A 72,089-nucleotide genomic window follows, 5' to 3' on the forward strand; every position below is an offset into this window, starting at 1 on the left:
TTCATGAACACATGTCACTCAAAAGATCGGTGCCACTCGACCAGGCCAACTTAATATCTTAAAAAGAGTGAATAAGTAATTGTCAAGGGGGAAAATCATATCAACTGAAGTGGTACTGGGAAAACAGTTTAAGACAGTCACAATATAACTACCAGCAGAATACAAATGAAAATGACATTAATGTACCTTCTATTTTTCTATTTACTATCTATCTCTTATTTATATATGCATCTGTGTACATAAGCCATTATTTCCATATTTTCTTTCTCCAAATTGCAATGATCTGCACTGCTACTCCCCTCCCTTATGTAATATGTTTCCCTTTTTCGATTATTATATATATATTTGTATCATAGCATGCATAGTGATATATAGCCACAATGTAAAGATTAGGGGACCACAGAGTAGGTAGCTGGTTATCCTCACTCCACCCCACCCCCATCAATAATGCAGACCCCAAATTGAAATGCACTCAGGCTGAACCGTGGAATTACTTTGTGATCTAACGTCAGGTGGGTACAAGCTTGCATCCTTCTGCCTCAAAATGGAGAGGGTGCAGACAGCTATGAAAGAGAAATTGAACAAGGCTCTTCCGTTTCTGCCAAGATAATCTAACTCTTTGTATGCACAGGGTGAAGCGAGAGTGATTAAAACCCCTGCATAACGACATGGAATGAGTACTTCCTTTGTTAGGCATATGCTGATGAACTATCTCTACAGTGAATGCCATCAGTACCTTGGAAGACTGTTTTGTTTCAGCTTTGTGATTAAATTATTGCTTTGTCAATTATTGCAGTGTAATGTGGCGATAATACTCTCCGATAAACGTGAACTGTATATTACCTTAACGTTTACCATTACCTTAACATATGCATCTGCATTTTAACAATTAGTGTAGTGTAGCATCTCTATCTTACAGCGATGCAATCTCTTAGTTAACCCAACCCTCCATAATGTGGTTTGTCTTTCAGAAAATTCACCATGTGTTCAGTGGTGGGCTTCCTGACCTGGTTGTGCTGGTCAAGCTGTTTTAGGCACAGACAGGCCCATTAAGGCTGAATCAGGGGGAATTTGCCTTGTCCTGGCAAATGATCTCTCACTGCTTGTGACAGGCCTGGCAGTTCCTCCACACAGCTCCTTGGGTAGAGACCGCATTCAGCTGGAACCATTGGGACTTGTCTCTCCCTGCAATAAGAACAACACAGTCAAATTGAAAGAGCCAGCAATCCTTGCTTGGTGAACATGGAGGCAAAATCGGACAAACAAAGCCAGCGGATTCTGAGAGGTACACGGGGTAATTTATTTATTTATTTATTTTTCCAAAGCTTCTTTTATTATTTATTTAATATCCATCTAAAAAATCTGAACGCACCACCAGGATTTAGTTTGTGACAAGCCATGCAAAATTGATACACCACACTGTTTTCATGTAAAACAGAGACAGAGGAGGAAGGAGGAAATATCAAAGAAACAGTCAGTCATGGAACTGTGCTGCATACTATTCAGTGCAGACAATGTCATTGCATGTTGCCACATTGAAACTTTCTGTTTGTAGTGTAATATTGACATTAATATACTATACTATTGTATGCTATAATCCACTATATTATTGCAAATGTTATAAAAATGTTCATGCGATCTAAGCCAGGAAAGGAGATGTCTAGGGACTAGACTCTACATCTCTTTGGACCCTGGGGAGGAAGAGGTGAGGTACATTCAGCATAAGTTCTGGGTGGGACGATTTTTTTTCACAGACTGACAGACTAGACTTACTAAATCATCAAAAAGCCACGTAGAAAGATCATAGAAAGCTGATTCTGCATTTGGAGAGCAACTGACCTCTCTACGCTCTGTGAACTCACAGACAAAGCCACGAGATGGATATGATGCCAGCATCGCATCCAGGATCTGGCTGTCTCTACTGTCTCTATTCGCTTCACCTCTAACAGGTCCCACAAAACACATTGTCTCAACTCAACTCAACCATATGGATCTGATTTCACTTTCTCTCAAGACTTTGCTCAGGAATAGCTAACTAGCTACAATGACACCAAATATATTTTATGCTTTAGACGACATTTGATGAAAAGGTCGGTGCTAAATTTATACATTTCTATCCTGCCTCAGTTCACAGTATCCTGCCTCAGTTCACATGCATTTTCTATGAATGTAACAATATTTTTAAAAGAGAAAGTGCTGCTGCTATCACTTCATTTTCCAGTCACCAATATGGGTATTAGTATCTTTATCTTTTCAGTATGCTTCCTGTGCACTGCTTTAAGAGTTGAGAATATATTCAATTATCTTAGGTATCTGTCACCCCCTGACTAACCTTTAATTCTGTTACTGCCCTCTAGCTCTGGCACTGATAACTAGTGCATCAATATATCATGTTCCTCTCACCAATGTTTCTACCTTGACTCCAGCACAAATCCTTCCCCAAGATACACACCACTAACTCACTGCACTGGCTCCCGCATACATAAGTCTGCGTGACTTGAATGGGAGTGCATTGCTTTAAAAATTACCCTGGGAGTCTTCATCATTATTGTCACCACTGCCAGTCCAGAATCATGCTGATTCTGAATTGAGCTGGCTTTCATGTGGTTGCCCATGTCAAAAATGCTTAGGATTCCAGAGGAACTTAGCCCAACCTAGTAAGTAATACAGTAATACTGTAAGTCGGTGAATTTGACCAATAACCATGCTCCACTCATCATGGTTATGGTATTTTGCAGACACGAGTACTGTATCCTGATAAATGAACCAGTTAATCAGTTTGTTGCAACAGAGTCAATTGCCTTCCTTAAGCAGGAAGCAGGAAACACAATGAGCAAATCCTCACCATTAAAAAAATATTGCTACAAATATTTGTTGAGTGGAGCAGCTAAAGAATCTTCAGATATTGGTAGGTGATGTGGAGGGAAATAAGGATGCATTGTCGGAATGTGCTGGCCCACTTCAAAATAATCTCCCAGTTGAGTTGTAATGACTACAGTGTCATCCAGAATAGGCCCCATGCATATTATCCTTCATGGTAATTAAGTTGGGTCATTAAGAATAATTAAATGAGAGAGTAGCTACTTCTATTTAGGCTGATGGGAACCACACTGGTTACATCCTTCATGTAATATGGGAATCAACCCGAGTGGGAATGTTTGCTAATATCCTATTAACTTATCTAATTGCCTTCGGACCAATGAGGAACATTTCTTTATGGATACTGTCAACTAATCTAATTATCTGCTAATCTGATTGAACAGAAGCGGACTAGCAGGTACTTGTCAGAAGCCTTAAAAAGATGAGCGTGCCACTCAGTATGTATCTGCCAAGCAGGTGCCGTTGGACTGGGGGTAAAACCACTACTCATTAAAGGGGCCCAAGGGGAGAGAGGGCCCTTTAAAAGTCTGGAATATATTTTATTCTACATGGGTTGAGGAACATGGGGGCCCATCAGGGGCCCAGGTTCTTGTGCTACGCCCCTGCTGCCCCAAGACTAATCGAATGTACCTGTTGCTGCATCTGTGCTCACTTCAAAGGCTCCATTAGAGATTCTTTCAAATGGTTTTATTGTACATTTATCTTTTTTTGCTCTGGTTTGAAAAGATTTTATAAGTGGATGTAAAAACTTGTACACATCTTTCTGGTGCCGTCTGCAACTGATTCAAAAGGATACACTACACATTGTCAGCAGTGACATCACGTTGTGTCAATGAAAATTGTCATGTAAGTTAATGTCAGGGAGTGGCATAAGCAATGACATATTTATGCCATAGTAATATAGATTTCTTCATTGCTGAAGTGTTATCATGGAATACTTCTCCAAAGCATAACCCTGTTTGATCCACCCCACACTACCCCACCCATTCAATGCAGCCTAAAACCCTTACACAAATGGTTCTCCATTGAATCTAGAGCTTACCTAACCTACGCAAATGGTATACACTTTATTGAGCCAGTAGATACATTTAGTTTGCATATGTTTTTAACTTTGTTTTTGATTTTGTAAATGTTACCAAGACATATCCACCATGAATACTTCAGGACTGAAGTTTTATCAGACAGGAACTTCAGGAGTTCAGACCAACAGACAGACAAAAGATACATCAAGAGTTAGAGCTTTATTCAATGACAAACAGACCATGCATAAGTCAGCAGACATGGGGGACTCGAGTCACATGACTTGACTCGAGTCAGATTCGAGTCACATTTTTTAGGATTATGTATAAAAGACTTGACTTGACTTTGACTTGCTATTCATGACTTGAGACTTGACTTAGACTTGAGACAAATGACTTGAAATGACTTGACTTTTTATTTTTTTCATAGATATTAAGGAGTTAACTTTACGATTTTAGGAAGTCAGCTTAGGTGCTGTTGCATGTCACGCGAGCGAACCTGTCATTGTTACCAAGTGACTCGGCAGACCAACAGCAAGTGCCAGATCAAATGAGACAGACTGAGGTATAACTTGCCAATATGGAAGGCTCTATGTTTATACCAAAACATAATAATGTTTGGCTTTCACAGATGATGTATCTGACAACTCAAAGGAGAAATGAACAGCAGTCTGCAAGTGCGCAAATTGGCGACATAACCACCACCACGTTGATTTTCATCCGTCAGAAGTTAGTCGTGTTAGAAACCTATTGTCAAATTTGAGGCATGTTAAGAGTTGGCTTTGAATCTATTATACTTTGTAGTTAACGCCATATTAGGTTAAAATGTGTGAAATGGCAAAGTGAAACATTTTCTTGTCTAAATTTAATCTTGATATGCTAGCGAAAATGTTGCCAATGTAACCTAAAGTAAGCGCCTCTCTTTCTCCCTCCCTCTTAAACACGTCCCTGTTCCATACTGTATGTTACAGCCTAGTAGTAGGCTAACAACAATAAGTAGGCCTAGCAAACTGCCAGCAATCAGCATAGGAAAGTAGCTTACTTCACATGTTAGGCTTAGGCTATGTATAATATGATATAGCATTGACGGTCCTAAACCCTCCTTAAACCCATTGCTTGTCAAAGATTGGCAGTGACGTCGGCGGCAGCGTTTGATTGATTGATTAGTTCACTTTTTCAACATTATTGGGTCCCTGGAGATGTGACAGGTCAGTACAGGTGTAACTTGAACTGTTTGAATATATGTTCATGATTTGATGTAGCTTACCTAATATTTGAGGCATATTGAAACAATAATAGGCTATTTTATAATAGGTCTACTTGAAATACATTTATTTTTATTCGTATACATTTCATCTTATTCTATAAACCGTTCAGATGTAGGGCCTATGTGGCTTGAATTAATTTTTGAGTTTGAGTTTATTACAAATAAAACTTCAGCAGTTCATAACTAGCCTATTGTAGCTTATTTTAAAATGAAAACCTAGGTAAATCATCATGAATTTGAATGATTTGGCTATGGCTTGACTGTCACAAAAAATGACTTGGACTTGCTTGAGACTTGAGGGTTAAGACTTGAGACTTGCTTGTGACTTGCACATGTGTGACTTACTCCCACCTCTGTAAGTCAGCTTTACTTTGCTTAAAGGAACACAGCATCTCGTGTGGAGATTAGCTTCTTTACCATAGCACAGAGATAGATAAGAGGATACATACCGTTCTCTTCTCTGTGCTAGCAATAACCCAGTCTGACACTGTTAGCCTAGCTCATCATAATTAAGTGGAAGTGGGTTACACCAGTTAGCCTACTGCAGTGATCCCCAAACTTTTTATTCCGAGGGCCAGCTTACTATGCCTGGCTGTAAGAGAAGGCCAAAGACTCGGAGTATATCAGTAACCATAAATAGCTTAGTGCTGTGAACAACAGCAGTCTACCTTAGTTGAATATTCCATTACATTTAATCTGTAGGCTATTGCAATTTAATACCATTGTTAGCTGTGTTTATATTGCCATCATGCCATATCAGTGTAAAATGTAACTGAAATTAAATAATACTAATAAAAAGACTTTTGCATTCCCAAAAGTATTAGCAGGTAGTCCCAAAATTATATTTCATTAAAAATGTGTGAACTCTGCTGAAGTGGTCTGAAATGACCACCATTCTAACTTTCACTCACCTGAACTTGTGAACATTGTATGAACATTTGAACAAATAAAAATAATTATCCCAGAAAGTCCCAGAAATATGACTTGAATATAAGTTAGTTAGTTATTAACAATTCATTGATAAACTTTTAGAATACTTTGAGCACTGATGCAGTCAGCATAGGCCTCTTACATTGTTTGCAGGTAGGACTACATTTCATTCCGTTTTTGATGGCAAACGCGAAACAGCGCCAAAACAACCACCAGTGGACAAAAAGAGTATTACATGTGTACTGTTAAAGGAGAATTCCGGTGTGATATTGACCTAAAGTGTATCGAAACATGATACCGAGTGTGAACGTATGTCTCATAGCCCATCTCGGCTTGTCCCCTGCACTCCAAAATCTGGCGCTAGTTAGCCGATGCTACCAACATCTTCAATAGTGGTGCTTCGGCATCGGGCTAGCCATGCAAATAAATCACTGTTTTACACCCATTTACGAGGCTCAATGTATCTCCACACTTCATTGGTAGACTTCCTAGGGCCCTGACATTTAAAACGAGACATTGAGAACTTTGAAAAAGCACTGGTAGTTTACTTACAAGACGATTTATACAGACAGTATCTTCACGAAGTTTAGCGTTTGCAGCCATCTTGAATTTAGTCACGATAAGTCGAGCAACGAGTAAGAATGAACAGCTATGATAAGGGATCAGATTCCAAAAATAATTCAGTGGAAATGCATGGATTCCAGTTGCTGCTACTGGAAGAAACTGGAATCCATGCATTTCCACTGAATTATTTTTGGAATCTGATCCCTTATCATACCTGTTCATTCTTACTCGTTGCTCGACTTATCGTGACTAAATTCAAGATGGCTGCAAACGTTAAACTTCGTGAAGATACTGTCTGTATAAATCGTCTTGTAAGTAAACTACCAGTGCTTTTTCAAAGTTCTCAATGTCTCGTTTTAAATGTCAGGGCCCTAGGAAGTCTACCAATGAAGTGTGGAGATACATTGAGCCTCGTAAATGGGTGTAAAACAGTGATTTATTTGCATGGCTAGCCCGATGCCGAAGCACCACTACTGAAAAAGTTGTTGGTAGCATCGGCTAACTAGCGCCAGATTTTGGAGTGCAGGGGACAAGTCGAGATGGGCTATGAGACATACGTTCACACTCGGTATCATGTTTCAATACACTTTAGGTCAATATCACACCGGAATTCTCCTTTAAGACTCGCCATAGAGAATGAATGGGGGAAATTGCGGAGGTTATAGTTTGACGATGTCGCACTCCCGTGCGGGCCAGATGCTATACTACGGACATATTTTGGGGGGCCACCCAAAATGAGGTGGCGGGCCGTATCCGTCCCGCGGGCCGTAGTTTGGGGACCACTGGCCTACTGTATAGCTCCATTTTCACAATGAATAGCTTTACACTAACTGCTCTGCTCACTCACACTGTTCTTAAAGGAGCAACATCATTTTTTATCACAAAACACTGCTGCTTTATGAGTGTTACTATGTTGACTTTTAGTTTTGTTGCAGCTGTACCATGGAGGACAGGCCATGATTTCTGTCATCATTTTTAGGCTTGGGTAAAATGACTGCAATTAAAATGTTAATATACATTTTTTTCACACCTAAGTCACTAGTCTTAAAAATCAACTAGGCATAAAAACAGATTGAATTTCATCCAACATTTAAAAAAATAGCCTCTAACCATCTGTCTGACGAAATCAAGGTGTTTCATCCCTAGTCTGGACATACTGCTATAAGCAATACTGCACTGTGACATCTACCTGCCTCGTATGTCTTCTGGGGGTTTTGTCTGTATTTATTAACATCTGTTGTGTCCGTCCTGTTCTAAATGGGTCATGGGCATGGTACTTTTTGTGTGACACCCTCTTGGGTCATTTCTGTAGAAATATTGCTCCATATATAAGATTTGGATTGTTCTTCTGCTACAGCCTAGTGCACTACCTCCAAGAGACCAATAAATAATCACCCCGGTGCACCCCCACCCAGCTCCAACATGCAAGCATACCTCCCTCATTCAGTCACCTGTCCCCCCCCCTCCCTCCCCCACCCTTACCTCTCACTACTTAGGTGACTCTCTTTCTCTGCTCATCCTCTGAATGAGTTTCAGAAAAATCACTGCCCCTTGAGTAATCATTACCCATAAGAAGGCTTTCTGCTGTTTATTTATTTTCTCCACCAGTAAATCTAATGGCATTTGCTCCCCACTTCACCCTGGCCCTCTGCCAGGACTCTGCTGCAAGTCATTTATCAAATGACCTAGCTACTAAACAAACCGCTCTAACTGGGTGATCGGTCCTTATTTTTGCCAGAATTTCTTTGACAAGAGAACGGTACCTTTCCAGAAGTGGACCATTAATGGTCATACCTCAACACAATGGAGAGGTCCTCACAAAAATCACACTCTTCCTCAACTACAGTTCACATTCCTCTCCCTCTAGGCTGCTGACTTATTAAGTCATTACCTCATTCAATACGGCCTGCCAATGATGATTTTGGACAACTAATTTGCCTTTGCCTTTGACCCAAACATCAAATCAATGTTTTTAATTTGATTATTGATGGAAGTGAGTTAGTGTACCATGATGATGCACAAATTCTTCCAAGTTACATTCAAGATGTGAGATCCGACCCGACTTTATCTTGTCCAAAATTTATATTTTTCCTGAACGGTAATTAAAGAAGTTTGGACTTGGAACTGACAGAGTGGAAAATATATCTGGAATGGTGGAAATACTTAAACAGCACACAATCAACCACTTGGCCAGCAAACTTTTTAAGTTTTTGAGTTTTGCTTTTGTCACTTTTTGATGATATGCAGAGGGCAGACTGCAATGCAGATGACCTAAGAGTTTATACATTTAAAAGCCCCATTGTATTCCATCAAAAAGGAATATCATGCTAAATATTATGCTATTTTACACCATTACATGGCTGTTCAGTTGTTCAAGTGTATTTAAGTGTGTGTGCTTCACTACAACCTTTCTGAAGGCTATCCTGTTGTTATCATTAGTTTGATCATTCAAGTTTATAGGGATTCTGTGGAGCTTTTGACATTCTGATCAATGACCATCATAACATTAAGACTAGTGATATGTTACATACTGTGCAATAACCGATGACAAGGACTGAACACCAGTAGTGTTCTATTACACAGTGTAATTTCATAAAGAAAAACATCTGGCAGATTTAAGCTTCATCAATAAATAGATGACACTCAACAAAATTAAATTTCACCCAATCCTAAGCCTCTGGCTGACAAAGTGTCACAGAAACAGGATTTCCAAATAGATTCAATTTCAAATCACAGAGAAATTAAAGCTGTTAACATATTACCTATAATCCTATATTATCAATCACACATCAAACACATCACAACATTTTGAAGTAACATTTCACAAGTAGCAACATATTTGAGTTGCAAAAAAGGTGGAGGTAACACTTTACGGTAAGGGTACATGAATCATCATGAATTCATGCATTAATTCATTCATGATTTATGCATTACTTCATGCCTTAATATCTCATGAATCATCAGGAATTGACATGAGTCAATGACTACCGCCCTGTTCAATGACTACCGCCCTGTGGCACTGACACCCATCATCATGAAGTGCTTTGAGCGGCTTGTCATGTCACATATCAAAGCCATTCTCCCCCCCACCCTGGACCCCTTCCAGTTTGCATACCGAGCCAAGCGGTCTACAGAGGATGCAATCTGCTCTGCCCTCCACCCAGCCCTCACCCACCTGGAAAAAAGAGACTCATATGTGAGATTGCTGTTTATAGACTTCAGTTCTGCATTCAACACCATAATACCACAACAACTCATCTGCAAACTTGACAAACTGGGACTCAGTACCTACCTCTGCAACTGGCTACTGGACTTCCTCTGTCAGAGGCCCCAAGTAGTACGTGTTGGCAACAATACCTCAAGCAGCATCACACTGAGCACAGGGGCCCCCCAAGGCTGCGTGCTCAGTCCGCTGCTCTTCACCCTGCTGACGCATGACTGCACTGCAACCTACAGCAACAATCACATAGTGAAATTTGCTGACGACACAACTCTGGTGGGTCTCATCACCAAGGGCGACGAGACTCAATACAGGTTGGAGGTCGACCATCTGACCACGTGGTGCAGGGACAACAACCTCCTGCTGAACGTCAGCAAGACCAAAGAGATTGTTGTTGACTTCCGGAGAGGTCACACCCAACACCTGCCACTGACCATCGACGGTGCTGTGGTGGAGAGAGCGAGCAGCACCAAATTCCTGGGGGTGCACATCAGTGAAGACCTCTCCTGGACCACCAACACTGCATCACTGGCGAAGAGAGCTCAGCGCCGCCTGTACTTCCTGCGGAAACTCAGGCGAGCAAGTGCTCCACCAGCCATCATGACCACATTCTACCGAGGCACCATCGAGAGCATCCTCTCCAGCTGTATCGCTGTGTGGGGCGGAAGCTGCACTGAATACAACAGGAAAGCCCTGCAGCGCATAGTGAACACAGCTGGAAGGATTATTGGTGCTTCACTCCCCTCCCTGAAGGACATTTACACCACCCACCTCACCCGCAAGGCGACCAAAATTGTGAGTGATGCAAGTCACCCCGCTCACAATCTGTTTGATCTACTGCCCTCTGGGAAGAGGTACAGAAGCCTGCGCTCCCGCACTACCAGACTCACCAACAGCTTCATACACCAAGCCGTAAGGATGCTGAACTCTCTCCCTCCTCTCCCCCCTCCACCCTCAGCTACATAACATCCTGGACATTGGACCCAAAATGGCCACCTGCACTACTCCACTTGCACACTTGCACACTTGCACACTTGTACACTTTACAACTGGTGTTGTTGTCCTGAAAACACAACACTTCTGCTGCTCTTACATAACTTGCACCACTATGCCACTTTCTTCTTACTTAGGTCAAACAGAACTACCTAAGCCTTTTATTGGCCTGTATTTGCACTAGTATTTTTATTGACTGTCTATGCACAATTTCAACCACATTTTGCTGCTCTTATTTTTTCATTATTATATGTGCCCTCTTATTTACTTATTTACTTACTTTTTTATTTTACTTATTTACTTACTTTTTTTTGTTTACTTGAATGTTATGTTTGTCTGTGGACCTAAATTGGTAAAATGTCTTGTCTTCACCGTGGGATAGTGAGAAACGTAATTTCGATCTCTTTGTATGTCTGGAACATGTGAAGAAATTGACAATAAAGCTGACTTTGACTTTGACTTTGATGAGTTCACCATATGTCATTCATGACCTCATGCATGAACAACATATCAACTAAAGCATTAAGTATGGTGGGTAAATCATTAATTATGCTTTATTAAGCATGATCATGATGATTTTTGTTTTTCTGTCACAAATGTGGTCATCACGGTAACTACTCATGGAATTCAATTCAGGCTTATTGTACATGAATTATCATGAATTCATGCATGTAAGACTTCTTGAGTTATTAGGGGAATAATACAAGAATTCATATTATCTTATGCATGCATGCATCATCATTATGACCGGTCATATAATGATTGTCAGAAGTTTTTTTTCCCCGTCATCTACTGTACTTCCTGAATTTTTGGTCAACGATACCCGGGACACTGAAACACCGGGACACATGAAATTTGGTGGGTATGTAGCCCCACTAGACTTTTACGGAAAAATTTTGTTTCGTCCCCGGGGCCACTCCCCAACCCACCTCCCCCCCGTGCTGGGCCCCCCGAACCGCAAAAAAAGCAGTTTTTCCTAAATAACTACCTGAACCGTGGCACTGATGATAAAGAATCTTTTATGGTATGTTGGTCTCAAGGGCCCACATCAACCTGACCCATAATCACTCATTTGTGATTTGCACCCCCCCGGTAAAAAATGAAAATGCAATATTATTCTGCTTTAATCGCCCCTATCTTCAGTTAAGATGTTCAGAACTGCACCAAATTTTATGTGTATGATTGACCTGGCATTCTCTGGGGGTATGCCATAGAATCATAGAATTTCATAGAATTTCATCCATGGGGGGGTCTAAAAAAATTAGGTTATGTGTACATTTAGTGACTGTACACTCATTGGCCTGTAGATGGCGGTGCACACATATACACATGCACACACACACAAGCACCCACATACTATCGGTATTAGAACGGCCGATACTTAATTACAAATTCAGTAGGATTAAAAGAAAGCCAAAATAAATATTCATCATTATCATCATGGCTGCATTTCCAGTATTGGCGATAAGTAGTCGTTTGTCCACTAGATGGCGCATCGTTGCAATGAGACATAATTTTGTTGGAAGTTAAAAGTGGGTTGGAAAAACAATGGACGCTTCCTACAAGGACTGTAGTTTACCGCAGAGAACGTCTAAGGATAGGACGATGTTCACATGAAATGTAATTCCCATTTCTTCTTGAAGCCGAAATAAATCTGAGGATGTTTATCGGACATGCTTGGTTTTTACTGCAGATATGTTAATCTTATAATATCAATAAGGACCTAGGTACAATAATGTTACCGTTAGCGTTGGTTGAGTGATGGAGGCCAATTTGATTGATTGCATTTGTAGAAAACTATAAATGCGGTTATACCAAGCAAATTGATAGCAGCACTGTAATTGTATCTTTCGACTGTCATTTGTTGCACGAGCTACAAAAATCATTCTGTGCAATAGAAGATTTACCAACGTTACACCGGTCTGATACAGTTTTGCCTATACATGCGTGAGACTGAGACGACTGTTTATTTGTTTTAAGTGCGTGCAGGGTGTGAGAGGGGAATCGATGTGCTTTGATTCCAGCTTGGTAGTTGTAGTCTGTGAAATTAAAAAGCACGTGTGTGTGAAGTATCCAAACAATGACACCTTCATTTCATTATGGCTGCTTTAGCAACACACCTTAAGCTAGTGGGTCTCATTTAGTGGGTCCCATTTAGAAGTGGCTACTTCATTCTCGCTTTCCTTGACTCATGGAGCTGCGTGAATTTTATTACAACTTTTCGCCACGATATGGCAGTTTAAGTCCGCTTGATACTGTAAGGCGTAAGTCATTGGTTTTCAAAGGAGATTTTATTTGTGTCGCCAGCATAGCCTATTGACAATTTATGTTGTAAATAAGCCTACCTTATAAGCCTACCTGTAGCTTAGGGAAGCTAACATCTATTAGGATCTAGTTTGTTAGTTACAGTTTTGTCATAACTCCCTGATGCATTTTTGCATTTAGAATAGCCAGAGTGTGGATATCTCAAAAAATTAAACAATATCGGGTGCCTATGGACTAGGCTGGGTGAACCCAGCCTGATCTGCCCGCTATTTATTTTTTGATTTCTTAAAAGATTGAGCTTGGTCTGGTGAAAGCCAGACTATCCATGGACCTTAGTTACACAATGGAAGGGGACATGAATCAGCCTATATTTGCACGAACAATAACGGACAACAGCTCTTCAACTTTGGCCCATTAAAATGTGTATGAACAGTCTAGCGGCGCATTTCATCAAGGCCCATTTGGACATGTCAGTTATTTGCACCACTGGTTAGATGTAAAACAGCATTTCGTTTCAGACTACTGTTACTTAATTTGTGCATTAACAATAACGTTTCAGACTACTGTTACTTAATTTGTGCATTGACAATAAAGTATCACATGAACTAAAGATGACTACAATCTTATGTAGAAGAAGAAACATTCACAAAAAATCCATCCATCCAAAAATGACCTTTGTTTTTTTAATAGCTGTTGAAAACAGCATGGAACTGACAGAGATGTTTTTGTTTATAAATAAATAAATAAATAAATAACATTATGCTGATACCTTTTGCTTTTCCCAAATACAATGTAGCCTACAGGTGTAAGTGACCTTTCATCAATCCAGTTGCAATGGATGAACAGTGATGAACTGTCCTACTTGTGATTGTTTAGAGATTTTAAATGTTTTTCAGCTTTTCAGCACCAGTAGGCTACTTTCTGTGCAGCCGCACACACACACTCAGGCATGCCAAACAAGCATACACAAAAGTTTCAAGAGTGGGGAATGGAGTAAAAGATGGAGACAAATTGAAGTGTGATTTATTTTCGCGGAACGGATGTACAGGACTGAGCGGCGGTCATATTTTGTACCGCTATGCGGTACATCTAGTTAACTAAGCATTAGCTTCTCATGTGTTCATCATGTTTGTGGTCCCTCAGCTAAAGTGGTGAATAGGTCCTAACACTGATGAATGACATGGTCATGGTATGGTCAATGGCAAAACTGTGAAATTACATGAATTAAACGTTAATTACTCATGAGTTCATCATGTTTGTGGCCCCTCAACTCAAGTGGTGGATAGGTCCTGATGAATGACATGTTAGTAATGATGGCAAAATTGTGAAATTACATTTTTGTGACAAAATGCATGAATTTATGATAATTCATAAACAAATAAGCCTGAATTGAATTCCATGAGTAATTACCGTGATGACCACGTTTGTGACAGAAAAAAATCATCATGATCATGCTTAATAAAGCATAATTAATAATGTAGGCCTACCCACCATATGCTTTAGTTGATATGTTGTTCATGCATGAGGTCATGAATGACATATGGTGAACTCATGTCAATTCTTGATGATTTTATGAGATATTAAGGCATGAAGTAATGCAAGGATACAAGGATACAAGGAAGTTTATTGTCACATGCATATAGTTACTGGAAGTAAGAAATGCAGTGAAATTATGTCTGGTGTCAGCCTATTTGTGCATTTATGGGGGGGGGGGGTAAAAAGTGCAGTAGAAGAGGGGTTTAGTAGATTAAGTGGCAAGGGCTGCATAAGAAAGGTGGGGGAGGATTGGGATTGGGGGGGGGGGCACCAACAAGGAGCACCCAAGAGCAACAGGGGCAAGGAAAAACTCCCTTACCAAGGAAGAAACCTTGGGTAGATCCACGGCTCAAGGGGCTAACCCAACTGCCAGGGGTCTTGGTGTGTGTGTTGGGGGGATGACAAGGGAGATGGGATAGTGTGCTGTGTATGTGGGGAGAGGGCAGTATGCAATATGTGTGTTGGAGAAGCTTCCTCATGAGACAATGTGCTGTGTATGTAGGGGAGGGGGGGGGGCAGTGTAATGTGTGTGTGGGCGGGAGGGGAGTGGAGCAGTAACGTGTGTGTGTGTGTGTGTGTAGTGTGTGTGTGGGTAGGTGGGGGCAGTGTGCTGTAAGTATGTAGAGGATGTGTGTTAAATGTGTGTAAAGTGTTACCATGTATTCAATCATTAGATAAATATCAGCCAAAAAAGTAGACAAAAACAAATCTGGCAATACGATGACCTTGATAAGTATTGCCACCAGTGGGTACCACCAGTGCCACCAGTGATGGCCACCATTTAGTTTTTAATTATAATTTAATTACTTCACATTTGCTATTGTTGCTAATGCACTTTTACTAACAAAACTACTGTAAACACATTTGGTCCACTGTGCTGACATGTAAAAGGTGCATAATTATATGATTGGGTTTGAAACTGTTTCACAGAAGCATGGACAATGGGGATGTGATATTTTCCTCTTTAGTAGACACTTGAGTAGATAAACATATGCAAGCAGATATGAAACCCTTGCCTATAGCTCTAGGGGTTTACCAGGGCCTGTTATAGGGATTTGTTATGGTGTGATCCTCTCTGTCATTGAAAACAGTGATAGGTAGGGGATGTTTGCTGCGAATTGAGTCTTTGTGTGTTAATCACAAGCCGGAGCTCTGGCACGCTATTCCAAGCGTCAAGTCCTGAGGGTTTACTGTTGCCTTTTCTTGCTTTGGTTGTGGGTACAACCTGGGCTTTTGTGTATTACAGACTGGTGGCAGAACTGGAGACTGTCCTGTGCCAAGCCATGAGGGTCTGACTATCCTTTGGGTATAGGGACAAGTGAATGGGGTAGAACTGTGCATTTTCTGAGTACTAACTTAATATCTTGTGTATCACATTCTTCAGCCTTAAGAATGCATATTAGTTTATTATGGATTATTATGTCTTGTATGTGTTAAAAATGTTGCAGAGGGTTAGCTTTGAACTGTCATAATTAAAAACTACATCACTTAGCTGATTCTGAGATTTACTGAAGGCTGAGATTTACTGAATGCCACTTTTCCCTAAGTAAGGACAACATTAAATTTTAAGGAACCCTTTCAAGATAAAAAAAAGATCATCTCCTTTGTTCTCTGCCTTCAAATAATGAAGTCTGCCAAAGGACTCAAACAGAAAATGCAGCACAAGGGCAATACACTTCACAAGCCGATGTACAGTAAGTCTCTGGCAGTCTACTGAAGACCAAGCCAAGTCTAAATTCACATGAGATTCTTGCTAGCACCTTGTGGAACACTTCCAGTTAACTTACTCCATAAGCAGATGTCCAGTTGGCTATCATCATACACAATCTGCAGGAGTCTTCTGTGAAGATCTTCCAACAGTAACTTTTCCTCCATACATCAAGGTTGTGTGTTTCTCCTGCCAGTGTGAACAAGGCCAAATGACCTTCCTCCCTGGCTGTTATTTCCTGGGAGCACCATATTGGAGGTCTCTCGAGACTGTTTGACTTCCTCTGAACAAACTGTAGCTATCATTAACCAAGCCTCTTTGAACTGTTCCGGCAGATCCCACAGCAACCAGACAGAATGTGTCCCACAAGGATTTGCCCTTCTATACAGTCTGGTAGTCTCACAGTACCTAATGCCCCCTGAGCTGACTGCACTGCATACAAATCTCATGTTTCTGGTCTCTATTAGGAAATTTAACTTTGCCATCAAAAGTTGTAATGTGTGCATGCTGTGTGATTTTGCATACAATTGTGTGGTTTTGCATGGAGCTTTGTTGCATGATTGGCAGATATTACCCTGTACAGCTAAGGGAAGATGCCATGTCCAAATAACTTTCAATGGTGTAAACATTATTTTGAATAAATACTGAATATCATCTAATATTGTCAACATATCCGTATCTCAACAGATAATCTTCCCTTTCTTCTGTGAGAAAGGAATCACTGAGCTATGACAATTGGTAGCAAGTCCAAATGTGTTCAAGGACTGAAAGATTACTTGAGTGACAGATGTTCATGTTGTTTTGTGTCAGGCTAAAAATTATTCTATTTTTGGTCGGCATAATTGAAGATTTCATATTAGACAATAAATAATTAAAAGGATTGTAGTTAAAACTCCAGCATTGGGCCTCAAAAAAGTTCCATCTGTCAACCAAGAGAAGAAAATTAAATCCACACAATGTATTTTCAAACAGCTTTGTTCTAAAGGCTTTTGGGATGCACAATTAAGAATTGTGCAGTGTAAAATACATTAGCATATCTGCTGAAACATAATGATTGTAATACCGCTTACCGCTACATGAGTTGTAACACAACAAGTATGTCTAACCCAATTCCAAAATTGTAAACAATATGTAAATATTCAAATTAATGAAATACCTTGAATCTGTTGTCCTTAAATGACACAGTCATAAGGGCTATGTACATAATACTGAACACTAGTCCGTTGTATATTTTCCATGATTTTTACTCCACCCAGTCTGTAAAGATTTCAGCAAACTCAGAGGAACATTATTTGTTCTTTAAAAGAAAAGACCATGCACATTTATATTAGCATGCTGCCTTAAAAAAGGCAGACTCAATACAGGTCCCTTAATTGCATAAAGAGATGAGCCATATTAATTGTTGCGGCCCATTGGCCTGTAACACACTCTTAATTTGATCTTGCCCTGAGCTGTGGTGTACAAGCTGTTGTAAAGTTTAGCACTTGGAAATAAGAGAGAGAAAAAATATCTATTGATTGAATTCCCTCTAATGAAAATCTAGATTTGTATGTACACTATATTTGAAGCCTCCCCCTCAAGACAGGGGAATCCATCACTATTGGCATGTGGCGTTGATGACCCAAGGAGGTCTGGCAGTTTTATAGACACATTATAAGTGGGCTGTCGGCCCCTCTTTAAAGCCACATCAGTCAGGGTGTCTGAAAATTAGGCCTCTATGCACTGATTCACAACAAAGCATTCCAGAGCTCCGGGGCCCTCACCTTGTACTGCTAGACTTGCCTGCTGAGAACGACAGCCCGGCAGACACGCCAACACATAGAAACACCAAAGCAAGCGGGCAGACACACACACACATCCCTTCTCTCTCTCTCTCTCTCTCTCTCTCACACACACACACACACACATCCCTTCTCTCTCTCTCTCTCTCACACACACACACGCACACACACACACAGACACACACGGTCGATTTAGAGCTCTCCACAGTAACGCATTCAGTTGTACAGCAGTATAATGGTTCTGTGGGTTGAAATGGAACTAACAACAAAGGGGCTCAGGGTAGCAACAACAACCAGGAACAGAAAAATAACTATTCAAAAAATCGCATAGTTTAAGGTCATATGTGAATTGATGTACACACTTGAGGTTGATGACATATTAAGGCAATGGCGATTGCTTATCAAATGCTTATACATTATGCAAAGATGAAGGACACAAACAGTCTAGCACTTGTAATAGTCCAGCTGTTACAAGTGCTGTAATGTAAATGTAATGACACATAACACATACACATAACATAGCAATGCTCTCAAGCATAAACTTAAGCCATCATGTGGTGTGTGAGAGTTTTGAGCTGTTTGTGCTTGCTCATGGTATTACATTTTCTAGATTTTACACAGTTATTAAATTAGCTTTACAGTAGTTAGACTTAGTTAGTTTGCACTTGCCCTGCACTGAGACACACATGACAACCTTTAACTGCTTATTTCTCTCCTTCACTGTTAAACTGATTATGTGTATCTAGTTAATGATGCATGATTGGTGATGTAGACAAATAGATTTTAAAGGTCTCAGTATACAATGATTGGGTCCACACAGAATTTCTGCTCTCATTTCCATAATTGTTGAACTTAGCTACTGCCAGGTACTTTGAGAGCTCGTTCCCAATAGTATTGCCCCACTATTTAATCCTGAGGCCTTGTCAAGCGAGACTGATGAATCATGTCAACTTAGGAGCAACTAGAGATTTGACTGTCCCAGTATTTCAGTTATTACTGCATATTGAACGCACAAATGAATTTCAGACTTTCGTATTTGCATTTTAACTGTATTTAGTTTTGCAGTTGACAGTTAAAGGAGGTAGTTGGCAGAAACTTGGATATTGCTTAGGCCTCAGTACATCTGTTCTGCACCACTGAGAGTGTATCACACAACAAGCAGGGAGTCTGTCAGCCCCAAGAATAATGCTTATGATTCACATTCCTTCTATAGTGATGAATTATACAGTGACTCAGTGTATTGATAAGCAAGAGTAATCAGCAATGGCCAATAGATTTAGGTAGATTTGTACTGCTTTGCCATTGTAATCTAAAAGCACATGGCATAACCTGATGGATTGTTTTAATCTGGTTTAAGCATCTAGGGCTGAATATTGAGTTAGCTCTACCCACACTCCCTCTGTGTAAATGAATAAGCTCCGAACTGAAAAAGCAGGGTTCTTTGTCAAGTCCAAGAAGTACCAGGTAGTTTTTTTCATACTAAAAGCAGCACTGTTGTGTTTTTACATTTTAATCAGCCAGCTTACTCCCTCCAGCTTTTTCTCTGGTGTTTGGTATCCATCACTTTCTTTGAAACTTAGTGTCTTGTTACTTTGAACACCTGGCCTAGATACCTACGGAAGCAGAGAAAGCAAAAAGGATAATATGAGAGAGACCAACGAGATGCGAATGCGTATTGAGTAGGTTATAGAATTCTGGAAGTGAACTATTACTATTACTATTATAAGTATTATGTGAGTATATACAGTGGACACATACAATATACATGCTTTGCAACTGAGTCTAAACATTTAAGAATGTCACAGAAGAGTTACACCAGCAGAAATTCTCAAGGTCTGCAAAACATATGTACAGTAGCATTTTCCATCATGTGTTGTACTGCAAGTAGCAGTTTCTTGTCAAATCACTCTAATCATATTAGATCAGCTCTGACTGGTGATGCATCATACTGGTAGATGATGTATTATTAAACAATGTGTGTCAGTTCATAACTTGTATTATACATTTAAGAATAAAAGTCATCTGTTTTTACTGCTTGCAATGTCATTCAAAGATTAAGATCTGTGCCTTGCAAAGATCAACTTAATTTGCTGAAGAAACTCATGAGAGCAATTTAGAGCAATTTACCCACCAAACAAATGCCATGGGCCAGGAAGCGTATTTGAATTCAATGCTAATCACATTATATTCATTGAAAAAGCTAATTGGTTTAGGCTCACCATTAATTGTTAAATAACAACTTGTGACTTCATACTCCAGCTGTTGGCATTAATTTTTTCCTGTTATGCTAACCTTCAGTGCATAATCATGTCTTAAATAATAAATAAATGTGTACAAACTCACCAGATCTGGTTGGCAGAACACAACCTTCCAACATTAAAAAGGATATCTGGAGGAGTGGAGACTTTTTTTAATCAGACAGCCATTTTGATTGCCTAGACTGTTTTTTCCCCCTCTGAAGTGTCTGAAGTGAATCCTTCCCCTGGATGCAAAAATAAAGCATTTTGTTCACAACAGAAATTAACCATCCAAGAAGCTGTCAACAGCCAAGCTTATTTTACATGCACAGAGAAGAAAATAATGTCAGTCAGACAGTTTTCAGCGATCCAACTTAATTTTGAATGGACATCATAAACAAACAGACCATCTGTTGAAATGATTTTGGCTACGAGGAATATAAGTAGGCTTACATTTAGGGTTATGGGTTGTGGTCAGGGTTAATTGACAAGTAGAAAATAGGCTTACTTGACAACTATATTAAAATTGGTTGAATGTTGTTGGCTTGTGACTTTCAGATAATAGACCACTTAAAAAAGTGTCACAACTACAGTGGTTTCCTCAACCTTTTGCCCTCTGGAAAGTAGTTGCACAGAGCTCACTGTTGATGTCACTTTATTTTCAGCAGGAAAACCTGTTTTTGAACTCTGCAGCTAGGTTTTTCCGAGGGAGCCCATGGGACCTAACCTGGTCACAAGTGCACCAAAGCAAAGTCTCATTATCCCCTCGCCTAAAACCTGCAGGTTACACGTTAATTGGTCTTAAAAATGAAGGGTACCTTTGAGACTGCAGGTGACATTGTGTCATTCTCCATACTGCCATAGCAGAGATATCTCTGAGTCCAGGTGCCTGTTATATCAGCATATCACTGTTTACTTGTGGTGCAGTTCATGATAAGGTCTTCAGAAAACATTAGAAGCTAGAGAGCATGCTTTGTGGCTAAATCAAACCTACAAGCTGTTTTTTTATTATCTTGCAAATCCTGATTACACAAGCTAAATCTGCTCCTTATTGGCTAAAAAGTATTGTTAACTGGCCTCCTACAGACAAGACAATCTCAGTCCAGGCAGTTCTCGTTTGTGGTTCCCTATGGTTTGTGCTGCAAAATGCTATCAGAGCAAGGACATCTCTCTCTCCATCTTCAAGAATCTCTCGAGGACTCATCTCTTCCGAGAGCATCTCCTCTCACTCGCTTCGTGTTGAAATCACAATCACTGTGCACTCTGGCTGATCTCCTTGCAGTCTTAGTCTTATAGAATAGATTTAGTGCTTAGTGCTTACTCCAAGGTCTCCTATACTGTCTTGACACTTGTACATGGTTCCTCACTTGTAAGTTGTTAAGTTGTGTTGGATAAAAGCATCTGCCAAATGGATGAATGTATTACAAATGTAATGTTTTGTTTTGGGTGGCTTCTTTTATGTAATTTGAAATAGTACAGTATATATATATCACGGTTGCTATCTATCCTACATCTTGGAAAGTGTAAATTACCCAGCTTTCTTGCGGCATTTCATGCAGGCATGCCCCCTTTACCTCGGAGTGCCTGCGTACTGTACGACCTTACGACAAAATGGCTGCGCCCATAGTTGAGATGAGATGACATGTATTTTCTTTGCATTTATACTGTGTTGGTAATTTTAATGTCGATGCAATGCTCTTACACACTAGATTACATTGCTGCTTCAATCTGGTCACCAGTTCATGTATTGCACAGTCTTGCTGTGCGTGCAATGTAATGATTTGTTTACAGCCGTTTAGCTAGAGGCTACATGTAGCACAAAACAATAACAATGACTAGCCTCCTGCTAATGCCCCTCATGGCTCGAGAGAAACGCGACAGCACTTGTTGAAATTGAAATAAGCGAAATTGAGTTACTAAAAAAAGTTAATTCACATTGACCATACCCAGTAAGGGAGAATGAGGGACGTGTTTTCGTGTTCTTGATCCCACCAAGTACATGTCCAACACCAATGAGACAGCTGCTGCCCTGGTGGCATCCATTTTCTTCCCAAAAAGACTACAAACCCCAGCATTCCTCTAGCAACTCATTCGTACATGTTGTACATGCACTTGGTGGGTGTACAATGATTTACGAGTCCAATGGAAAGGGCCATTACCCAGGCCATCCGGTAATAGGCAGCCAATTTCACAAATGCTTTTAAACTTTTGAATAGGTTACATCAACTCTACTGGGCTTATATACTGACCCAAATAATTTTACCCATTATCATTTAACATTGTTAGGCCACGTTACATCATACTTGCAAGTTTTTGAATTGATTCTACTATGGTGGTTAATGTATTTAGCAGACGTTTTTGGCTGAACTCCAATAACTTCACTATTAGGCTCCTTTACCATGGAAATTCAAACAGAACAGGGGGGGAATGCCTCTGCACTCAATTGGATAGACCTAACCAATCAGAGTAACAAAATAGCTTACCGTGAGGTGTAGGAAGAAAACACACAAACCATCCTTCTTCTCCACAAATGCCTTAACATTGTTTTCTGGTCTTTTGTAAAAGTTAGTGCCGTCAATAACTCCTAGCCTACTACGTATCTCTTAGCGAAATCTAAGAGATACGTAGTAGGGTAGGCTATTAGGAAAAAATGATAGCTTATATCCCCTCCGTTTTTAAAAATAATTCTGTTGAACACTGATATGACATGTTAAACAGCTGGGAAAGGCTGTCTCAAATCCAGGGCTCTCAAGTTTTGAAGTTTGCAAGGAGTGAGACTTTGTTTCTCAGGGGGGGAGGGGGCGTGGCATTGACACAGTGTCACGCCCCCTCCCCCCTGATCGAAGTATATGAAAGTCCTACGTCTGCTTGAACTACTCGTGGCGCCACGCCCCCTCCCCCCGATCAACAGAGACCCACCCTCCCCATGTCCCATAGACCCAGCTTCATGAGAGAGCACAAATTCCATTATTTCAAACACTGTTTTATTTATTCTAGAACCCTATAGTAAATAATAATAAATAATAATAACATAAATTATAATAATAATTTCACCCAAATGGGCCCTTTGAACAGCAGTGGCTCATTCTGCTCTATAAACAAACAGAAAACAACCAAATGAGAAAAAGCACATTTAGCCCCAAAATGGTCCCTTGAACAGTGGTGGTTCTGTCCGTGTGTGTGTGTTTATGAGTGATGTTGTGTGTTGTAAGTGTTTGTGGCAGAATTTGATGCCTTGATGACTGATACTGGGGGCTCCCATTTAAAGCACTGTGGTTTAATGTCAGCCATTTTCACAGTCATGAGGCCATCCTTAAAAATATTCTTGTTTGCAGTAACAGCCAAAAAAAATGGGTCGGTAGGTAGGTCAATGGGTAGGTTTTGGTCATGGTGATTACGTAGGTATGAATTTAAACAAATGTTAAACAAATTGTGACGTAACTGACTGGGTCCTCAACCCGTGCCTTCAGGCGCATCACTCAATCTGATGCAGGTTATGTAGACCAGCCTTTCTCAAACTTCTTTGACCTGAGGCCCAGTCATGGCAGACTTTGGGGTCATAGGGCTCATCTACACGTACCCAACCCCACTCCCTCCAAATCAAATTGTCATTATCATTATCACAATCATTATTATGCCTATATTGTTATACATGCACTTTCACTTAAATGTTTTGTGACATGCACATCAGAGGACTGCTTTACTAATGTAAGATATAATTAGTTTCATTGCTTTTGCATGGTTGCATGATGCTTGCATAAGAAAATAAATACTTCTCAAAACAGCAAGAATTATATGGGTGCTATTGTTTTGGGATGTTTCCCTCATGCAAGCATCATATATTGGTAGGAAATTGAGAAAAAAAATACATGTTTTTTTTAATGAAGTTTAATTTGAATGCCTGAATGTAAGGATTCAGGAAACACAATACCAGCTTTTTTGGCGAGCAGATAGGCGTAAATCACTGATCTGTTGATCTTTAACAGAGAAGGTTAGCTTTTGGCCACGTTATATTCAAATTTGACTATACAATACTCAGTGCTATACAGTGTATTATACAGTCTCTGCTCTGTTTTTATGGAAGTTCCAAAAATCAACGTTGTTCTATTAAGTGTCGTTAAACAATTAAATATCATTCAACAGGTTGAAACGGAGCTTTGATACCAACGTTATCGATTAGTTTCAGTTTATCTCGCGCAGACGCCTGCATTGAATGAACGCTCATAGCCGCTCCATGTTTAATGACATCGATAGCAGAAACGTTTGTTTTCTTTTTTTTGTCGGTCCGCGGTATCTTGATTAACTGCGCAGCACATTATCAGACTAAGCACCGGGCCTAATTTCACTCCACGACTCCGCGGACCAGCAGTCTCCACGTTGCGGACCCACATCAAAACAAAACAATTTCCTGATTGGTTGAGAAATCCTATATGATTGTCCGATAGGTTAGTAACTGAACAGCAGCTCTCTGAACTGAATGAGCTCACAGACAGCAACGTTGTGTGACACGTTTGTAAAATATAGCCCTTAGAAATTTCTGTGCAGGCAAGTTAATAATTTTTCGGAGTGAGAAATGCCATGTGTGGCGTGTGAGCGTGTGAAGTCATTGAAATGCGTGTGTGAGACTTGAGAGGTCTGCTCAAATCCCTCAAACAGGTGGTCAATCAGAGATTTCAAACGAACGAGGGAACATGTCGCTGTTTTCCCTTCATGAAAGTGAAACCACGAGTTTTCCCACATCTCAACTTTGGCCAAAGTTTTCAGAAATAATAGGTTTTCAGTGATAGAACCTCATTAAATAATATGCATTTTACATATGGGGTCTTAAAAGCCATGTATCCTTCTAGCCACAGCGTTTTTGTTTCAAACATATGCCTAATCTAAGCGGGCTCAGATGACGTGATAGACCAGGCGCTGTTGCTCACCTGTCCATCATCGTAAAGCCCGATTTGATTGGTCCGGCCGAACTAGGGCGAGCATACTTGCTCCACAATGGAGCAATGCCAGACCGAACTTCCCAACCTCAAATGTTGTGGGCGGGGCTATGTTCGGAATGGCACCCAGGCTAACCCTTTGCCGTAAACATGGAATCCACGGCGGTATTATATGTAACTGGAGAGAGTGACTAAGTCCCGCCCTCCATACAAATGAATGGTGAAGGCCGGCCAATTCATAGTCAACACCATATTGAACACTGGGGTTCGGATCCAGCGCCAGTCGGCTCTGACCATGCGCCAAGTTCCAAGCTGGAAATGATGCATGGACCAACGTCGATTTTTATTGAATATTCTGTAAAAAGAGAGTTGTCCTCCTGTAGGAGGGTGGCGATAATGCACATACATTGCCTGCCACGTAACAAGAAGAAGAAAAAGTTGCTCAGGAACGCGCATGGAGACCGAGGGGAGTCACCCTGAAGTGCAACTTAATTTCATTGGATAACAGCGGCTATATATATATATATATATATATCAAAGTGGACAAACGTGTCTGCCAAGAAACATAGCCATAATGCATTATTATATTACCATTAGGATTGTACAATATCAGATCATCTTCAACATATCTGCAGTATGATCATAGGGTTGATGTTTGAAGTTCTGTTAATAAATGACAAAATGCATACTAATGACCACAAAATATATATATTTTTTCATAACAAAAGCACTGTTGATCTCTGTGTGATTTCTCTGCTGTTTCGTACCACATCAATTCACTGTGCATTTTTAAGAGTCAAGAGTCATCAAGTCAAGCTACTTCCTGTAACCACTCTCTCAAGCGAGAGAGGTGCAGATTCTGTGGAGTAGCCTTGACATGTGAGCACTTACAAAGCAGGGGCCATTAGCATGCTGTGGAAGTGACTAGCAATGAGTCTGCCAGAGTTAAAAGAGGGTGGACTTTCACTGCAGCAGTGGGGATTTAGTCATGCATGCAATCATCATGGACACTGTAACCTACTATCAGCTGAAGAATCACTCAATGCTTTATAATGCTTTATTCTCTGTTTTCAGATGATGTGTTGCCTTGTATATGAGATGTGCTATAAACTGTAAATAAAACTGCCTTGCCTTACCTTTATAAGGAGTTTTAGAGGGAGAGTAACAGCAATTAGTCATGTTTTGATATGTGGTGTTGACATTTCAAATGGCAACCCCGCCACAATCAATTAAGCATGTGCACGCGTAAGTGACATGGGAGAGGTTAAGGTTATCCCTGACCACAAGTCATCCATTCCTTCACTAAACATTCAGCCATAAATGTGCTACATTCAAAATGTAACACTGAAGGGACAGAACAAGAAGTATAAACCCTCATCCTGCATTTTCAAAGCTGGTGGCCACTGCTTGGGTCTGTGTGAAGAAAGCTCAGTCTATGAGTTCTCAAGGGATTATTTTCTCTCCTTGTTTTTTTCTCCCTTTCTGCCATGCTGTAATTTGCTCCCACACTGGGCAGGACACACTGAGCCCCTAATTACAAGCATTACAATCTGACTAACTTAGTTTATGCTCTGCCATACATGGCTGTGGATCTCACGTCACTCTCCCATCTAGACTTGTGTCTCACCCGCGACATTGATTAAGAAGCCATTAATCTGGTCCAGAGGAAAGATCTAAAAAAGGGATATGAAACATATGAATCATACGGCACGCTGCTTCAAGTGGTGCTGCAAATCACACTGACGACCAAGCGTGCCATCTGCTCCTCTTCAAAACCTGGGCTGAGTAGTCGCACAAGGCTGATAGCAGGAAGTTAGAATGACAACACCAAGGGATTCCAGTTAAAAAATGAACTAAGACGAGGCAGAGAGGGTGAGTGGAGGGGGGGGGGCATGTTGTGAGTGTTCACATCATCAGTGTTGCTCAGACAACTTTGATAAAAAAAAAAATTATATCTTGATCATGAGACGTGGCAGAATATTTGCTAATTAGTCCGTGGAGGAAACTCAGCAAGCTTATTCAAAGACACTGCAAACATGTGCTAGCCACCGTTCAGCAAGATCTATGGCTTCCTTTTGAGTTTGCAGACAATGTAGTGAGTTGGTCATATACCTCTGAGGGTTAGTTTTGACAAAGAACCAATATATCCTGGTACACATGTGACACATTCCTCATAAGATCAGAGAGATATATTGAGCTATCCCAAGGGGAAAGGTAAAAAACTGACATTTTGGCTGGCAATTGAAAGCTTATTATAACCCTGTCACTGTTGTTTGTTCCTAGTGTAGTCGGCACAACAACTACAACTTTAATGTGTGGGGCTTTCTGTCCTTTTAAGCATAGTCTAATAATAACATAAATATATGTTATAAATATGACCCTTTCACAAGAAGCAAGCGTCTTAAATAGCTCTTTGTAACATCACAATGACTCTCTTTAGAGAATGATCAATTATCATATGTCATTATGGCATACAATGGCCACATATCTCAAATACAAATCTGAAAGAAAAGAGAATTTCATGAAGCTTTAGTCATGATTTCTGGGTTGTCTCTGAATTTGGGTTCATGCAAATGGATTTCTCTCTCTCTCTGTCTGTGACACACAGTCTTTTATGGCCTTGCGGCAGAGAGGAAGGGAAAGGCATTCAGAGCCAGCAGGGCATTCTTATTATTCTGTCTGACTGGGCCCACACCTCCAGCAGCCGGACAGCAGGCTGCAGAGTCCGCCATTAAATGTCCGACAGCTTAATTATGAGAATTCAAATGAGATCCTTGGACTCGAGTTTGACATTTTAACTGCTTTAAAAGACCCCCCACCCCCATCCCAAACCCAACCCTCTTCATTCTACCACCACCACCATAACCCCCTCCCCATCATGACTATGTCGGAAACCTTGGTTGTCATGATGAAGGGTACGGAGCGAAAGATTTTGCTCACACTGTGGACTCCACTTCCTTCATTTTCACTTTTAAGCCTTTTACATCCTCAGGGCGTCCGCTGGTAAAAATCCCTCTTAAAAAGAAAAAAAAATGTTCAGATCCTAATGCACATCTGTAAGAAGTGGAGGTGGAAATGATCATTTGAGTCTTTCCTGAGATAACAGCTTCTCAAAAAGCCCCTATAAAAAGCATCATAACCAAAAAAAAAAAAAAAAAGGAAACAGAAAATAAACAGTCTGAATTGTGAGCATACATGTGTCATCGTCCACACAAGCCCAGTAGAGAGGTCTGGCATGTGTGCTGAAGTAACGACTTCACCTGCCAAACGTCCGCCTGCCTTATGGTGTCCAGCGCAGTCTCAGAAGGCCACCAGGAGCTTCCAGTCAGTCTTGATAAATGGCACTGCTCAGCACAGTGTATCTGCAGGCCTCGAGCTGTCTGACTTATCACAGTGCAAGTCGAAACTATTACTTGTAGAGCCACCAGGGCTATCCGCGGGCCTTCTCCACCAATTTACATTGCACAGTGGCACTCGGAAGAAGGGTGAGGAAGATCATGAAATCCTCATGTGAGGAATTTCAGGAAGGAGGGAGTGTGGGCGGTACAAGTATGGTTTGGTATGTAGCGGTATAGTTGGTCTGAAAACTTCAATAGCTTATTTCTTGGATTATCCTGAATGGCACATACTGAATGGCACATACTGTCTCTCTCATTCCCCCATGAATATGTGAACTATGTGTAAGCTACTGCTAGACATGACTGTAGATTAAAGGAGAATTCCGGTGTGATATTGACCTAAAGTGTATTGAAACATGATACCGAGTGTGAACGTATGTCTCATAGCCCATCTCGACTTGTCCCCTGCACTCCAAAATCTGGCGCTAGTTAGCCGATGCTACCAACAACTTTTTCAGTAGTGGTGCTTCGGCATCGGGCTAGCCATGCAAATAAATCACTGTTTTACACCCATTTACGAGGCTCAATGTATCTCCACACTTCATTGGTAGACTTCCTAGGGCCCTGACATTTAAAACGAGACATTGAGAACTTTGAAAAAGTACTGGTAGTTTACTTACAAGACGATTTATACAGACAGTATCTTCACGAAGTTTAACGTTTGCAGCCATCTTGAATTTAGTCACGATAAGTCGAGCAACGAGTAAGAATGAACAGGTATGATAAGGCATCAGATTCCAAAAATAATTCAGTGGAAATGCATGGATTCCAGTTTCTTCCAGTAGCAGCAACTGGAATCCATGCATTTCCACTGAATTATTTTTGGAATCTGATCCCTTATCATAGCTGTTCATTCTTACTCGTTGCTCGACTTATCGTGACTAAATTCAAGATGGCTGCAAACGCTAAACTTCGTGAAGATACTGTCTGTATAAATCGTCTTGTAAGTAAACTACCAGTGCTTTTTCAAAGTTCTCAATGTCTCGTTTTAAATGTCAGGGCCCTCGTAAGTCTACCAATGAAGTGTGGAGATACATTGAGCCTCGTAAATGGGTGTAAAACAGTGATTTATTTGCATGGCTAGCCCGATGCCGAAGCACCACTATTGAAAAAGATGTTGGTAGCATCGGCTAACTAGCGCCAGATTTTGGAGTGCAGGGGACAAGCCGAGATGGGCTATGAGACATACGTTCACACTCGGTATCATGTTTCGATACACTTTAGGTCAATATCACACCGGAATTCTCCTTTAACTGATTAATTGTCCCTGAGTAACTTTACCATTGCTTTTGTCACTTCTGCTTTCCCCAGGGGTGGACATTACATGATCAGGGTCATGCTACGGGACTGATAGTGGACCGAGCTTTTAGCCACATATTTAGTTTATGGGCCCACAGGTAAAGACCCCCATTTTTATGTCCTTGAAACTCAACCTAACCATAAACTGAATTTCAATTTGTGGCATTTTGAGTGCCTGGAAATGAAGGACACTAAATTTAAATCATCTGCAGAAATGAAAGAAATAAATGGGGGGGGGTAAGAAGATAATCACAGTGACCACCTCCAGCAGGAGCATTATGCCTGTGCACAGACCTGGTTGCCATGGTGATCTGACCTAACATGGCCAGTCCGGACATGAAGTCGGGGAGAAAAAGAGGGAGGGTAGTGAAATGTACTGAAAACTGGTGGTATGGCTCCATCCACAGTTCATACAAGGTTTCTTTGACCATTTACATTAGCCATCTACCACCAATAAAACTAAATGGATATGGATGATGGCCATGTAAATACAGACAGACAGGAGGCTCAGCTGGAGGAGAGCAGCTTAGGGGCAGATCCTGAGAGCTATGCAGCCTGGGACCAATCATCCACTGTGAGAGAGGTATGGAACAGCTTCTCCTGGGTTCAATTGCCATTCATTACTTCACATTTCAATATGATGGCATAATGAGTGAAATGGCAACCATTTTTCTGCTTATTTCACTTACCGAGCATGCATGACATTTAAAATAAGGCAAAAACAAGACAAATTTATCTTAAAAGGAAATACACTGGCTAAAAGCTTTTTGCCATTGCTTTTTTTAGGGACAATGTTTTTTTGATTACTATCTTCTTCATAAAAAATACCAGAGCACAAACACTTCTATTTCTTCTACACAAATAGTTATTATTACTGGTGTTGCACCAGACTGAGGATTTTCTGTCCATTATGGCTTTCATGCCTCGAAACTGACCTTTCCTACCACTTAAAGCAAAATTTCCTGGAGCATTAACTTCTATTCAGTCCGTGTGTGAATGCCCTCCTATTGGGATGCTTTATAGTAAAGGCAATAGATTCCTAAAATGGATTTGTGATTGGTCTAAAGGGCAATTACCCAAAGGGCAGGAGAACCAGCTCTGCTAAAGTATCAATCAGAGACACGTTATGTCATTGTAGTAGTCTTTGCTATATGGTTCAACATTATTTTTGATGACTTTATTGTATAGTATTATATATATATACCTGAGTTTAATTGGAAGTTGGGGGTAAATGTCATTTGGATTTTCAACATACATTTTAGCTCATAATCTTTTCAAATAAGACATAATGAAAATAACCACCAATAAATAGGCCTACAAGTGATCTACAGCAAATTCAAATGGATATACATGCTGCTTTTTGCATTCTTGAAACAGAAAAGACAGAATTTACATCTGTGTCGGTATATGTGTTTGATCACTATTAGGGGCCGTGCACACGACGCCGGTTTTTGTGAAACCGGTGAGGTTTTGTTAACGGTTACGTCTTGCATGTACACGACGCCGGCAGTTTAGGAGACTGAAACCTACAGCTTTTGACACCGGCTTCCGAAGTGGGAACTTTTGAAACCGCCGGCTAACTTTCGCTGTGTAGACGCCTGTAGGTGCGAAGCCGGCAACTTTATGACGACATAGCCCCACCTCTCTACTCAGCCACGGCACTCGACCTGACATGTTGCTTGTCAAAACAAACCAAACCATTTATTTATCATATTAAAATGTTTTTCTTTCCCCTGTTATGATTTATGTGCACAATGTAGCCTATCAGCCTTTAGTGGCTAAGTTGGAAGCACACGTTAGCTTAACTTAGTTAAACATTAGCTTACTGCATGTTAGTGTTTTCTCCAGTGGTGCTCAGACCTAATGCAATGCGTAGCCTAAGCATTTGAAATTTCACATAGCAGTCACATACCTTGAAAATTAACTTTATTAGTTTAACAGTTGAATTGAAAACCGAATTGTCTGTAGTCTCCTTATTTCATGCGACTGCTTAACCAGAGCACTTATTAGACATTCTCTGGCTTAACAAATTGTTTCAACAATGTTTTCTTCTACGCGATTCACGCCAATTTATCGTGACGCTTCTGCACAGCGGCGCCATCGACTGGTCTGGCATATGCACTACAGCACATTTAGCCGGTTACACCTCTGTGTGTACACGCGAGGTTTTTTCTTGCCGGAGTCGTTAAAGGTGTGAAAGCGGTAAGAGAAAATCCACCCAGCGGTGTCGTGTAAACGGCCTCTTAGTCTAGAAGAATACGCCTGGATTCAGGGGAAAATAGGGTGGGGAAATGTCTCTGAAATGTGTCTGATTTCGAACAAAGCTTTTTTTCAGTAGCCAATCGCGGAGAAGTGGCAGACCTTGTGAGTTTGCACATGTGTTTCATGAAAATACCGCCAACAGCGGACTAACAACCAAAACGATGGTGTGCCTTTGTAGCCATCTCTGGCTAGCCTTTGCTTAGCCAAATGAGACATAACTTCTGCAGAGGTTTAAACCAAATGTTGTTTCGAACTTCAATTTCTTCAAAAATCGACTCTAAACATGTTTCAATTACATGTATGTATTGACAGCCATTTCGCACTGGTTTCAGTAGGAATTTTTTCCCTTCAACACAACGGAAATGAGATCAGTGGGCGTCTCTGAAATTAGCTGTTTTCCGGTTGTGAAAGTTTTGGCCCAGAAGTTCGTTCAGCATGATGCAAACTTTTGGGTACCCAGATTAGATCACTGTTGTCTTAGCTGGCAATGGCCATGAATCCCAGCACCCTTGTTTATACAGTGTTGCCATTTGGTCTCAGTTCTGGCAACCCTGCTGAGAGCTTAATTCAGTCCTGGGCCTGTCTCGGACCACAGAAAATATCTGAACTCTAAGATATGTGTCAAAGGAGAAATTATAATCTTCTTGTGTTTGATATCATTTTTAAGGTCTACATGTGAGAAATACAGTATTGTCGATTGTGGAACAGTAAAGTTAATGTATATGATGTTTCTGTAACCTTGGATCTTTGATGTATTCTTATGGTGAGATGCGCCACACCCCCATCTCTATCAAAGGACTTTCCTTCACTACACAGGGGGCCAGACTCAACTAGGCACACAGCAAATCTCAAACCAACAAGAGTAACTGCTCTGATGGTCACATACTGTATGAAATCTCTGTAAATGTATTCCAAGAGTGAAAGATCAAGAATCACCGCACACTGATCACTGTTAACTTAATCTTTATTTTTGAACGAACAACGCGTTTCGCCTCACCTGCACCTGTTCAACTGAAGGTTTGTGCACAGGGACACCTATGGACTTTGCTCTGTAAATGTATGTTGTGAATATAACACATTCATGTCTGGTCTTACATTAATATTTGTAATGTGGGGAACAGTCTGCTCATGATTTAATTACAATCTATGTATCTCTGCATAGTTGTGGAAGAAATACACTGTAGCCTGTATGTGAACCTCACACCTATATTTTCACACCAAGTGACCAATGTCCAGCAGGCCAGTTGGGAAGGCCTTGCATATTCAAATCATCTTTGGGGTAAAGCAGAGTGGCTTGGTGAGATGAGGGGTTTCTCACTCTTTTTCTCTTCTACGATGGCTGTTGGGGGAAGCTTAGGCTAAAATCTCGGCCTTTCTCTCTCTATCTATCTTTGTCTTCAGCTCTCTGTATTTCTCTCTCTCCCTCTCATTCCCTCTCTCTTTCTATCCTTTCTTTGGGGTTTGTTATTTTTCTTATTTGATACATTGTTTGTCAGACACCAAACAGGACGAGGACCACAAAAGCGTCACGTTCAAAAGTTTATTTAAGGGTTGGGGGTTTCAGGGGTTCCGGGGGGGGTACAGGAGTTCCAAGAGTCTGCGTGTGTGTGTTCCCCCAGTAGCCGAACAGCGATGGCAGGAGCTGGATGATCCGGGAAGTCCTGGGGGAAACACACACACAACAGCAATTGAAACGAAGCAGCAGTACAGTCAAGGACTAGGCGGTATTCGTAGAAGAGGGACGGAAGGCAGGTCAAGATTACCGGGGCTGGAGAACACAGAAGTAGTCGAGCGGGTCCGGGATCACAGGCAAAGAGTCAGAGGCGTTTTCAAAAACAGGCAGGTAACTGGTGCTGGTTGCAGACGATCTGACAAGTGTGGACTGAAAAGCAAGGCTTTATATAGAGGGCATGATGAGTGGTGAATGCAGTGCAGCTGGTAGGTAACGAGGGTGAGGCAGAGCAGAGCAGGAACAGGTGGAGGTCATCAGACTTCAATCAGCACGTGTTACCAGGCAGAGAGAGAGCTCATGACATTGTTTTATCTGGTGTATTCCTCTGTTGCAGTAGGCTATGTCTACCTACCTGAGTTACTTTTACATTCAACTCAAGTGATATTGGGTACATTCACCGTTCACCTACGATTCTCGTAGCCTATGCCATGCAATGCTCTGCCATAGCTGATAAACTAGTTACTTGGTAATTTATTCGAGATACAAGTTATTAATCATTTGGAGTCAGATAATCACGTTTTTTTTTATAATGATACTTACCAATTGCTTCTCCAGCCTGTCCATTGTTCACACACGCGATCAACAGGATAACGGGCCAACACACTGTGCCCGCTCTTTCCTTTCAAGTGAGGAAGCCCGACGTGTTTTTATGTTGTGGATTTTTCCCTCCTTTCAATGTTAATAAAGTCACTCTTCTACCTCCCACATAAAACAATGCAAAGGGGATAATTGGCACAGTATGGAACCTTTACACAAGCAGCTGAATGGTATATGTCTGGCACCAGATGACACCAGGGACTAAATGCAGAGAGAGGCAGCCAAAAAAGATGTACACGTACAAAAAGAAATTGCAATGGAATGCAACTAGAGGACGTCTCTCCAGCACCTGCTAGGCTTTGCATCATTTCATACAATCAGTCTTTCTGCCCTTTTATAGTCTATAAGCCTTAGGCCCCTATCACATTCTGCCTGTCAGACAGATGGTCATTCAAAATCTGAGTGAAGAGATTCATACGCCATGGCTTTTATCCAGCATGCATTCTGGACGCAGATGAAATTTAATACACCTGTCACATCAGAATCATCAGCATGTATAGAAACAGCAGCATCTACTACCTCTTGAATAGCACCACCATATTGAAATGCACAGATAGGTGGATATTTGCTGGTGGGGTATGTATTCTATGTTGATGTAGAATTTAGTGGATGTCATGTGCCAAGAGCCATTTGGCATGAGAATATGGCGCACACAGAATACTGTCATCTTTGTAGCATCTGTAGTGGTAACTGCCAGTGAAACTACAACAAACAACAGATGCTCCTTCCTGACCAACAAAAAAACATTCCTTTCCAACACATGGATGTGATATGACTTTGGGCCAGTTTGAGTTCATGAGCTAAAATTAGTATATTTTTCCTGGATCAATTATATCCCACATCAATTCCGATTCAGATCTACACTATATAAAAGAATCGTTAGAGCTACGTTGTGATCAGTACTGCACTGGGGACAACAAAACTGACTCAGCGTTTTTTTCTTTGATGGATAATTTGCCTTGAGGAGGACATGGCAAGTCCTTTTCTTTCTTCTTGTCTGTGAACACTCCATGGCAAATCAATTGCAATACATAATATATTAATGTATGTTACAAATTGCTAATAATCCATGCAGTGCACATTTCACAATCCTTACCAAATGTTTCAGGACCTTGGCCAGGGAATGTTTTATAATGCCCATCTAAAATCCTTTATAGCCTATTATTCCACTGATTCAAATACTGAATGGTACCTCAGAAGTTGAATTATATTGAGAAAAGCCAGTGCCAGACAACGTGTTGGGAGTGGGGCAAGGGTAAAAGGACAAATGCTGACTTCATTCATTTTACCACAAGGCGCAAGGAGAGGCATTATGCCTTATGCAGGAGTGGAGGTGTCCCTCTCCAGGACTGGACCTAGCGCTGAGTAAATTAGCCTCACTAATTGAAGGTGAAGGTTACGGTGGCTCTCATTGTCTATCACACTGAGAAATGCACTCTCATCTTACATCTTCTCTTCATTTGCCTTTCTACTAGATGCATTATTGCAATGGCTGCTTAGCAAAAGCAACAGCGGTCACAACAAATCACTGAAGAGGAATGGATTGTCCAAAAGGGTATTCACCAACACACACACACACAAACACACACACACACACACACACAAACAAACAAACACACATTATGAGGTCATGGACAAGGACGGTTCATGCTCACTGCTTTTTTTCTTCTGTGTGAAGGGCAAAGTTTTTCTTCAGGGTGGAACACCTAATAAATAATATGTTAGGGGTACAGAGGTTTGCTTTTATATGGAAAGAATGATTTTTGTTCACTTCCATAAGTATAAGTATAAGTATACTCTTTTGATCCCTGCATTTATCCCAAACCGTGAATTAGTGAAACACACTCAGCACACACTAATCCTGGCACAGTGAGCTGCCTGCATCAACAGTGGCGCTCGGGGAGCAGTGAGGGGTTAGGTGCCTTGCTCAAGGGCACTTCAGCCGTTCCTACTGGTCAGGGTTCGAAACGGCAACCCTCCGGTTACAAGTCCGAAGCGCTAACCAGTAGGCCATGGCTGCCCCTCATAACATGGACATGTATCATGAGATCTGATGAGTCACAGCTAATAAGTACTAATAGGTTTCCACAAAAGAAGAGCACTATTCAGTCTTTCATCCTGCATTTGCTTTCAGAAAAGAACATTCTCTGGACAAAATGCTAAAGCTTTTATACTGGTGGACAAAATGCTAAAGTGTTATACTTGTGAGGACAAAATGCATGAAACATTTGGTTTCATCATGACTTATTGCACTTCATAGCATAAAATGCTTTCTGTCTATAAAAAAAAAATTAGGGCCGGAAGGTAATATAACATGATGAGAGTGGACAGACTCGACTGATCATTTGGAATTTCACCAGTGCAGATATGAAAATAACCTCAAGAGCAATCGAGCAGCTGTTGGAGGAGTGTCAGAAAAGGAGGTGTCAGGAACCAAGTGCAGCACTGAATGGCGATTCATCTTAGAGCTGAGTTAGTATTCTGATTTCACTTTACAACGGATACATATTCTAGACATCTTTTAGGATCTGCTTGGGCAGCCTTTAAAATGCTGTTTTACATGAATGCTTCTCAAAATACTGATAAATGGTACACAGTGGGACAGAGCTGCCAGTTACCACTAATTCACATCCGTGTTTTCGAAAGCATGTGGGAGCATTTCCTATAGTCGCAGGCGCTATATCAGATGGGGGGTTATTATGAGACATGCTGATGTGAAACTAAAAAAGTGATTAATTTGAAATATGTGCATCCATACCTAACGAGCTTTGTGTGGGTGTTGTCGTGTGTTAACCACACACAATATGTCATGGTGGGATGTTTATGTTTATGTAATTTAGCAGACACTTTTGTCCAAAGCGACAGACAAATGTAACAATACAATAGTTAAAATGAACGGTAAAACGTATTAGAAAGTTGGTAAGCTACATTAAGGATAGTAATGATAACAATAATGTCAATGTAACAATCAATAATAAAAATAAACAAATACTACATAAAATGGTAATGGTATGGGATGTATCCTAGTGTATCTTCACTGCATGTAATCCTTACATTTATTCACAACAGCACACCCTTGTGCTCCAAATAGTGTTTACTCCTATGTTCACGCCCATGTATTGCTTTACCTGATACTGTAGACCTAAAACAATACTAACAACAGTATTGCCCTTTCAACCATTAGGTGCCTGGTGGGTCACCAATAAGCCTTGCATGTTTGGTATACCTTCTGCAGTTAAAGCCATAAAAAGGCCATGATGTGAGTGTCATAATTGGCAGGAAACCTACAGAGTCATTGTGATTACCATGCACCCTTCAGGGCCGCAATGATTGCAACAAATATTGCAATAATGCTGAATTTCATCACGGTGTAGCGGCTGGGGTTTGGCGCGTGGCCATTTGTGTTCACCTCCCCTTGCAGCTGTGCAGCGTTCTCCCAGAAGACCACATTCCAAACAGGAAGCCTGCAGTGTCAAAAATGAAATATGATTTAAATGCGGAAACTGAAATGGGCAATATCACATTGGAAGCATGAGTGTTTCCATGCCCCTAAGACACAAACAGTTCATTATGGTGTAACATTGATGCATGTTCTAAGTGTTTTTATGCGTATGGTTGAATTTCCTCAGAATTTATAACCACACATTGTTTCAGCCAAGGGGTGTCATGCCTATTTAATTTTTCAAACAATAATAAAAAGCAAATGCTTTTAATGTAACCCTGAAGTCAGTATTCTATAGAGGAAATGTTCACTGTTCAAGGGGGAAAATAATAATTGACTTCAGTGTGAAGCAGGGTGTATTTGAACTGATTGCTAGACCTGTTTTAAACATATGAGGGCCATTATGCAACCATTAGGAGGACCACAAATGGTATTTCGGTATTATATAAATCATATTGCAGTTTAATTGCCTCATATTAAAGGGGCCAATAATTAGTTGATACTTTATACCTTTCTTTGAGACAAGAAAATCACAATAAAAGATGGATAAAAAAAAGATTCAAATAAATTATTTAAAATAAAGTTGCAAGTCAACAAAAATTGTGTGTGTGTGTGTGCGTGCTCTGTCCACCAACAAGTCCAATGTACATGCAATAACAGTGTTAGGCCAGCAAGAGGTTGGTCTGCTGCTTTTCTTCTTTTATTTTGTATCAGTTGAATTACAGTGGAAAAGCAGCCTCATGTGTTACATCATACAAAGGAACCAGTGGTTTGGCAATGTTCTGTGTGCTTTAGTCCTCACAAGTCTGATGAAGAGCTGAGAGAAAATTGCTTCCCTCTCACACAAATATTTTCTGTACCTCATCGCTCTTTGTTTGTCTGTGGGTCTCTCCTTCCATTTGTCTGTTTGTCTTTTTCAGCAGGAATACAGAAAAAAAAAACTGCCAGGCTTATTTTCATGAAACTTGGTGAAGGGGTGTAGCATGGGCCAAGGAAGAATCCATTAAAATTGGAAGCGGATTCGATTTCACGGGGCATATCCACTAATTATTTTTTGCTTCCGTTAACATTGCAAGATAGGGCATTTGGCCTTGGGAGAGGTCTGTGCTCTCTGAGTGCCTTTCTTGTTTCTCCTAGGAATGTTTAGACACATTAAAGATGATCATTTTAATAGTATATTTCTTTGACAGTCTCCATGCAGTGCTCCATTAAAACGTTTTCCAGGACTCTGACCTGATCATTGGTTCTGGGACACATGATCATTTCCTCCTAGTAAAACAAATTTATAATGACATAATCAAAAGGCATAGTTCGAATTACAGGGGGTACTGGGGGGTACTATACCCCCCAAAGAGACAGAAATATCAGTTTTGGGGGGGTCAGATAATTTTTCTGATATTGTGAAAAATATCATTACAGTTACAATACAAGTCAACTCCTATTTTCGCCGTAGGAACATTTTAATGTAAAGCGATTTCAGACACCCCTATTGTGGACCGTACCATTTTTAACCACTGAGCAACTGAGCTAGAGAACGACTTCAACTTCACAAGCAAGTGTCAACGTTGAATGACAAAACGCTAGGTAAATTCCTTCAGTAGGCTAAATTCAGTTTGCTGCTGACGTGCATGGGTAAATGTAAGTTGCTAGCTGACGTCTAGGTTGTTGAAGATGTGTTATTTTACAACCTTCATTCATAAACGTGTTTTGTTCTTTCATCATGTCACATCTTCATACATTGAATTACTGGCTACTTACCTGCTACTTACCCACTGAGGCTAGTAAAGTGGGCCTTGGTTAGTTACCAAGGTTAGTTAGCAAGATAGGCTAATTCTCTATTTAAATCAAGCTTTACATTGTGGTGAGGTAAAATCGATTGTCATTTCCTAGGAGATGAACTCCATAGCTTATGATTATTCTCGTTTTATCTTGAATAAATTATTGTGCCCTTTTGAAATTAGTTTGGCACAGATCCTGTGTTTTTATATTACCGGCAGTAGCCTATGCACAAGAGGGTCTGATGTACAGTAGCTAAGCCTAGGCTATATAACATCAGTGAAACCTGTGGAAACATAAAAAGACCCAAGTAGCTTTTAATTGGTTGGTATTGTTTTTACATTCTATTATTTCATATTTTTAGCTTGATAAATGTAGTTTCATCTGAGAACCCTGATACTATTTTAATGAAACCAGGATTTTATTTCATCAGGCACTTTTTTGGTGCTAAAAGAGTAAGCAGGAAATATTAACAAGATCTACAAACAATTACATTAAAAGTGTAGGTGCAGTTAGGTTTTATACACTGTTCATATATGTTAAGGAAAGGGGTGCTCAGCAAACAGGCACAGGATGAAAGCCGTGAGCAGGCCGCAGGGAGACGACAGGATATATAAGAACGATGAGATATTCTGTAGCCTACTGATTATCAGTTTGTCGCATGTTTAGACCTTCTGTGTGTTGCACAACACATGTTGCACTTGGTGATCACGGTGGGGATTGATATGGTAGTGGACCATGATGGTCATAGAAGAAGTGAAGGAGCAGTACCCCCCAATTATGATGGGGTAATTCGCACTCTGTCAAAAGGATCATTATTTTCAGCAGACTCAACAAAGACAAACCAGACAAACCTTTTCATACGAGGACCCAGTAGAAGACATATGCTTTCTACTTCAAAATCACCGATACAGTATACTATCTTTACATGATATAGGATATGATATAGGATTAGGTCTAAAACATACTGTATGTGCCAGATAATTATCTTGTGCATTTGTCACCTGCACACAATTTAGAAACTTGCTCTGTAGGTTAGGTTTCTGTCATTGCAAAGATTATGCAGAGGTTTCCAGAGGTTTCCAATGATTGGTTGTTGGCAGGGGTACTCTAAAGAAGTGGTTCTTAAACTGGGGGTCGGCAAAAATATTGGAGCGGTCGCAAATTTTGCGGTCTGGATTAAAGACATTTTTTTTAAAGTTTTTAGTCAAACGCTGCCATTGACATAATGCCTTTGTTGTTGACATAGCCTACCTATGAGAGAAGACATTTTCCATCTCTGCTTCCAATGCCCATCTCGCAACATGTCAAAACCAAATTCCACTGGTTAGAGAGAAGGGGGTCACGAGACTTGCCCCATGTTTTTGGGGGGGTCGCCAGACAAAAAGTTTAAGAACCACTGCTCTAAAGCACGTATTACCTCATGCAAAGCAATCTTCTTTATTTCTTTCACTTTCCTGTCATTATTTCCCCTTTTGTCATTTGATATTTTTATTTGTAAAAGCTAAAGGACATACAAACTCGGCAGACTGACATCCAGCATTCAGGGTGCATTTCAGGCACGTGCAGAGAAGGGGGGCTACAGGGGCTCTAGCACCTGCCTTTTTGCCCCTTTGATGTCCAAGTGCCCTTTTGACAAGACCCGTTTTTTTCTTTTTAAAATTTGTAATACTTCCGCTAGTTCCAACGTGAATATTAGCTAAAATTAGAAATTTACAAAAATAACAATTTTCTGTGTTAATTGTAATGCCTTTCTATGCCGGCCACCAATCCGTGACGTCATACATTCAGTGAACTCTCAGAAGGTGCACGCAGGCACAGTGCTGCAGGAGACGTTTGGGAGCACGGTAAGGTCACTTGGCAGTTGTCTGAACATGCAATAGTATTCAGATTAGAGATAAAGAATAAAATGTTTAAAGTTGTTTCATGTTTAATGAAGTAGGCTATCAAACCCGTTTTAACCATGTCATGGTCCATCCATTTCAATAACCTGGCAGCTTCGAAAATCTAAGGCTGAACGTTCATAACATATTCTGTTTAGGTTACTATGTTATAGTAGCTTAGGTTAGTAGACCTAGTTCATAAAACAGAGTAGGCAAACCTTTTCTAAATCGTCATAACCCGACGACATAGGCTACTGTAGTTGTTTAACCAAAGATTGTTAAGGCGGAGCAAGCAATGTGTTGATTGGCTCTTCAGAAAGGCAGTAAAATTAGGGTCAAAAGTCCGTAAGCATTGCAAATCAGTTTCGGCTCCTACACACAGCTGCGTGCGTTGCGTTGCTGGAGACGCATCCCATTCACTTTACATGGGCTCACGTCATCCGTTGCCGAACTGAATTGTGGGTCCGTTCTCCCATCGCTCGCGTTGAGAAGTTCAGCTGTTGCTGCACCGACAGACGGCACCGGCCAATCAAGCCAATCTACGGACGGCACCAACCAATCACATTACGGTTTTACTTCAAGTCATTTGCATAGCTACCGTCGGGAACACCCACTGGAATGCGTTGACGGAACACAACTGTGTGTAGGAGCCGTTACACAAGCTCGTACTTTCAGTGTTGCGCAGGAAAGCATCGCGTAGGAGATTCACACACGTACAAAGTATTTGTGCAGGTACATATTTTTTCCACACGTGTACAAAATATTTTTACAGATCCGCATTTCCCCCCCACATATGTACAAAACATTTCTACAGATACACATTCTTTTCACACATGTACAAAATATTTGTACAGGTATGAAATTTCTTTGCACATGCAGAACTCCTTTTGCACAGCTGCAAAACTTTATTACACATGTGAACATCTTTTCACAAGCTCTCAATATTAAAGACCCTATTTTGACTCCATACCAGCTTGCTAATGGTGGTAGTTCACTGTGATAAACATTAAAATTATAGCCTGACAAGCCAGACTAGGCAATAACATATTTGCTGCCGCTAGGGTGCGTCTAGATTTCTAGGCTATTAAAATTAGCTTTGAATTTAATCAATAAGATGTAGCCTTATAGCCTATGATCTCTGTGTAGACAATAGCCTAATGAAAACTGAAAAGACCTATCGTTTTCTGAAAAATGTGTTCCATGTGCCCTTTTTTTTTAATTTGAGCCCCTGCCCCTTCAAAGGTCTCTGCACGTCCCTGGTGCATTTTATTCTTAGGCATACAGCCATAACTGCAAAGAAAGTAGGAGACTCCTGTTAAAAGCTCATCAGATGAATATGTGCCTTCAACAGTTGAGTCTTCAAGCAAAGACAGGGACAGGGATTCTGCTGATCAAATAGAATTGGATAGCTATTTCCACCGACAAGAGACCACAGAAGAGAGGTGTCTGTTTTTTTGCAAGTGGAATGATGGTGATACAAAGTCATATTCACTGGAGAAGCATACAAGGCAAGAAAAAACTGAATTGAAGCACCAGTGGTAATCTGATGTCTGCTCTTTTTGCAAGCATCAGTGACTTAAATTTGGGTTACAGGAAGGCAGAGAAGCATGTCCAACAGTGACATGATGTTTTTTAGATAATTGAAAATCACACATAGGGCCGAAATCCAAATAATCTTCCACTTCCATTGAAACCATTAGCAGATATATACCAGATACCATTAGATATATTGGAAAGAGAAGGGGATCACATAAGCCTTCACGTACCTCACAGGGAAGGCAGCAAGACTTCATCAACCACATCATCCAATGACACAACTGAAATCTATAAGGATGAAATCAATTGTGTATGTGTGTTAGCTGAGTCAAAGTCAAAGTCAAAGTCAAAGTCAGCTTTATTGTCAATTTCTTCACATGTTCCAGACATACAAAGAGATCGAAATTACGTTTCTCACTATCCCACGGTGAAGACAAGACATTTTACCAATTTAAGTCCACAGACAAACATAACATTCAAGTAAACAAAAAAGTAAGTAAATAAGTAAATAAGAGGGCACATATAATATGAAAAAATAAGAGCAGCAAAATTTGGTTGAAATTGTGCATGGACAGTCAATAAAATACTAGTGCAAAGTCAGGCCAATAAAAGGCTTGGGTAGTTCTGTTTGACCTAAGTAATAAAGAAAGTGGCATAGTGGTGCAAGTTATGTAAGAGCAGCAGAAGTGTTGTGTTTTCAGGACAACAACACCAAGTTGTAAAGTGTACAAGTGTGCAAGTGTGCAAGTGTGCAAGTGGAGTAGTGCAGGCGGCCATTGTGGGTCCAATGTCCAGGATGTTATGTAGCTGAGGGTGGAGGGGGGAGAGGAGGGAGAGAGTTCAGCATCCTTACAGCTTGGTGTATGAAGCTGTTGGTGAGTCTGGTAGTGCGGGAGCGCAGGCTTCTGTACCTCTTCCCAGAGGGCAGTAGATCAAACAGATTGTGAGCGGGGTGACTTGAATCACTCACAATTTTGGTCGCCTTGCGGGTGAGGTGGGTGGTGTAAATGTCCTTCAGGGAGGGGAGTGAAGCACCAATGATCCTTCCAGCTGTGTTCACTATGCGCTGCAGGGCTTTCCTGAAAAGAGTGACATCTTGGTGCAGCCGTGGTCTACTGGTTAGGGCTTCGGACTTGTAACCGGAGGATTGCTGGTTCGAACCCCCACCAGTAGGAACAGCTGAAGTGTCCTTGAGCATGGCACCTAACCCCTCACTGATCCCCGAGCGCTGCTGTAGCAGGCAGCTCACTGCGTTGGAATTACTGTGTGCTTAACCTCACTGTGTGTTCACTGTATGCTGAGTGTGTTTCACTAATTCACGGATTGGGATAAATCAAGACACCAAATTTCCCTCACGGGATCAAAAGAGTATATATTCTTATACTTTAAATATGAAGATATGTATGCAAGTCAACTATGGATGAGATACAGTTACCAGATATTAGTTTGAAGTTACAGTATGTATCATCTAGTGGTGAAGGGGCTGAATTACAGCCAACTGATTACCACTCCATTTCTGAGTGTGTGGCTGAAATATGGTGGCCGTTAAGTGGTATAAAAATGTGAAAGACCCTCCAGAAGCAAGGTTTTGGTTTGTATATAGCGGGGTACATGGTACAGTAGACTCTGTGGAGGGGTTCTACATTGTACCTTAAATATTCTTGAAATTTCTTTCCTGATTTTGAGTGATCTTCTTGGAGCTTACAAACACTTGACAAGTGTACCATTAGTGGTCCTCTTAAAGATTTATCTAGTATGATTGCCTGGTGAAAATCAGTTGGATTGTGGGCCCTGTACAGTACATTACAGTTGACAGACAGAAGAATAAGCAGCAGTGCATTGATGTGTTCCACTGCACTAGTCAGGCTGAATAACGATAATGGGTTTCCTATCTAGATTTTCAAGTGTTCGCCATGTCAATATGGTAACCCATAATGGTTTGTCTATAATTAATTACTTCCTGCGGAAACTCAGGCGAGCAAGTGCTTTCCTGTTGTATTCAGTGCAGCTTCCACCCCACACAGCGATACAGCTGGAGAGGATGCTCTCAATGGTGCCTCGGTAGAATGTGGTCATGATGGCTGGTGGAGCACTTGCTCGCCTGAGTTTCCGCAGGAAGTACAGGCGGCGCTGAGCTCTCTTCGCCAGTGATGCAGTGTTGGTGGTCCAGGAGAGGTCTTCACTGATGTGCACCCCGAGGAATTTGGTGCTGCTCGCTCTCTCCACCACAGCACCGTCGATGGTCAGTGGCAGGTGTTGGGTGTGACCTCTCCGGAAGTCAACAACAATCTCTTTGGTCTTGCTGACGTTCAGCAGGAGGTTGTTGTCCCTGCACCACGTGGTCAGATGGTCGACCTCCAACCTGTATTGAGTCTCGTCGCCCTTGGTGATGAGACCCACCAGAGTTGTGTCGTCAGCAAATTTCACTATGTGATTGTTGCTGTAGGTTGCAGTGCAGTCATGCGTCAGCAGGGTGAAGAGCAGCGGACTGAGCACGCAGCCTTGGGGGGCCCCTGTGCTCAGTGTGATGCTGCTTGAGGTATTGTTGCCAACACGTACTACTTGGGGCCTCTGACAGAGGAAGTCCAGAGATGCGTAGATCAGAGTGTGGAGAGAAGTACAGGATCTGGTCCTGTCCAGCAAAATATCCAAGCAATTAGCCGCTCACACTTATTATGACCGCCGCGCAGCGAAGTGGCGGTCATATAGGTTTAGTCAGATTTTTTTTTTTTTTTCTTTTTCACACGGCCAAATTTCTGTCAAGGATTCCCGGGGTACACGAAACTTGGTGGGCATGTAGTCCCACATGGATAGCATGGAACCATCGTTTTTCGTTTTTTCATCTGTAGCCCCCCCGCTGGACTGGACCCCCGAAAGGAGGGTAGGGCAGACACAGTTTTCTGTGAATATCTCGAGAACCGTAGGGTTTAGGAGGACCAACTTTTTTTTTGTATGTTGATCTTAAGGGGCCATGTCAACCCATTCCATAACCACTCATTTCATGTATAGCGCCACCTAGTTAAAAACAAAAAAGTAAAAATGAGGTTGTAATCGCAGGTATCTGTGACCTAACATGGTCAAAACTGCACGAAATTGGAAGTGTAGGATCATTATGACACCCTCTGAATGCACGCCAAGTTTCGTGGAATTACGTTCAAGGGGCATAAACAGATATTCACACACATACATTCACAGTAATCATACGTATGCCACATACACACACAGTAGATGTACACATGCATGCACATGCACACACACAGGCACATCCACAAGCACATGCACGCACACATACGCATACACACACACACACACACACACACGTACACGCACAAATGCACACAATTCAACAATTTCTCAAAATTATGAACAGGCAAGATGGGGGTGGGGTTATATAAAATGTATTTTACATGTGAAATCTATGAACTAATCATGTTTTGGTACTTGTTGTCTAGCAGATACCAGTGAGAATTGAATGTGCATAATGCAATTCAGTGAGACAGTTAGAATCATATATGCCTTTCACCTTTTGTTTTTAGCCAGACCAGCAGATACCCTGACTTTGCTGAATTACTGAAGCTAAGCAGGAACAAAGGAGGAAATGAACACAATTTGCCAAGTGTGACTTATTTTTGTGGAAAAAATGTGCGGGACTGGGCCGCGGTCATATTTTGTATCGCTCTGCGGTACATCTAGTTCACTCACAGACAACCGATCTTTATCACAACCTGACACTTGATATCCTGAGAGGTCTGTGGGATCTCTGGACATATTCAATTTATTCTCATCTGCTCAGGGAATGGTACACGCTCTCACATGGTATCAGTTAGCCAAGTCCAGAATGTGTTATCACTGTGCTAACCTCAAGGAAATAGTAGTTGCACTGAAGAGACAGGCGGTGAAAAGAGTGACATCTTGGTGCAGCCGTGGTCTACTGGTTAGGGCTTCGGACTTGTAACCGGAGGATTGCTGGTTCGAACCCCCACCAGTAGGAACAGCTGAAGTGTCCTTGAGCATGGCACCTAACCCCTCACTGATCCCCGAGCGCTGCTGTAGCAGGCAGCTCACTGCGTTGGAATTACTGTGTGCTTAACCTCACTGTGTGTTCACTGTATGCTGAGTGTGTTTCACTAATTCACGGATTGGGATAAATCAAGACACCAAATTTCCCTCACGGGATCAAAAGAGTATATATTCTTATACTTTAAATATGAAGATATGTATGCAAGTCAACTATGGATGAGATACAGTTACCAGATATTAGTTTGAAGTTACAGTATGTATCATCTAGTGGTGAAGGGGCTGAATTACAGCCAACTGATTACCACTCCATTTCTGAGTGTGTGGCTGAAATATGGTGGCCGTTAAGTGGTATAAAAATGTGAAAGACCCTCCAGAAGCAAGGTTTTGGTTTGTATATAGCGGGGTACATGGTACAGTAGACTCTGTGGAGGGGTTCTACATTGTACCTTAAATATTCTTGAAATTTCTTTCCTGATTTTGAGTGATCTTCTTGGAGCTTACAAACACTTGACAAGTGTACCATTAGTGGTCCTCTTAAAGATTTATCTAGTATGATTGCCTGGTGAAAATCAGTTGGATTGTGGGCCCTGTACAGTACATTACAGTTGACAGACAGAAGAATAAGCAGCAGTGCATTGATGTGTTCCACTGCACTAGTCAGGCTGAATAACGATAATGGGTTTCCTATCTAGATTTTCAAGTGTTCGCCATGTCAATATGGTAACCCATAATGGTTTGTCTATAATTAATTTTCTAATTAAACCAGAAGAGAGAGAAAGAGAGGCCTAATGAACACTGTCACTCGTGCATGTCGTATGGAGTAGGGGAGGAAATCTCACACAATCTCCAGTCAAAAAATCCCAGAGTCCAAAAATAGAAGCACCTTTAAACGTCATTAGAACTTTTCTGTTGACAGTTTGAACTATTAAATTGAATGGTCTGATAGCTCTGTTATTGCTTTTGGGGCAATATATCTTATCTTAAATTATCTTATCTTGGGGCCTGATACAATTGCAATCTTTTTTTCATAACTGTTGTGAAGTTCCAGATTTGCCCTTCCTGCCACAACAAGAGCATTTACCAAACAGCTTTCTGAGAGGTCATTCACTTCAGTGGTTTACCTTAGTGTCTGTGCCTGTGCCACAGAAATGGTACCACTGAAGATGTGGATTAAAACTATGTCAGCCAGAACACAGTAGGCCAAGGCATAGTGCAGTAGGTTGTTTATTACCAAGTGTCTCTGAGCATTTTTATTTGGCTGACCCATTTATGGTAGTCCTCACTAAGGACAGTTCTGAAACTTGTCATGCAGCCACTGGCATTACGGGTATGAAATCCACCTCTCCCCTCCGCATGCTCCCTCCATTTCTCTCATGCACAGACAGGAACTCCCTTTAGTTATATATAGCTCTCTCTCACAAAAGCACATTACCCCAAGGAGAAGGCCAGGAGCAGCCAGACAAGGGAACAACAGAGTGAGGGTGTTATTCTTTTTAATATATCTTTAGGGTACTGCATATCAATGGGGTGGGCCTCCAAATATAATTCAGATATTTGGCTGTTGCAACGGAGCAAAAAAAGAAAAGAAAAAACACTGAAATCAAACAAAGAGAAAATAATGTAATGCTCATGAAGACTTGATAATGTGGGAGAATTGAGGAGAAAGTATTAAGGAATAAAATGCGTGGAACTCATCCTCATCAGGTTCTTTGAGTTCTCATGAGCTTACACAGTGAGCCTTGAGTCAGATTGAGTCATTTATTCCGCACCCATGGGACTATGCTGTGAAAGTGGTGGAGCATACCAGCCATCACTCAAAGGCATGGAAGGGGACAAGTTCCTACCATTTCACATCAATGCAGACTGGCTGCCTTATTATTTTTGGTGTGTGTGTGTTTGTGTGTGTGTGTGTGTGTGTGTGTGTGTGTGTGTGTGTGTGTATAAATTTCCCCCTGCTCCATTTACTGTTTGTTCTTAAGCCATATGTGGTGACCTTTGTGCACTTTGCTGTTGTTGTTGTTGTTGTTGTTGTTGTTGTTGTTTTCTGTTTTGTCTTAGTCCCAGGTAAGAATTCCATTCCGTATCTCTCTGCCCCTTTGCTTACAGACACTGTAGCAAGACCTAGACCTGCTCACAGAGGTTCATTCCCCAGCCTGTCCACTTTAAATTAACTATGAAAGGGCAGGTGACTCACCGTGTGACCATGGAGACATAAACTTTTTGTGTTATTATTACCTTACAATAACAAGAACAAACAGTTGTCAACAAACAAACCAACACTCACTAGGGATTTGGAGATCGAGATTACAGTATGCATTTAGTTAGCTGTGCACAAGCTAATTTTGCCTTCATATCACACAGATTAATCTCTGTCTCCCTCTCTCCCACACACACACACACTCATGTATATTATGATATTCAAATACAAATACCCGTGCACACATACACAAACACATGCACACCAAATAAATATATAATTCGTATAGACCTGTGATGTGTGGAGGGTGCACACATGCAGATACATGACGTGAACACTTATTTTGACAAAATATTTACATGTGTAGCTACTTGATAAATAATGTAATGAGCCACAGCACACCACAGCTCACAACGATCTGCGGTCACAATTAGCATAGATAATTAGTGGTAATTTGAATCATTCAAGGGAAAACAATGGCATAATCACTTATGAATACGCAATCAAAGTCTAATTATGATAAGTCTTCCTCTTCATAACCAGGTCTAGAAAGTGGACTCCAGATTAAGGGCAGTAAAACCTGTTGTGCTCAATGAAGGCATCCTTAGCAAACAAACAAAGAAATCACATTAGTCAAAATTTAGGCTGTTTATAGTGAACACAATTGATCCTTTATAGGCTCAACTTAATAGACCTGAGGTCTGAGCAGCTCCATTATCAAGGATTTCAATAAACCTTGTGTACTGCATTTAATCATACTAGCTACCCCCATGGTTATAACCACACATGAAATATGCATGTGTATATGTATACCATAATGCTTGATAATTATACTACCCTAAATCATAAATTCCACTTAGTGTTCCATAAAAGGCATCCAAAAGCCATGAATTCAACAGACTTGTCTCTTCTAAATGATGTCTCTTTCTCTTCACTGACATTCAGAAGCAGCCTGTCGACTGGACACTACATTATCTTAGCCATGCACATTTGTATTGCCTGTCTTTCTGTACTTCAGGGGCCTCTCCATAACTGTAAATGAAACACTAGCCTGTGAGTGGTGGTCTACAAGATTCTGACCAGCTGGGCATTTTAAATGAGAAACATTGATCTGAGTTGCCTTGTGCCTTCTCCTTCAAACGCACTGGGAAGGTGAATGGCAGGCTGTGTGGATAAAGAGCTCCACACAGTGGCTGGCAGAGCAGAGGCCTCCGAACATCAGCACATATCTTAAATGCTTTTTTGTCTAAAACATGGTAGTTGTTTGGATGGATTCCCTTGTAACATACTACTGTAAGAGCGTTTTCAGGCTGAAGTGTGTTTGATTGCACTTGTACTACAAGCTTTTAAGTCCACTGTTTCTGAAAGCCAGGTCCACACTGGCATGATTGGAATGCCATAGTACTTTGTGCTGGGCTCAGGGTTGGCTAATCAACTCTTGAATCTCTCTTCTGTGTTAATCAGCACAACTGAATGGGAAAATGCTAATTAGATGAATGAGATATTGGAGTCCCAGTCTGATTCCTGTCATAACAAAAAGTTAATTAAGAAAATAATCAGTCTATTCCATTCGATCTCTCTTGCTCTCTCTGCTGTGCCCTCTCCCGGTATATAAAAAAAAAAAAGGATTCATATGATTTTTTCTTCTTTAATGAGTGCACATAGCATCACACATTCAGTGTGCACACTATAGAGTTAGTTATTCAACTCAGGCTTGCCCATGGAAAATAGGCACTAAATTACTTTGGGGAGTCTCTACTGCAAATGCAAATGTTCAGCGCTTTAGATCGTGTTTACCTAAAGGTGTCAGAGGTAAACTACAAGATTTTCTTATTTGGTTATGCTCGTTAAATAGTGCTATCATTTCAGAGATAAATGTCTCAAGGGGTGTTGCTGTGAGAAGCATGCAATGCCTTTTAGCAACAGAACATGTGTGTTCTCATGAAAAACTGTCATAAATTAGGTCACACAAGTACACATATATCCGATGGCAGTGGTTCGGGCAGTTAGTTTGTGTTTTGTTGATTAAAACAATGATTAACTTGCTGTTATTTTTGTTTAATTGCCTCTGCTAACTGGATCAGTTTTGTTCTTATTACCAAGCTTATGGCATGACCTTTTGATTGTATAGCCCTTTTTGTCAGCTGGTTTTATTGAGGTGACTTGACAAACCTAACTTGACATGTGATTGTTTATTGCTAGCTTTCCCTGGCATTGCATAGACATTTGTTCCATCTAATGGTTGTAGATTGTCAATTATGTGCATAGGCTTACCATCCCCTCTTTTGCCGTATCGTAACTGCTTTTATTAGTTGTTAAAAAAAAGGAGCCATTCGGTAACTCTAATTAGGGTAATTATGTACTACAATGAGTATTCTGTATTGTTAAAATAACTCTTATAACTTAAAAACATAAAAGTATAAATGAAAAAGAGGTAAATCTCCTAATGGATAGACCTTCTTTGGCCTTGAAATAACATTTAAATGCCTGATGGCTTTAAAAAGAAGGGCCATGTCTAACTCTATGATTCACACAGGATAAGTCAGAACTCCTGGAGGGCACAAGGGAGAAATCTACTGCACCAGTTGTGTTCCTATAGATTAATGTGAGTATTACCATGCAGTGGTCTCCGTTTAGGAAATCAAATTCCCAGGCGAACCACCCATTTTGCATGCAAATCCCAGGATGCTTTGCTGTTTTACAACTCCCGTTCCTATTTCTTACCCGTCGTGCATCTGCCGAGAATTCACAAATCAAGCGGACCGTCGTAGCAAAGACGGTGGACATGTAGAGCTGCACGTCACCAAGCTTCTTGGGCACAATGGAGGCTTTTACTCAATCATCAGTCACTTTCATAGCCGTGCTGATGGCGCTCGCCTCTGACAGCGGTGACTCCCTCATCTTGCCATTTCTTCCAGTCAGTGACAGATGGACACACGATGGATGTTCCATGAACTGGGTCAAACATATCTCTGATTCTTCAGGTGCCGAGAATTTCCTCTCAGGGACCTGGGGAATATTATCACTCTCCCCCACATCTATCTAACCTATCTGTGGTCTGCATCTGGAGAGAGAGAGAGAGGGAGAGAGAGAGAGAGAGAGAGAGAAAGAGAAAGGAGAAGACAAACTATGACATTGCAGCACCCCTAGCCAAGAGGTTGCCATTATTTTTTTTGCATAGCCTTGTGGGGCCCGATTCCAGTCTGCAGGGAATTTCAAACCAAGATCTGCTATGATAAAATAGTTGGAGACAAGTCTGGAATTTCTATGAGCTCTGCATTTTTACATGCATCATACATTACACTCTCAAATGTATTTCCCACCATTTTTGGCCCCCAACCCTTAATTTGCTAAAGCATAAAGAAATTACATTTGGTTTAAAGATTATGAAATATTCATAGGCAGTAAGCTAAGATTTATATTCGTGTATCAGACAGGGATTAGAAGGAATGAGGGCTTAAGAGTGCTCATCAATGTATGGTGCAGAATTAAGGATGGAAAGACATTTCCCATTTAACTTACAATTGAAATAATCTAAACCATCCTTCTATGCTTCTTTCCAAAAAATCACCATTGACATTGTTTGAGTGAAAGAACTTTTTAAAACATAATATCAGCCCTTTATCTTTATTTTTGTTTGTGTTTTTCTTACCTTGTAGGACAAGGAAGTCCTTTGAAGCAAATATTCATCTTGTTTCTCACTCACAGTTCTAAGACTCATCACTGTTCTGCATCCTCTGGCACATACACATCTGATTTGAGATGCTCCCTATGATCTGTGTTGAATTCTTGTCTTTCTGGGAACATCAAAAGCTCCAGGCGATCCTGATGCCTTTGTACAGGATCGAGGTTTTTGAAAATTCAGTTGTGCTTCCATCACAAAGAGAAACTATGGAAACCGTGGCATATTCTGGCAGGCTGACAATTACACCCTGAGAAATGTTTCATTTCAACTCTTTTGTAAATTCATATTGGCCAATTCATATGCAGTGATTTTCTGCTTAACATGAAGTGATCAGAACATTTTTGAAATCCAGCCTCTGTCAAGATGTATATGGTATATATCACTCAGTATAAGTCTGGTGAACAGTCTTGGTACATCCATTTTGTGTTGCGGGGGACCCATAGCACAGCAGTAGCAACAGCATCCCACATCTGCATAGGATCAGAGTGGCCATGAAGACATTGAGTCTTACCCAGGTCATGTCTCCTCATCTTCCCCCTCTCTCATTTCTGCATGTGCTTACTCCACTGTGTGCTTACTCCTCAAGCTCAAATCAGAGGAACATTTGCACAATGCACATTGAATCATGCAACCATAACAAATACTTTTTGAAAGTGCAATGCAATGCCACTGATTTCTTACTGAGGTAAATCTCCTAATGGCTGGACCTGGCCCTGAAATAACACCACAACAACCTTCAAATGCTCATGATATAAACAACTGATGGCTTTAAAAAGCAGGGCAATGTCTAATTCTGTGATTCACGCAGGATAAGTTAGGACTCATACTGTAGAGGGCGCAAAGGAAATGTACTGCACCAGCTGTGCCATTAATTTCTCGTACATAAATATTTGATAATAATAATGAGGAAAATATTTTAAGACCTTGTTGTGAAATAAATAAAAACCCATTATGATTCTAATTGTAATACATATATTTAGCTGTGAAAATGTTAATGAAATGGTACTCTATAAACAGATACTTTTAATGGGGTGGCCCATAAATATGAAGAATATGAAGAACACATTTATACATTTTCAAAAAAGATGTTGATGAAAGGCTCATTAAAATAGGAAATGAAACTGTTAAAAGACAAATATAAAGTATTTTTTTAGTTGTTCTTTGCGAAATAGTGTTGCCATGCTCATTAACCCAGAGCATAACATGACAAATACTATAGGTGTGATTCTATTCCACCATTGTCCTCACTGTTGACAACACATATCTAGGATCAATTTTATTTTAATAGGCCACAATTAACAAAACAATGTCTCTGATAATGGTGAAGAAGAGAAAAAAGGATACGGGGTTAGAGCTAAGACTCAAGACATGGTCAGTTAATTGAGAGTGAAGCTCAGTTCACAGTTAGCAGAACGTTTTCTCTTTTCCTTTAAAAGATACTTGTTGTTTGTTAGTTAGTTACTTTATTAGTTGTCCCCTTAGGGAAATTCTTTTTCACATTTTCCATACCGCTTCTCATCCTGCATGGTCACAAGCACGAAATGGCACATACATGGTCACAGACATAGGAATGACATACAGACATACACCTTACATACATCATAGGCATTTGACACAGACTTTTACATAAATGATTGGGGGTTTCATGGGGAAAACATACATTATGAGTGTTTGGATTCCTAAGGGGATTAGGCTTCTGCACCTTATGCTTCTAAACCTCCTGCCAGAGGGTAGGGGTCAGGTGAGAAGTATAGCGGTTGAGTGAGTGGGTAATGTCCAGGGATATTGAATGAGCAATACGTGCAATGGCCTTAGTGTTTAGTTCTTGTAAGTTTGGGGTATGCAGACCTATTATTTTGGTGGCAGTATTGGTTAGTTGAGTGAGTTTGTTACGTCTTTTTACAGTAAGCATGTTGAAGAAGCAGGTGGAACAGTATAAAAGGATGGGTTGGACAATGCTAGTATAAAGTAGTAGGAGGAGATGGGGGGCAACATGAAGTCCTTTTAGTTTGCGCACTGCTGATAGTCTTTGGTTTCCTTTTTTCTGTATGTCTGTTGTGTGATGTTCAAAGGTGAGGTTATTTTTGTCAATTGTGAGTCCAAGGTATTTGAAATGGTCTATTGTCTCCACTGTTTCATCGGAAATGATGATGGGGTGGTGGGATTGTGTGGATCCAAAAGCCATTTATTTTGTTTTGCTGATGTTGAGTTTGAGATAATTATTTACACACCACTGAGTGAAGTGAGAGACTGTGTTGAGACATTCTTGGGTTGAATGAGTGTCTGTGAGGAGGCCAAGGATCGCGGTGTCATCGGCGTTGAGGAATATGGTGTTGGATGAGGGGCTGGTACAGTCGTTTGTGTAGAGGGTGTATAGGAATTGTGGAATTCATTGTGATGCTTGGACTAAAAAAAAATAAGTGTAGCCATTTTAGCAAAACCGAAACCAACACCAAATAGTGAATATTAGCCAACATTGTAGGCGTCCTGTCCTCCTCCATCCATCCCACTCTGTTTTTGCTCAGTGCTTTAATGAGTGTACTGACCCAAGGTCTGTCTGTGGAATCACAAAATAATGATATAATAGCTACCGGTGCTGTGTCAGTCTTGGGTAAAATAAATAAACAAATGAATAAAATTACTAATCTGATTTTCATTTAAAGGCTTGGGGGTGTGCTACCTGTGACCTGTCCAGGTGCTGCCAGGGCTGTCTTCCCACGGCATGGCTCTTATTTGGCTTACGGTGAAAGGCCAGAAGGCCATTTCCCACTTCCATCACTCCATAATTACATTTATGGAAATATGGTCCTGTGCACTTTGTTTCTTATTTCCAAGGGGTTGAATTTGCATGAAAAATTCATGATGACACCTAAGCAATGTTCCACTCTGACTTTGTGGGAGAAGATGACATACCCAGGGAAAGGGAGCACTGGAAGTCATTTAAAAAAAAAAAAAACTAAAAAAAAAAGGAGAGACCACACTGACATTGAACGTGCTTTTTCTGCCTTTCGTTGATTACTGTCAGTTTTCCCACACTGTGATTTATGGGCAGCAATTAGCGTGAGTAATGTTGGTGCATGCTGTTTTGTGTTTGCATGCGCTCCCCAAAGGCCGGTGAAAAATTGTGCACCTGTATGGATCCATAACTAGGCTAAGCGCTTACAAAACAAACAGCTGAGTACACAAATGAGGCTGTCCCTCCGTGATTAAAGGACAGTATCTGTCTCTGTTTCTAAACTCGTGTCATGTTGCATAAATTACTAACAATGTCTGTGAAATTTGCTAAGTTTGGAATTCAGTGATACCAACCTCCTGTGATATTGATAATGTGTTGCCTTACATGCTGTATGTTGAGTTCTAATATGATTAATCACATACAGCAAATATTATAAAACCGTCAAACATTTCACATTCACACCATAATGCTCTTACAACAGCTGTAATATGATATAAATCCTGCAAGCTCTGCGGGACATTATTTCTCCTGTGTGAGAGTGGGTGCAAACTGCATTGCTGTAGGAGTACTGTGTAACGATACGCTCACCTTCCTCCAAGAGGTTAGCCAGCTTGGAGAGACGGCCTCAAGACTAAGTACAGTGAACAGCACATTGTGTTGTTTGGCCAACAAGGGACGCAAGATCATTGGATCCATCCCAACATTGATCTTCACAGCGAACTAGCTCTTTGCTGAGCCTGAGAGAAATAAGTGTCTGGGAGGATTGAACTGGTTTTGTTGCAATGCAGCTCTCAGTTCACAGTTATGAGAGCTTAGACAGTGTGTCGCCTAGTGCTGACAACAACCCCTGAACAGGCTCAGAATCCCAGGACACACACCACAACACAGACAGATGTTTAAGAAAATGTACAAATCTTTATTACATACAGGTCACAAGCATTCCACCCACACAGGTTTCGGGCAAGGGTTAATAGGTCAGCATTGGTCACACAGCACAGCTAGGATCTTAGAAACAAGTGAGTAGAACCACACCATCAGCTACCATGGGTTTCAGAACCCTAGTCACATCAAGACCTCAAGCAGAGTACCACAGCAAATCTTGTTCACGGCACACAACCATTTGCACACGTGCACACTACGGATCCCCAGACCATTACCAGCAACTTAGCCTCCCAATCCCCCCCCCAAGCCAGAACCCATTCGTGCAGGCAGAAACATAACACACAAACAAACAAGTAAAAATGTCCGTTCGGTCAGGGCCCCTCCTGACCGAAACAAAAAAACACAAAATCAAAATAAACTGAGTCTCACCCGGCCACTGTGCACCAAGTAGGCCGGGGAAAATTACAGTCTTTTATCCACTAGCACAGGACCTTTAGCTTGAAGCACAGCCAGTGGACTCTTATTTTGCCTTCACAGGGGATGGGGTTGGCGTGGGCACGCCGCCGCTTTCTTGGCGTGATGACGTCACCGTCCTGAGAACCCGGAAGCACTGCGCCACTCGACTCACTGCTGCTGACACTGTTAAGGAGTAAACGACCACGATGAGCGCTTTGCGGCAAACAATCACAATAACTTCATTCACACGGGCATTTACATGGGATCACCGTTCCTTTAGATCGGTTTGAGAGCGCAGAATAGTCTTAACGATCATACGATCTCCAGTCCTCTCTCGTAGCCTCTTCCCTCTGCTAGACGCGACCGGCAAGCTTCATCGGTGACATGGATTGCAGGGCCGCGCAGGAACAGCGACACCGTCTTAATGGCTGGTTCAGTCGTCCGTCGTCCGTGCCTCGCTTGTCGCTCCCTCTCCCCCAGACTCCGAATCACATACTGGTGAGCCCTTTTATTTCCCAGTCCATTACGAGCTCCGCCAATCTGCATCGCAGCCATCCACTCTTCCGAGGGCCTACACCTGTATGTCATCCACCCCGTGGGCGGCGATCGTCCATCCTGGCCACCGATCACAAACAAAACAGCGGCAGACACAGACCAAAGACTGGCCATTACAGTACATTCCCCCCTCCCTCTACAACACAATCTGTCCAGTATTCTTGTTTGCAGTCTGTATTGCCCCAATAAAACATTCATAATTATCACACGTGTCTGTCCCCCCCTCTGTATAGTCCCCGATGATCAGCAAACACACAGGTAAACAGATATGTAAACACATTCTATGCAACATTTGGGAGACACACAGGGCCCACACGACAAGTGTACTTTGCATCCAAGTAATCCATTGAGTGGCACTGGTCAGTTCTCAGAGGCTATGCAAGACATCGGAACGCTGCACCTTCTGTGCGCACTGTGTGACTTGCAACCTAAAGTGATGGGCCTTTACTCTTCCTCGTCATTTGATATATAATTCAGACCATCTTTTTGCTATAGCACAGGCTGAATCATGCTGTATGGTTTATAGAATATTCTAGGGGTACCTTGCCAAGAGAACTGTGGGAAACATGATTTCCTGGTGAGAAAGGGTGTTTGCCAAAAGCAAACACACACACTTTATTTTTATAGTTTCATTAAATCTCTCTTCTTTTTTGAAGCAACGTTAACACTACCAAGGTGGATATATGAAGAAAAAAAAAACAGCAAAGTGCACAATTATGCTGCTGTTCAATTGTTTTAAGACCAATTCCACAGTATCACCATAATAATCATAGATGACAATAACAACACTGCAGTTGGTCAGCATTTGGCATGGTTTGTTCCTATTTTGCCAAAGCTCAGTCACAGTCTCATTAATCGTGTTACATGGTAGAGTGCATACAAATGCTCCCTTAAAGCATGTAAAAGTTAATCGAAATGCCACACAAGTTAGGGCACCAGCCAGACAAGTGCATTTGTTATGATTAATGGACTCAATTAATACTTCAGCAGCTATGTGGGAGATGGGTAATAACTCATTTGCAGCCATTTTCCCATACGATGAAACAAAGCGTGGATTAATTTGAGAATTCAGTGGGAGCGACTTTTATTTCTGTGAAGCTGTACCTGATAATTGGAATGCAGCAGACGGTTGTGGGCCCATTGCAATCAGACAAACATCAGCAGGGGCCAAGGAGAGGCTCAGGTCCCTGATGTTGTTTCACTATCTTTTGTGCTCAGGGCAACACTGTATCATCAGTTTCGCTGGCAAACTTTCCTTGGCATGGCCTGCACTCGCTTCCCAATTCTACTACTGTGCATTGCTCACTTTCTACCACACACACACACACACACACAAACACACAAACAGACACACACACACACACACACACACACACAGTCGCTGACCTTATCACTCTTATTCCATTTCCCTAGTCTTTAAATCTTTTTTCTCTTTTTTCTATCTTTTAATTACTCTATGCCTCTTACCAACCTGATCTAATCTCTTCCAGTTTTAACTTTGTCTGTGGGCAGACAGACAGTCACATTTTTCTCTATAAACAATTAACTGTTTGGAGTCACAGAAAATGTCTGCCATCAAACCAGACTGCAGATCTCTCATAGCTTTCGTCCAAGCATGTAGCACAACCTATGGAATTCATTAGATACCAAGCTACACATTTGGCTAGTGGCTACATTTAGAGATCGGATAGCTGTATTCAAACAATCTGATGAGGCTGTGCCCATGTATGCTACAACAATGAATTTGCACCACCAAATGAAAGTTTGTACAAAGCCATCAAACACTATCACAACAAAAGCTTGTGATAACAGTCAGAATACACATTAAATCAATTGGTTGACAATGGTATATATTGGAGCACTGCCTAGTTTGCCTAGTTTGACTATGTGTCATAATTAGCCCTGCCTTCATATATTTTAACATATTCTTATACACAGACATGCCTGACATGTCAACTGTGTTTGTTATTCATGAATAAGTCTAAAAATTATATACCATTGTCAGCCATACATATGAACTATTTATTCTTTTAGGTGGCATATTAAACACATATACATTTTGCATACTGAATGTAACAACTGATTCATATACAAGGTATTTGTGCATGAGCTTACCCGAAACTAATAACATGAACAGCACAATCAAACACAAGAATATTTAAAGTGACACAATGTAGGAATTCCCATTTTCATTTAATTTTCAACATACTGGGTACCCATTTAGTGCTGAGAAAGTAACCAATTTGTCTAAATGTGACCCAATTGCCATGTTCCTACCCAACACGATTTCACATTGTACCAGGCGTTCAGGAGGCACATCAGCAATATCAGAAATGGCATTCTCCCAATTAAGTCAGTGTTGAGTCAAAATGTGTTTAAAGTCATTATTGTAAGGTAAAAGAACAACATTGTGTCGCTTTAATGAGTCATGACCATCAGCAGCATCAGCAGCATGTGTGTGTGTCTCCCTGTGTGTGTGTCTCCCTGTGTGTGTGTGTGTGTGTGTGTGTGTGTGTGTGTGTGTGTGTGAGAGAGAGAGAGAGAGAGAGAGAGAGAGAGAGAGAGAGGAGAGAGAGAGAGAGAGAGAGAGAGGGTGGGTGGGTGGGCAGGAGATTTGACGGCTGATAGGGTGAAGGCTCTTTTTGTTTTTGTTTACACTGTGGCATACAGCATCATAATAGGAGTCTTTACTGCGTGATCCAGTCTATAGCCTACTATCCTGCAGACAGCTTCGCCAGCTTCCAGCCATCAGGCAGGAAGAACAAGATTATCTTCCAGAAGCATGGAGAACTATCGATTAAAAGGCACCATGCTAATATATTTCATTCCATGGATATTAGGAGCATTTGCACATTGTCACATTATGATGTCTGTTTCTGGAAGAAAAACACCAAATGACACCAAATTCTCTGCGATATGGAAGTATCTATATCTATCTATATCTATCTATATCTATCTCAAATCCCAATTAAAGCAGGTGAAATTCCACATGCCTCAGGTTAAAATTAAATAGAGTAAATCGGGGTAACACTTTATTTTAATGTGTCGCTGTTACAGTGTACCTACCTTATTAGGTACAGTGGTACAACCTGTGTAACAACATGTACTATCAGGTACTATCATTGTACTGGCATTATGTATTTGTGGGTACCTACATATAGTTGTTACATTGTAATACTGAGTGCTTTTACAAAACTTTGCCAATTTGCCTAAATTTTCATCAGAGGCAAAGAGCTGACCTGAGACCTGCTGGATGGGGTAAATCTGCCCATGATAGATTATATATACAAACCATTCTTGTTACTCTTTGATACAGTGGAATAAACCTATTAAGTGTACCAGTTAATTACTTACATGTGACATACTGTATGTTGTGTCTTCGATGTCTTGGAACAGGTCTACTAATTCACTACATAGTACATATATCAGCTGTGTTGGTACACACTTATTGCTCTTTGATACAGTGGCATAAACCCATTAAAATGAAGTGTACCAGTTAAGTACTTACAATTACATATTACATGTATGTTGTGTCATTGGTGTCTTGGAACATGTCTGCCATTACCCTACATACTGTAGTACATGTATCAACTGTGTTGGTACACATTTATTACTCTTTTGATACAGTGGAATAAACCCATTAAAATTAAGTGTACCAGTTAAGTAGTTACATGTACATGTTATATACATCCTGTCAATGATGTCATGCATCCTGTAATTGATGTGTTGAAACGTGTCTGCTGTTACACCACACAGTACATGTGAATTAGTAGACCTGTTCCAAGATGTCGAAGACATAACATACATGTCATATGTACATGTAAGTAATTAACTGGTACACTTAATAGGTTTATTCCACTGTATCAAAGAGTAACAAGGTTGTAGCAGCACAGCTGTTACATGTACACTGAAAATAATGAGGCCTTGACTGGAGCTAAGAATGGTTTGTATATCAAATCTATCATGGCCAGATTTACCCCATCCAGCAGGTCTCAGGTCAGCTCTTTGCCTCTGATGAAAATTTAGGCAAATTGGCAAAGTTTTGTAAAAGCACTCAGTATTACAATGTAACAACTATATGTAGGTACCCACAAATACATAATGCAAGTACAATGACAGTACCTGATAGTACATGTTGTTACACAGGTTGTACCACTGTACCTAATTAGGTAGGTACACTGTAATAGCGACACATTAAAATAAAGTGTTACCTAAATCGGTTATTAAAGCACCATAGTGTTATCAAATATGTTTAGTTTTCTTACTTCAAATGTAGTTTTTTGGTAAGCAAATGTTACACTGAACAGCACATCTCAGGTGGCTAAAGCTGAGCCCTCCTGTTTCAGACAAGTGCTTTATCTGGATGATGTGTTTGGTATTGGGCAAAAAAAAGTTCTGACATTTGAGATATTACACTCTAACATCCCTCCAAAATTGTAATAACCATAATGTCAGGTCATAAATCAGAATCCTCCCAAAGACAAAATGTAAAAATCTACATAATACTAAACAAGGATTTCAGCAAGGATTTAGATGTCTTGCAGGTCTGATATATGAGATATATTCTCATATTACAGTCATCTTTTCCTCCATCACTGTATCACCAAGATTGCATGGTATCCCAGACAATACACCACAATGTTCTTCAACTTGAAGAAAATACCAATATGGAAACAGACACACACTTTCTACCCTGATATATTTTTTTCATAATCATATGATTCAAGGTGACATCATCCTTTCAGCTAATCAAACTTTAATGATGTTTTCCACAAGATTTTCTTCCACGGGATGTTTTTAAGGTGGGCCCTGCGTGATTCACCCTTACACCATTTGTTGTTGCTCTATCTGCCCTTTCGAAGACACCCCCACACACTAATTAGGTGTGAGGGGAGGGACTGACGGGCACAGGAAAAGAAGATGGGGGACATTTCCATGAAAACCGCTGACAATAGCTACAACACAACACCTCCTATTATGTTTTATCTGAAAGCCTGGAAGCTATGAGCTTGGCAAAAGACCAAGAAAAGCCTAAGAGTGAACTTATTTTTTCTGAGGTCATCTCACACAATACATCCAGGATGTGATGGAAGAGGTATCCATGGATTATTTGAATGTCCTTAGTTATCTATCCTAATGTTTCAGAAATGGCTGACTTATTAGGTCAAGATCAGGTCAACATTTTAAGTCCAAGAACTTAGAGAAAACACAAACTGAGTTCCTGTTTTTTGGTCATGAACCCAGGGTGGTAGATTTCATCATTTAAGTGATGACACAGTCTCTCTTCCCCCCATCTATTCAGGTCTTAACCCACTACCACTAGCATCGCTGCCTGCATGCAATAGCTGAGGATAGAATGTCAAGATCTCGTACTGACAATACAATGCAATGGTGTAGGAGAGGCCTATATTTGGATAATTCTTCTGTATGGCACCAACGGCATTCAGTGTTGTAATGTCACGGAGTACAAATACTTCATTACTGTACTTAAGTAGAAATTTCACGTATCTGTACTTTACTTCGCTATTTAACTTTCACTTTTACTCCACTACATTTCCTAGATAAAATGTATACTTTTACTCCGTTATACTTCCACTAAGCATCTTCGTTACTCGTTACTAAAACATAAAATTAGAAGAAATGTGTGCGACTGCAATAAGGGAGGTTTGCCGAATCACTGCTCTTAGATTGCATTACGCACGCTCCGCACACTGCGCGCTCTATTTCAGCGCTTGTTTGTTGCTAAAGGAGGAGGAAGCACAACTGAAACCGCCATTGAAGCACGAGCACCTACTGGAGGACCTCCCGTTATCATAGACGACCACCCCGACGATAGGGGTGAACTCGGTGAACGGGGTAGTGGTAAAGTGAACGTCATACACCCGTGGCCGTATTTGCAAGAAATGTTTCTGTACATTGGCAGCTTTCTATGAAGCTGAACACTCCGCTACTTGCCTCAGTGGCCTGTGAAAGGAAAAAATATTGACATTTGTCACGTTAGTCTATCTTTTCTTAAAGTAGGACACGTTCCGCATTCTGTGCATGACACCAATGCCTCTGCATGGGTTGTAGCCTACGCGGCCGGTACATTCCTAACCGGGCCGTAGCCTACGACATGAGTTTAAAAAAAAATGCATGCAAACTAAATTAAATTTAATTCGCAATAATGTCACGTTTTTACATGACATAGGCCTATATGCAGTTGTTTGATTGCACGCATGTTTGCATTTTGCAAGGTCTATTTTCTTACGTCTGTCCTGCCTTCAACACTTTTACATATTGCCTTCAGCGCTGCGCAGCCTCAGGTCAGCTCACTTCACCTTCTTAGCGAACAGTAGTGTCACACGAAGTTAGCTAAACTGCTAGAATGAGCAACAAAAAACAAGCATCTTTAGCTGGTCACTGGCCAGAGTGTTTGAGTTGCGAGAGCCGCTGCAGAGATTTCTTACAGAAAAAAAGTCACCGTTAGCTGCACATTTTAGTGATGAGGACTGGGTGTCAAAACTCGCTTACCTGTGTGACATATTCGGGTTGCTTAATGACCTCAACCTGTCACTCCAGGAGAGAATGACGACTGTTTAAACTGGCAGATAAAGTCGCTGAATTTAAAGCCAAGCTTGATTTGTGGGGACGACGAGTGGACCGGGGTGTATTTGATATGTTCCAAACAGTAGTGGGGGTTTTGGGAAAGACTGAGGCAGGGCCCTTTCTCTCGCAGCTGGTGCGCGATCATCTTGTTGCGCTTTTAAATGAGTTTGAGCGTTACTTCCCATCCTCCAAAGATCCATGGCAAACCAATGAGTGGGTCCGCTACCCATTTGTCAATATTGAATAGTCCTAACTTGTCAGCGCAGGAGGAAGAGCAGTTGATCGAAATTGCAAATGACGGTGGTCTTAAGAGTGTGTATAAGGAAACCTCTCTGGCGGGTTTTTGGATCAAAACCAAAGCAGAATATCCCGAGCCGTAAAAGCGCTGAAAACGTTGCTACCATTTCCCACCACGTATCTATGCGAGGCCGGGTTTTCGGCAATGACTGCAACTAAGACCAAATTGTGCAATCGACTGGACATTTCAAACACACTGAGGGTGTCACTGTCTTCCATCACCCCCAGATGGAAGCTTCTTGTTGCAGGGAAACAAGCACAGGGCTCCCACTGATTATATTCGTAATGCACGTTTAGTTCCCATGTTTTGTTCCCATATTTTGTTAAGCATGTTCACACTTATAGATGTAGCTTCAAGTTGTTCAATATTCATAGTTCATATTGTTCAATTTTCACTAGTTCACGTTTTTCACATGTTTAAGAGATCGTTACCTTCACTGTTCATACATAACTGGAGCTAGTTCTTTTCAAGTAATGCGCATGCACAACACATATGGAACATGGAACCCCCGAGCCCCCCGGTCCGTGAAAAAAAAATAGGAAGCAAACCGGTCCATGGTACATAAAAGGTTGGGGACCCCTGGCCTACGTGAGGGAGTTCTCCCCTCCCAAAAAGAGTTGGTTGCATAGTTTGAATTACAGTGAAGACCCAGTACCCCCCAAAGAGATAGGAATATCAGTTTTGTGGGGGTCAGATATTTTTTCTGATAGGCCTATTGTAAAAAAATATCATTACAGTTGGCTACAATACAAGTCAACTCCTATTTTCACTGTAGGAACATTTTAATGTAAAGCCATTTCAGACACCCCTGACCGTACCATTTTTAACCACCGTGGCGCTATAAGCAACGGAGATAGAGAACGAACGACTTCAACTTCTCAAGCAAATGTCAACCTTGAATGACTAAACGCTACCAGAGAATGTCTAATAAGGGGAGAACCTTCACTCTCGGAACGCTTCCGGTGTGGTACTGCATCTAGGGGCGCTCGTGGGCGAGTCCAGAATGAATGGAGGTCTATGGAGCTGTACCCCTCAAAATCCACTTTTCTCAGGATATAATTTTTTTTCAAGTAATTTTTTGAATATTGTATTCGAAAGGGGAGGCAAAGACAATACACTTGGTTGAGTATTATATTTTTTAAAGTCACTTAATTGTTCTAAAAAGCCTTTCAAACGTGTCAATGACGTCATTCATTAGCATGATCATAGCATAGCATAGCATCAATGCTAGCATGTTATGGGCAACAACGACCCAACCTGTAAGAAAACGAAAGGACATGACTCCCGGATTATTTCATTTTTGATTGATAATCCATATCCATTTTGCGAAAAATTAAATAAAATCTGAGGGTTTCAGTTGTTAAATAGGTGAAAACAATAAATGTAGCCATGTAGCTCCATAGGACCCCATGTATTTTGGACTCGCCCGCGATCGGCATCTAGGTGAACTCTGGTGAACTGCAGCCAAATTCGGTTTGTATGGGATTAATAGAGAGTGGGGAGGCTCTCCGTAGACGGGCTCTGACGCTACGTAGATTCCTCCAGTAGGCTAAATTCGGTTTGCTGCTGACGTGCATGTGTAGATGTAAGTTGCTAGCAGACGTCTAGCTTGTTGAAAATATGCTATTTTACAGCCTTCACGTGTTTTGATCTTTCATAACTCATGTCAAGTCTACCTGCTACTTACCCACTGAGGCTAGTAAAGTGGACCTTGGTTAGTTACCAAGATAATTCTCTATTTAAATAATTTATTATTATTATTTTACATTGTGGTGAGGTAAAATCGATTGTCATTTCCAAGGAGATTAACTCCAGTCCATAGCCTAGGTGTCCATTCTAATTTTATCTTGAATAAATTATTGTCCCCTTTTGAAATTAATTTGGCACAGATCCTGTGTTGTTTTTATATTATGCACAAGAGGGTCTGATGTAGCTAAGCCTATATAACATCAGTGAAACCTGTGGAAAAATAAAAAGAGCCAAGTAGCCTAGGCTAGTACATGCATTGAATTTGTTTTTAGCCTAATTGTTTAGTAGGCCTATTGTTTTTAGATTCTATTATTTCATATTTTTAGTTCAATAAATGTAGTTTCATCTGACCCTGGTACTAGGCTATCTTAATGAAACTAGGATTTGATTTTATTCACAGAGACATTATTAAGAAAAGGAAAAGTGTATGTGTGCATGTGTATGTGACTCATTTGTAGGATACTGTAGCGTTAATGATACCCAGCTTGTTCTGGTTATCAGATTCTTAGGTAGGTTACCGCTCTGTAGTTCTTCTGTGGTAGTATGTTTTTTCATAGTATGCTCCTTAACCACATTAAATATTGCTCAGGTTTCACATATCTCTAAGCAATTGTGTTGATTTGACACTGACTACCATAGACTATAATAGAAAATTGGTTTCTGTTTATAAAGTATACGAGAGGGTTGGGTCTTACCTCCAGGTCTTATGAAATCTAAAAATAAACCAAATCAATATTTCATGAAATAGGCAATAGGCTTCTTGTAAAGGTATTACTTTTACTATTAGAATTGTATTTCAGTGCACTTTACTTCTAACTTTTGAGAGCTGATCAAAACGGTTCTCTTTTGGATATATAATAACAATGAGATATTAGCCTTATCAGTTTGTCGCATGTTTAGACCTTGTATGTGTGTTGCACAACACATGTTGCACTTGGCGATCACGATGGGGATTGATACTGTATGGTAGTGGACCATGATGGCCATATGAGCCGGCCCTACAGTAGACACAAGCATCAGGAAGAATGGATGGTAGAAAGAGGCCAGGAGAGACTGAGCAGAAGATCAACCAGTTGACCACTGAAAATTATGAGCCCGAAATTAGCAGGGTTGCCAACTCTCACGCATCAGGCCTGACACTCACGCTTTCAGCACCAATCTCACGCTCTCACGCACACGCAAGAAATGTCACGCCAAATCCATTCTTTTTTTTTCTAGACCACAGCATTGTTTCTAAATGACAGCATACGAGTTTAAGGCATAAATATGTCTTTAGACCAACAGCAGGTAGGTCTAATATCTGCCTACAACGTTCTCAGCACAGTTTTCTCTGATTGTTGATTCGCTGACTAGGCTTTTTTTTAATCTGGTCCTTGACACCTTCACGAACACGCTGCTATTTAGGCAGGAGACAAAAGGACACAAAGTGTGACCGCCCATTCTTCTCTGTTGAACTACTCGCGAAGTAGCCTAGTCATCACAGACATCACATGAAATAACTTTTTCTCATCTTTTATACGGTGCTACAGCCGCTATTTGCTGTGATAAACGTTAAGTGTCTTAAAACTGAGCTGTTCTTAAATACCTATATATCTGTAAATATTAAAATCAGAAGATATACAAAGCTCATGGCTAAGAGTTTGTCGATGTAGCCATAGGCTAATGATTTATTTTCACAAAATGCTAAGCATGTATCTATTTAAGTGTCTTAAATTGGTCAATGCATAATTTCATAACATGCCAAATAGAAAATAAATGTTAAATGTTAAATATAGCCTAGACATAATATTAAAATTAGATAATGTAGGCTAGTAGGCTATAGAGTTAGATAAAGTTGGATGGCTCCAGAACTCAAAGTCAAAGTCAAAGTCAAAGTCAGCTTTATTGTCAATTTCTTCACATGTTCCAGACATACAAAGAGATCGAAATTACGTTTCTCACTATCCCACGGTGAAGACAAGACATATTTTTCCAATTTAAGTCCACAGACAAACATAACATTCAAGTAAACAAAAAAGTAAGTAAATAAGTAAATAAGAGGGCACATATAATAATGAAAAAATAAGAGCAGCAAACTCACACCAGTGGATTGTGTCTTAAAGGAGCCACACCACTTTTATGACACTAGCTGTTCTGTTGACCTTTAGTTTTGTTGCTACTGGGCATGAAGGGCATGCCAATTATGAGTTATGTCCAACATTGATGGTAGGTTCAGAAAAAAAAGTCAGCACATTTTAACCATATCGCAATAATACCAATAACCGTGATCATTTTGATCATTTTGATCAACGATTCATGATTTTTCATCAAATGTTCATACTGTATCTCTAGTGGCTGGTAAAAAAGTTGAGTGGCTGGTAGACTTTGGAATCCACCAGCCACAATGGTAGGTGGAAAAAAATGTTATTTCCATCCCTGATACATACGTACACTCATACACACATTCATATTTGTAAGTCTCAATCTGTCCATTTATTTCCACAAAACTCGCCAGAAGTCATCATTTAAGAGGTTTTTTTTTTTTTTAAATCTACATTTTACATAAATCAGGGATTATACATAGCAAAAGAGTCAGGGGACAGACATTTTTAAAATTAGGTTTAGGCCTAGGGAAAAATTTAACGCACACGCACTATGACTAAACAAAATCTCTCTCCAGCCAAACACCCAAAGTTGGCAACCCTGAATTAGTGATGAGAAGGCCATAACTACAAGGACAAGTAGAGAGGATAAATTAAAAAACATTAAAAGTTATTTAATGTAAGAAAGAGCAATTACCCTACATGATAAACCTATATGCCTTGTTTGCTCAGAAGAGGGTGTAAAGGAGTAGGCTAATTCACCAAACAACAATATAGCCTACCCATGCAAAAAACATGTAGCCTAAACATTAGTTCAATATGCCTCTTTGTGGAAGCGTGGGATAGGCTACATTTCAAAGGCTTTCTTTCTTTCTTTCTGTTTTTGTTAACTCGTGGAATAGTGGAATATTTTTTGTTAACTTCTCAGTTGAAGTGAATTATTATATAACCTTTACACATTTATTGAACCATGGTACTAATAAAAACTACAGGATAGTAAGAGCTGAAATGTTGCTTCATTTATCCAATTTCCACCACTATGGAAAACGTGGGCCGGTCTTGGGCCTGAAACTCCCAGGCACTGAATTCTGGCAACTTTGAAAACCAGCTTTTTTTGAAGATGAACTGGCATATTAGTAGCTGCTGGACGTAGGTGGCCTGTGTGTGTGTGTGAGAGTGAGATGGTGACCTGGGGAGTAAGCCCTAGAAATGCTCATACCACATGACCAAAATGTTCTCCCTACCAGCAGGTCATTTTTTTTTTTTTTAAGAAATAAGTTATTTATTTTCCATTTTTACCTGAAGTAAAAAAAGTGAAATTTCTTGATGAGTGAGATTAAGAAGATATGGGAACCCTGAATATGCTTTATGCTTTACTATAAAAAAAGCCAAAATAAAGTTCACAATAAAAGTTCAAAATAAAACCTCTTGCTTTTTACTTTTATGCAAATACTTATACATTAAATATCCGAAAATTACTTTTGATACTTAAGTACAGTATATATCAGATACTTTAAGACTTTTACTTAAGTAATATTCTAAAAGGTAACTTTCACTTCTACCTAAAGTCTTTTTCTAGTACGATACTTGTACTTTTACTCAAGTATTGCTTTTTAGTACTTTATACAACACTGCATTGTACATTTTGCCACCATTTTAACTCTTGTATTTATTTGGAAACCATTTTTAAAACAGCACTTTTCAACATATCAAAGACCATGACAACAACTGGTGTTTATATTCCATCAGATTTAATGATGTTTTCTAAACAAAGTTCGGGAGGAGCCCTTAGGGATGATTGACAGCAATTAACTCACCTGTCTTCCGCCGCCAGGGTATTTAAGCCGGCCTCCTTATCCATACTTCACACGCTGCGGCGCTCACAAAGTTATCCCTCCTCCTCCCCCTACTCCTCCATTTCACTGATAGCCCAGTTACGCATCCTCCTTACACTGGGGGGTGCAAGCAGCCATCGCTATATCGCGATCTCCGCTTCAGGCATTCCATGACCACGGCCAGCTACCATGCCAAACACGCACTTAGCTTATACACTCAGTATTGCAATCATGCCGACGGGCGAACTAGTGAAATAGAGTTTGACGGATCTAGGCTAATCCATACCTGAAAAAACCTTGGTTATTTGTCACTCCTAATCAAGGAGTTGGTTCAAAAAAAGGTTCCAGCAGAAAATCCAAAGTTCTCTGGGGCGAGGCCTCATTTTACACAATTGTTTCTAGACAAAACCATTACATACAGACATACTGTATGACAATACCTGAGCATTTCATGGATAAAAACCCAGGACCATCAGACCACCAGAGACAATAGACAACTCAAGGATTAAGCACAATATCCCATAGGCATCCCTTAGTCTTTCCTGCTATGTGTCAGCACTATTCTCTGAAGAAGCATATAGGCAATGAATATCACATAGTCACTTGTAATGAATATCACATAGTCACTTGTAATGAATATCACATAGTCACTTGTAATGAATATCACATAGTCACTTGTGTGTCTCAGGGAATTCCCTCACTATTCTAACAATGGATGTCGCATGATCTGTATTAGAAAGCCATTCATGGAAAGAGCAAGTTGGATGTACAGAAATGTATGTTGAAATAGTGAGAGACTCTGAATTCTGAAGAACACCAGTTCTTCCCAAACTTAATAAATTGTATGTAAACCATATATTATTACACAAAATGTAATATTCAACATGTGCAATTTATTGAGAGTATCACATTTCTCCCACACAAACTGCTGACAGACAGTATGATATAGGTTATGATATCAGATTTAACATCTGGTTAAAGTAGTATGTAGTATATGATTACACAGAATCAGGGCTGTAGTACTTATAAGAAACTTTTAAAAGGAAATCATGAAGGCAACAGTAGTTCCCACTACTGACCATTTAAAAACTGTGAGAGGGCCCAGCCATAGGTACAGCACTGCACTAGCCATAGCAGAGCAGGCAGAAGATAATTGAGAAATTAACATGAATTAAAGCGACTGTCTTAAAGTGACAGTGCACAATTTATACATTTGTTATTGAGAGTATCACATTTCTCCCACACAAACTGCTGACAGACGGTATGATATAGGTTATGATATCAGATTTAACATCTCAAAGTCAAAATCAAAGTCTGCTTTATTGTCAATTTCTTCACATGCCCAGACATACAAAGAGATCGAAATTACGTTTCTCACTATCCCACGGTGAAGACAAGACATATTTTACCAGTTAAGTCCACAGACAAACATAACATTCAAGTAAACAATAAAAAGTAAATAAGAAGGCACATACAATGAAGAAATACGAAAAAATCTGGTTAAAGTATTATGTAGTATATGATTACA

General features: G+C 40.6%; 2 long non-coding RNA genes across 2 annotated transcripts in view; both read right to left on the reverse strand.

The window, feature by feature from the left end:
• Window positions 1–19,356: 19,356 nt before the first annotated feature.
• On the reverse strand, window positions 19,357–38,203 carry LOC121678041. The gene is made up of 3 exons (XR_006021141.1): window positions 38,032–38,203; window positions 20,507–20,645; window positions 19,357–19,776 (listed from the first exon to the last, which is right to left on the reverse strand). It is a non-coding gene; the product is annotated as an uncharacterized LOC121678041 (long non-coding RNA).
• A 29,060-nt stretch (window positions 38,204–67,263) lies between these two features.
• Window positions 67,264–72,089, reverse strand: part of LOC121678237 — a 16,199-nt gene continuing 11,373 nt past the window's right edge. Inside the window, exon 3 of the long non-coding RNA XR_006021191.1 lies at window positions 67,264–67,275. This is a non-coding gene — a long non-coding RNA (uncharacterized LOC121678237). The remainder of the gene's footprint in view (window positions 67,276–72,089) is intronic.

Source organism: Alosa sapidissima, chromosome 12 (genome assembly GCF_018492685.1).
Source record: "Alosa sapidissima isolate fAloSap1 chromosome 12, fAloSap1.pri, whole genome shotgun sequence".
NCBI lineage: Eukaryota > Metazoa > Chordata > Actinopteri > Clupeiformes > Clupeidae > Alosa > Alosa sapidissima.